The sequence below is a fragment of the Papaver somniferum genome, chromosome 2 (assembly GCF_003573695.1).
Source record: "Papaver somniferum cultivar HN1 chromosome 2, ASM357369v1, whole genome shotgun sequence".
Lineage (NCBI taxonomy): Eukaryota > Viridiplantae > Streptophyta > Magnoliopsida > Ranunculales > Papaveraceae > Papaver > Papaver somniferum.
Window position 1 is genome coordinate 183,620,020 of NC_039359.1, and position 72,089 is coordinate 183,692,108.

Below are 72,089 nucleotides of genomic sequence, written 5' to 3' on the forward strand. Positions count from 1 at the left end.
ACTTAAGCAAAAACCAAATTCAATTTATACAGGTATAAGGGAATCTAAATTGATTAAAAAACAGTAATGACTTAGACAAACTAATGGAATATGAGAGATAATCATAATCTGTCAACATAAAGTCTCAATTACTAAAACATCTATCACAGCTGAAATATCCAGACAAAGAGGAGTAAATGATTAGCATGCTTAAGAGAGTGAGCTGACAACGCCTTCTTTGAGGAAAGATTATACACGGAGATGCCTTGAGCATACTAAATGACTTGATTCATAACTTTAGTAAATCAATTGACAGTTGAGAGAAGCTAGCAATTTTCCAAAAGAAATTAAGTGTCTGAAAAAGTAGCTTTTATTCAAGAAATAAACCATAATAAAGATAATAATAAGCTTGATTACCAGTAAATTTTTGACAACACCAATTTTGAGAAGTGACTAATGAATATCTGTCACAAAATATTCTCATTTCATCAATTCAGAGCAACCCCTTTCCAGAGCAGAAACAAAAGATAAAATTTGCCAAATGTAGATAAAATTCTTCTTGAATCATAAAAACAGATTAAACTATGTAACTCTTGATGATTTCCTTCCACTTAGTAATAAATAAATATTTTTTATTGCTAATTAAAAATTAGAAACACAACTTTTGATGGTCTTGAGAGAGAGGATTTGGTTAATTAAGCTTCTATTCAGACTAAAACATCATTTCCTATACATCTAATTACTCATCCTTACATAGCAGGCTACTTTGAGAGAGAAACTACACTTAGGTATATCATTTCCAAAATATTCTCAGTTCAAGTAAATTTATAAAATTAGAAGAAGTAATCGTATCAGCAACAAATCCCCTACAAATTGTAGGATCTCCCATATCTCAGATGCCACAAAAAAAAAGACCCCTTAATTGCAAATAGAGAGTCTAATTCCAGAACCCATTTTTACTTGTAAATTGACAATGATGGACTAAAACTCTATGATTGCACCTCGATTAGCTCATGACCTAAACATAACAACAAAGAAAGGGAGAAATTAATCAACAGGGGTAAATAGGTAGTAACTTATAGAAACAAAAGAAATCTCGGAGATTATAACTTAGTGGAAAATCATTAAATTAAGTAAAGATTGAAAGAAAACTCAGCAATCTAAGAAAGTTCAAAATAGGTAAAAAAACTAGGGTTTTTAGAAAGAAAAAAAAAACGGTAACAAAAGTACAAAAAGATACTATGGAAAAGAAGCAAAATTAATAGATAAACATCATCTACTGTTTGATTTGAATTGGTTGAAGATAGATCGAAGAAAGAAGAGGAAGAAGATTTGAGTTTGACTAAGTCAGCGTCGCACGACCAGTCGCATGATTTTTCACCTTTCTTTCGATGAGTGGATGATTCACCTTCAATTAAAAGTTCTACGATTGAAGTTTTTTTTAGCATTAGCAACATCAAATATAATAATAAGTGTCTTCTTATTTTTCAACGCTTTTTCTTCTTGTACATTAATGCTGCGGCTGCAATACTTACTAATGATACGTTTTCGTGGTGGGCATGTGAATCGATCGAAACGTGTAAAACAATACATTTATCTGATTTTCTCTTTTTCATTTGATTTCTATGTTTATTGTTTGTCTTTTGATTTTAGTATCTTGAAAGTGAAAATGGTGATAATTGTGGTTCTCTCCCACGACGACGGGGTATTATAGATAAGAATTACGAGTTTTCGCTATACATAACCGATTAAAGGTGATAGCAATTATCAACGGGTGAAAGCCAAATTATTTATTAAAAATTGCAATCTTTACCGACCAAAACACACTGAGCTTAAATTTTCATTGAAAACTAAAATTTTCACAAATCTTATTGTGTGAAAACCGGAATTTTCACCAATCGCGTTTTGGTGAAAATTGGAATTTTCCTAAAACTGCGTGGGTCATAGCCAGAAAATTTTCAATGAAAACTAGAACTAGAATTTTCACAAATTTAATTACAGTGAAAACCAGACTTTCACCAATTATGCCTTGGTGAAAAATCGAATTTTCCTACAATTTCATGGGTGATAATCGGCTTTGTTTGGACCTTGCGGTAAAATTTAAATGAAAAGTGGGGACAAACAAATAAATTTAAAATTATTTAGGAAAGATTTTTTTTAGGAAATAAACGGGAATTATTAGGAAGTCAAAGCAGTTTTTTGTGGAGTTTTATAAGGGATTATAATTTGTTATAACTATTTATTATTTTTTTTGTTAAAACATAATAAAATTAATTTCTTAAAAGGTTATTTATGTAATCAACTCGTATTTATAAGTAATTATGGGTTCCCCGTATATGCAATTTTAATGGTGGATTTCATATATAAAAAAAGGAGAATTTGGGCTGAAGAAAAAATTCCTCATTCTTATTATTAAGTAAATGTTACTAGATTATTACTGAGTAACCAACAATGCCGCAAACCGTATCCGAGATTAATCTTTACCCTTGTGAATCTATCAGCTTCTCCTCTATCCTACTAATTTGTCTCCTTACGGATTTCTTCCCAAAAATTTTCTTTTCCTTGCCTCTCTACTGATTTCTCCTTCTAAATTTTCCTCTCCAGTCACCAAAATTTAGCTCTCTATTTATAGCTTGTTTTCATTAACCATAATCGTAGGATTAAAGAATCTCGATCAAACGCCTTCTGCTAAAACCCTAAATATTATTATTATCTTAACCAATATTATTTCCATTGAATAAAAAATATTAATTATTATTTGACTTTATTTTCCAAATTATGAAAAATATCAATTAATTCCTACGATTCTAGCTAAATGGGAAAGTCTTGGGAACGAATTAATAATGTCAAAATGTTGGTCGATGATGTCGGCTAACTTATGGCTGGTTCGTGGATATCTCAAAAATGGGCAAGAGTTTGGTGGACTTAGTGAAACGTGGACTTGGATTATAGATGGGCACAATGGACTTTTGGTTTCCCACTGACCTAAAGTCTAATCACGGCATGGCCCTAACGTTAGTGAACTAGGGTGGTCGTTTGGTTGGCAGATTATAAGACTAGCTCACATTTGGGACTTAATTAAACAAGTCTGTACGTGTTGTTTTTTTAGGGTCAAGTTAATTAATGAGGCGGTAACCATGACCCTAGTTTGGCACTCATTTTAGACCTTAACACCAAGACTACTTCGAATACGATTTTGCGGCGACATTCGTGACCGTGCAAAATTGGGGTGTCTACACAATCACACGAGTATATCACCTCAAAGCATGAACTATTTCATGACTCAATTCTTGATCCAACTTATCAAAATATGAGTATTGTCTTCAGATCTTAAGAAACCATGATGTCCCTTATTAAAAGGGTTTCCCTATGTAAAAGTAAGAACTTTTTACAAAAACTGTTTCATATAAGTTGGAAGAAGAGAAATTGGAGTCTCAATTTTTTTTGGGTTCTGTTAAAATTCCTTGATAAAAAAAAACAGGTTCCGGAAGACTCTCAATATTTTGAGATGTAAGAGCTGTTGGAAAGAAACTCTTTCTTGGTGTCATGCTTTGCAAGAACAATTTTTTGTTTCTACAAAAATTAACAAAAACAAATGAATGTTGAGCTGTTGCTCATTTCTGTACCAAACATGTCTTTGACTTGCACACGAGCAGTTCACATATGTTGGACCAGAGCCGTCTCACGAACGAATCTAGTATTTGAACGTGTCAAAATGGTTCACTCGACACTTAAAAGAGAAAAAGAATCTCTTTGGTTCTTTCACCCTTCTTCTTCGTCTCTCCAGTTCGTATACGAGAGAAGAAACTCTACGGTTCTCATATCTTCAACATCTCGATTCTATACCAAACCAAAATTGGTTTGACTATTTGGTTCCAGAATTAGCTCGTGTTTGTTGGGTCAAGAATCATTCTTGGGTTTGAAGTGTGTGTGCTGGATTCCATTGACAGTTCGCGAGTCAAGTAAGTTTTTCAACTCGTTCTTGTACCTTATCAGCTACGGAGCGTAAAAGAACTAGACATGTAGGAAGCTCAAACCGACAAACTAGAGATGAATCCTTTTATGACCCAAGTTTCCTTGCTAGATTTGTCAACCCTACTGCTCGTAAACTCTATTTGTATAAGAACAAAACGCCCATTTGTGAAAGATACTATGACACGCCTAAAATTAGAGTTCATGGTTTGAATGATTTCTTCAAGAAGTACAGATAATATTGTCAAAAGTTATCTCTTTCATATGTCGATATGCATGTATTGATACAAGATCGATGAACTTTTGACAAACAAAAGTTAAGCCTATTATGTTAACTCTTTGATGGAATATAGGTTAAAATCTTTTGTTTACAAAGATTATGTCTGTTATATGTCGATATGCAAATAGTGATGAAGATAGAATGAATCTTTGTATATTCCGCAGTATTGATCTTCCCTGATCCATATTTTATGTATATACTGTGCGGATCCATAAGTTTTCTTATGTGAGCATTTCCAACCAAACAAATCATAGATTCGTTTGTGATTAATTTGGTTGAGTATTCCGATTAAATTAATCATAGGTTCTCTTGTGATTAGTTTGATTGAGAAATTTTGGATACAAAATCATTTCCTTATGGTTTTTGATGTCCAAAGAAATCCTTCTTTTCTTGTAAAAGTAAGGTCGGTCTTGTTGTTCTTTCGGAAATGACATCAAATAAGGGAGAGTTATTTTGAACTTGCGCTTAATTTCCATATCTTTGTGGGGAGCGCGTCTGTAGAATATTTTAGGGGTTATCTTGTATCTTTATAAACTCCTTGATGAATGCATTTAGCTTCGGCTTTATGATTGCATATAAAAAAGTTGATATGTACTTTTCTTTGTACTTGAAGCATCTCCGTGGAAATTTCATTAGGATCTCGTTTTCGTACCTTTGCCAATTTTATTGACAAAAAGGGGGAGAACTAATATGTAGTTCACACTATAAATACATATGGTTTACGTGTTTTACGGATCATTATGTAAGGGGGAGTGATTTTCATGTTGAGATGAAAGTATTAACTAAGGGGGAGTGATACATATCACCATAGTATTGTTATCGAAGTTGTGATATAAGAACTTTGATACTGTGTAATAATACTATGACACTGTATAACAATGATCGAGATCTTATGTTTTCTCATTTTTATGGCTACAGATCTTCAACAACGATGATGCTGAATTGAACATCTATGGAATCATGGGAGTACTTGGAAAAGACGAAGTTTTCGAGTAATGTTGAAGCACCAAGGAGATCAAGCATGTGGACGAGAAGCTACAAAGTTTTATTTATTTTGTAATCCATATGTATTGATAGTTTTGCCACTAAAATTGACAAATGGGGAGATTGTTAGAGCATTGCTCGGTCGAACTCGCATGCGTTGCTATCTCAAGCATGTTTGTCAAGTTTAGTTGTCAAAACTATATGTCTTGATTTCTAGACTACTTATAGCTAAGTCTCGGTTTAAGACAGTTTAATGTAGTTGAGCTCCAGACTCCATGAAAATCATCTTATGAAGACGAAGAACTACTCAAGGAACCAGTGGAACTTCATCCGACTAAAAGGTATGTGGAGACTTGAACTTATCTATCACTCAAAAATCTATCTACTATATCTCTTACTCTTGAGACAAAGTCGTATAAGTATGATAGTTTTCATACATACACATTTTCTATTTTGACTCGAGTTTACTCGCCTATCTTTTTCTCGAAATATGTGTTGGTAAGCTTTCGCTTTAACCAATTTTCATCTTAACCCGCAATAAAAGTCATGATGACGTTTCAATCTTGAAAATAGATTCGATGACGATAGTTGTGAATAACGACTGTTATAACATTATTGAAGAATGTTTCAATGATTGAAATGTAGAGTTGAAATTACCATCTATGGATATAAGCATATATAGTGTGTTCGCACAATAGTGTATAAATCCATGTGCCGGAAACCAAGTGCGTGCATATGTGTGCATGCGGTATTGGTGAAGGAGACAGGTTGAAATTTAGAGTTGAGATTACGTAACAATTGATGGTGGTTTTTGGCTTAGGGTTAAAATCGTAAAACCTTACATCTGACATCACTCTGCAAGGAAACGGTGCCGTGAGTGCTAACCTCTCCACCAACATATTTATTGAGCCATTGACTATATTTACATGAAATTTATCCAGACTGGCGACTGTAGAAACCATCCCAAACACTCTGTAAAATTTCGGCACCTCGCCAATACAAGACTCACTGAGTACTTTCCTGTGTTATGTTCCCCGACAGAACCCTTAATATCGGTATGGCATAACAGATTTGTGTTCACTCGTAGCGGAGTAGCATGAACCTCCAAGTACCAAAGTTAAGGCAACCGCACGAAATGCTCAAACGGAAAGCACACTGCATTTTGTAGATAAGGATTTTTGTTGTAGCATACAAAATCCAGCCAATTATTGTGATAACTCACAAAAAACTCATAAATCCCGACTAATTTGCAAAATTAGGGTTTCGCGCCCTGCGCAGTACACTAGACCTCGTTGGTCAAAAAACTATGCTTAGCAAAACTAGGCGATTAAATCCGCCACAACACACTAGAAGTGTGGCCACGCCCTATCTTGCTGGCCCCACCTCCCATCGACCAATCAGGTCGCTTCAAATCCTCCACACTCACACAAAAGTGTATCCACGCCCATGCTTGGCCGACCCTCTTACATTAAACAATCAGGTTACTTCAAACTCGCCACAGTGTTGAAAAGGAGGAAACCACGCCAGATGGTCGCAAAGCCAATTGGCTTCCCAAAACCCGCGCCAAACGCGCATGCCAGGCGCACATGCCAATCGGCACGCCAAACATGCCAAGCAGCATGCCAAATTCTCCAAACGTGCGTACTAGGTGCACATGCCAATCGACATGCCAAACATGCCAAGCAGCATTCCAAACTCGCCAAACGCGCATGCTGGGCACACATGCCAATCGGCATGCCTAACATGCCAAGCTGACAAACGCGCATGCCAGGCGCACATGCGAATCGACAAGCCAAACATGCCAAGCAGCATGCCAAACTCTCCAAACGCGCGTGCCAGGCGCACATGCCAAGCTTCCAAACTCGCCAAATGCGCATGCCAGGCACACATGCCAATCGGCATGCCAAACATGCCAAGCAGCACCCCAAACTCGCCAAACGCGCATGCGAAGCGCACATGCCAAGCAGCACGCCAAACTCGCCAAACGCGCATGTGAAGCGCACATGCCAATCGGCATGCCTAACTTGCCAAAACGCGCATGCCTAACTTGCCAAAACGCGCATGCCAAGCTCACATGCCAAACAACATGCCTAACTTTCCAAACGCGCATGCAAAATGGCATGCCTAACTTGCCAAAACGCGCATGCCAGGCGCACATGCCAAACAGTATGCCATATATGCTAGTTAGGGTTTCGGCATGCTAAACCCTAATTTAGACAAAGTTTCCAGGCGCCGACAGAAGGTAGCCATAATCAACGACTATCCTTCCTCATGAGATGCAATCTCAGCCATCCAAGTTCGCCACCTAGCTGACAGACTTTTGGCAACTTTCAGGCGACTAGCCGCCTAAAACTAATGGCCATGGCTACGCCAGACGCCACTTGCACCATCGTGCCACTGTCATGCACGAGCCATCCCATCCATGCCGCATTACCACTGGCGTGCACGAAAAACACCATTGCGCCATCTTCAGGCGCCAACATAAGGTAGCCATAATAAATGGATACCCTTAATCCTGAGATGCAATCTCAGCCATCCAAGTTCGCTACCGACCTGGCAGGCTTGTGTCAAGTTTCAGGCAACCAGCCAGGACTAGTCCACTAGCACCACATGCTATTTTCCTGCGGCAAACCCCTTGATTTTAACTTGCCACACGTAGCAAACTGCTACATGTTTTCCACGAAAACACTCGAGACATCAAAACATGTCACAAACTGGGGGATACTCGATAGGGTATTGGTCTGGCAGTTTACAGCGTGCGGCGTGCAATACGCCCGTTACAAGAAAGTGTCATAAAGCGAGGCGATTAGTAATGGCAAGAAGTAATGGTGAACCATATCCTTCATTATGGAAACATCAATTCCAGGCGTTACTCGTTACTCTTTTCTTCCAGCACTCAACCGTTTCCACTTCGTATGAGACCAGGGTACGTTTTGTTGTGACTTGTATGAATAGGTCTCACCTATTTCCACCAAACGACAAGTTTTGGGCAGGAGAACAATATAACATTCAGAAATCACCTGATAGCTTTTTCATTCAGCTAGGCAGTCCAATTTTCTGATACAAGTCACAAAGCACCCACACTTCTAGAACGACGATTCTGGTCTCAACACTTTCTTCGCTTCCCTCCCTAAGACCAACCCTTCTCCTTCACTTTGTGACCGGAGCAAATCTGGAACAACCATTTCTTGGTTTAGGCCATATTTGTACAGATTGATCTCTCGAATCAAAAGTACTACCGTGCAGTACATTGTTTAGGGTTTAAACTTGTTTCTCATTAACACACACGAATTTACCAAAATCAGCAGAAAATGTTTTCACCCACAAACAATTTGCGACCACAGTGGGAGATTAATCTTTCGGTTACAATATCAATTCCCAATTTCCAATTTCATTTTCAACCCCGATCAATAGATGATGGAACTCAGGTCCGGATCAGCAACAAACCCTGAAAACACTAGCGCTGAAATCATCTTCGATGTTAACATTTCTTTCAGTGACATTAATGCGCCACCTCTACACCAGCGGCACGGAAAATGTCCCTTCAGGCGTTACACCTCCGAAAACCAGAGCTAGAGCCGCTGCCGCCACCCCCAACGTTTCTTCGAGTGTGATAGCTCTAGCCGTCACCCGAGCCGCTGTTCCTCCACCATCAGAACGAGAGGCTAGAAGAAGCCGAGATCCTCTTACCACTGTTGATTTGCTGGAAAAACAAAAGGTTCTCGTAAGGCTCAGACAAACATGACTCCAACTCAGAAAGAGATACCCATTTTCCTCAAGAAACTAACGGAGCGGCTACTGCGAGAGTCACGATCAACCCCATACGGAGCTGACGAGGAATAATTTTCACATCCGACGCAGACACTTCAGCAGGTCGCGTGTTTATAGAAGAAGAGGCTCGCGTTGCTCTTGAACGCCCAGTAGAAGGGAATCAACAATCCAATTTCGTCACACGTGAAGATAAGGAAGGACTTCTCCAAAATCTAGGCAAAGAAAATCAGCAACCCTTCTGAGTTCACAGAGACCCTCTTTCCGTCAGGAGCTGCATGATTTCTGGGGACTTCGCCCACCAAATCGGGCGGTCTATGATGAAACATTTATATGAGATTGTATATTACTCCAACGCGCAGCGTCAAGACATATTTGCAGTCCTCAACCGCACTACATCCGGAAAGCAGCTGTTTCCAGCCAGGAAAGCCGTTCCCAAACCCCAACCTCTCATGGGAAGCACGATTGATAGATGTAACTAGGGACTCCTAACCACTATTCACTTGAAGGATGTCGAGTTTGACAGCACGCTGATTGACGCGGCCTCCGACTTCAACATTATAACCGTCAAGGCTCTGAGAGTTGCAAGGAAAAAATCAAACAGAAGAAGCGTATTCTTTCCCATGAGAGAAAAACACGACTTGCCGACCAACACTATTTGTGCCGTCTTCCCATATGCCATATCGTATCAAGTTGTTTTTCGAAGTCAAGGGTTAATAGCGCCCTCACTGGAGTTTTCTACATGAGCCACTTCGAAGTCTCTCTCCAGGAGCCGCTTCAACGTTCTCTCCAGAAGTCGCTCCGCTTCAACGTTCGCTCCAGCAGCCAAAGCTTCAGCGTTTTGCTCCATAAACTTCAAAGTTTCTCTCCAGAAGCCGCTCCGCTTCGACGGAGGACGCTCCGCTTCAACGTTTTGCTCCAGGAACCGCTTCAACATTTCGCTCCAGGAACTACTTCGACGTTCTCTCCTGAAGCCGCCTCTTCACCGAAAATAAATATAAAAAAAAGGGGAATAAACTCACATATATGAGTTATCAAATCCCATCAATATTCATGTCCGTGGTCATCCAAGGTTCGTGCTCATAGCTACCGCTCTTTGCTTTCAAGATCCAGTAGCCGTCACTCTTCCTCGCCAAGATCTGTACCCGTAGTCACCACTCCTCCCTGTCAAGGATCGTGACCGCAGCCATCCAAGCACCTGCCATCTTGTTTTTGTTCCCACGAAAACGCAGTCTCTTAGATCGCAGTTGCTGCCAAGAACTGTTGTTTTTCATTTGCTGATACCAGCCAGAGCTTTACCATAACAACAATCACTACAAAGGTAATCCGTACTTCTCCATATTTTAGTTTCATATGTAAGAAGTAATAGAGTCACCAGTATGGATGCAAGATGATATCTTTATCATGGTCAACTCACCAATCATACAAGATAGAACCACAAAAACCACACTTAGGGACTGAGGCTCAACACACGGAATCCCTTCATTGTCGAGAGCTTTTCAACTCAGAAGGGACAACTGGCCAAGAAGTCATGACCGTAACAAGGTCACCACTATTAAAATATGTAGTGCATGGATATCACCACCTCCTTGTCTGGAAAGATCCTGAACAACAAGCAATATTTGGCTCAGCCATTCATAAGCGTTGCTGTTAGTGAAGAATCAAAGAGGAAAGTCGCGCCTCAGCAAGCCACGCATACCGACTACACCATGTTTGCCGCATCACCTACTCATGACTCAATGCCACCTACCCAAGGCGTGCATAAAGACACGCATCGCCGAAAAAGCTAAATTCGGTGTTTCTAGATTTCAAATTTCCTATGGAAGGGGTGCATGGGCCGCCAGAAGTTGGGTGCAATGCAGAATTATAAGGTGCGGCTCCCGCCCACTGATCAACAAATGACGAATCCAAAAGATTGCCTCCTTCATAAATTCGTCAACCACCTTACCAATAAGGCAATAGAACTTTACGAGCCGCAGGGATTTCTTAACATAAAGTCGTGTACTGCATCAAAGACTCCAAAAACATGTCGCAAAGATATTCACATATCCGGCCACGCCATAGGATCTATGACCAGACATAAGTAACTGGGGACTTCTCATCGCATCCCATTCGATACAATAATCCAAGATTCAGAAGATGTTTCGAAGGATGTCGCCTGGAATGAAGTCCTTGGAGACTTGTTAACAACACGTCAGCAACAGAATGCCTCTCAGCTAATCTACTTTATCTAGCGATTCTGAAAGATGTCGACTATACAAGCATCCATAACATATCATCATCGCAATCAGAAAGTCTAGGTACCAGATAACTTAAAGTCAAGGATGTACCAACAACGCAACCACAATCTCCAAGGTTAGCCCTGACATAATCATTGCCGAGAATATATTTCATTCATATACCCCAAGATCTTAATGCATTTTGGTAAATTTTGAAATCCACTGGAGAGATTAGATACTCATTCTTCTGAAGTCAGAACCTCATTACACATTCTGGAGAAGATCGATGATATTGCTGGGTGGATACATGCGAAAGCACCTACCTTGAGTTCTCCTGGATTTCCTTGATGTTGATTATAAATACTGGAGACTGCTTTGTTGCCATTAATGCCCGATCTACCACCGCTAACAAATGACAGAGAGGAGCCAAATACTGCAGATGAAAGCACAGATCGGGATGAACAACAAAAAACAGAAGAGGGTCGATACCCCTTTTCATACGAACACAGTTTCTAGAGTTTGAACACAATAAGTATTCCTTATTGATCCAAGAACGGGAATAAATGACTAGACGCGCCACAGTCATGCTCTATAGATGAACAAGTAGTTTCCCAATACCTCCGCTCCATGACCGAAGTAGCAGTGCGCCACAACGAGGGACATCAGTCACTCAACCTGCAACGCTCCATGGCTCCAGCACTCCGTCTTCAAGGCAACTCTCCATGGCTCCAGCACTCTGTGGTTAAGTTAGCGTCAATGCTCCAGTATTCCGCGATCCAGCCAGCAAGCCTTCCAAGTGCCATTTTCACCATTCCGCGGACTGAAGCCAATTTCCATCATTCCGCAGACTGAAGCCACTTTCCGCTATTCCGTGGACTGAAGCCAGTTTCCACCATTCCGCGGACTGAAGCCAGTTTCCACCATTCCACAGACTGAAGCCAATCGCCATATCCGCATGTTCCGTGACCTAACCAGCCAACGCCCGTTCCGTGGGCCAAGTTGCCGCACAATCTCCGCGCACTCCACCAGACAAGCATCGCCATCTCCATCTGCTCCATAGTCTAGCAAGAAACACCATGACTCCAGCACCCCGTGATCGAAGCAGCACTATCTCTGCCCATTCAGAAAAAAACACCGGCTCTGTCTTCACTGTTTTATAGCCAAAGTCCAAAGTGTTGTTTCCACCATTCCACGGACATAGCCAAAGCGGCGCCACTTTATCCGTTCAAAGCAGAGCCGTTTCCACTAGCCAAAGTCGTGCCATCTTAGCCTTTCAAAGCAGCACCGTAACCACTAGCCAAAGCGGTGCCATCTTAGCCGGTCAAAGCGGCGACATCTTCACGATCCCAAGCTAGCACCATCAGTCCGCGTCTCAAGCCGACAATCCATAGCTCCATCTTCACCGCTCCACGTCCAAGCTAGCACTACGCCAATGCCCCATGGCTCCATCTTCACCGCTCCACGACCATTCCAAGTAAGCCATGCCATTGGCCATTCCAGGCTAGCCATGCCATTGGACCTTCCAAGTGAGCCGTTCCTTCCACCGTTCCAAGCTAGCAGCGCCAACGACTTCACGGCGGAGCCAAGCCAAGCCAGCAACGCCAACGGTTCCAATGCCATAGCCAGCACCAACAGCTTGCATCCACCCAGCGCTAGCTTCTATGCTCGATAGCCTATGCACCTGCGTCCTTCTCAGCACCAACTTTTCCGCTCTTGACAAGTGCCATCCGCAACCCAAACCAACTCCCATTGCGTCCTAACCAATGCCCTAGCCAGCAGCGCCGTGAACCATTCCCTAACCAGTAGCCAATAATGCCGCACTGATGCCAACATCCCAAGGCTAACACGAATTTATGCAAAAGCCGCCAACACAAGGATCACGGATTCCTCATGCCTTCCACCAAATGTTAGTTAAATTTCATTGGCAATATCTTCACGTGTTGCTCTTTCGATTTTACTCTTGTCTGTCACCATCTCATGCTTACCCCGCAAAAATGCCACTGTTACGTGCTAAGCATGGGACTTAATGTTGATGGTGGTTTTTAGCTTAGGATTAAAATCGTAAAACCTTGCATCTGACGTCACTCTGCAAGGAAACGGTGCCGTGAGTGCTAACCTCTCCACCAACATATTTATTGATCCATTCAATATATTTACATGAAATTTATACAGACTGGCGACTGTAGCAACCATCCCAAACACTCTGTAAATTTTGGCACCTCGCCAATACAAGACTCACTGAGTACTTTCGTGTGTTATGTTTCCCGGCAGAACCCTTAATATCGGTATGGCATGACGGATTTGTGTTCACTCGCAGCAGAGTAGCATGAACCTCCAAGTACCAAAGTTAAGGCCACCGCACGAAATGCTTAGACGGAAAGCACACTGCATTCGGTAGATAAGGATTTTTGTGGCACCATATAAAATCCAGCAAATTATTGTGATAATTCACAAAAATTCATGAACCCGACTAATTTGTAAATTAGGGTTTCGCACCCTGCGCAGTACATTAAACCCCGTTGGTCGAAAAACTATGCTTAGCCAAACTAGGCGATTAAATCCACCACAACACACTAGAAGTGCGTCCACGCCTTAGCTTGCCATCCCCACTTCCCATCAACCAATCAGGTCGCTTCAAATCCGCTACACTCACACAAAAGTGTAGCCACGCCCATGCTTGGCTGGCCCTCTTACATTAACCAATCAGGTTGCTTCAAACTTGCCACAGTGTTGAAAAGGAGGAAACCATGATAGATGGTCGCAAATCCAATTGGCTTCCCGAAACCCGGGCCAAATGTGCATGCCATGCGCACATGCCAATCGACACGCCAAACATGCCAAGCAGCATGCCAAACTAGCCAAACACGCGTGCCAGGCGCACATGCCAATTGGCATGCCAAACATGCCAGGATGCATGCCAAACTCACCAAACGTGCATGCCAGGAACACATGCCAATCGGCATGTCAAACATGCCAAACTCGCCAAACGTGCGTGCGAGGCACACATGCCAATCTACATGCCTAACTTGCCAAAACACGCATGCCAAGGGAACATGCCAAACGACATGCCTAACTTGCCAAACACGCATGCCAGGCGTGCATGCCAAACGACATGCCTAACTTGCCAAAACGCGCATGCCAGGCGCACATGCCAAACAATATGCCATATATGCTAATTAGGTTCTGCATGCTAAACCCTAAGTTAGACAAAGTTTCCAAGCGTCGACAGAAGGTATCCATAATCAAAGGCTATCCTTCCTCATGAGATGCAATCTCAGCCATCCAAGTTCGCCACCTAGCTGACAGACTTGTGGCAACTTTTAGGCGACCAACCGCCTAAAACTAATGGCCATGGCTATGCCAGGCGCCACTTGCACCATCGTGCCACTAGCATGCACGAGCCATGCCAGCCATGCAGCATCACCACTGGCGTGCACCAAAATGCCACTGCGCCATCTTCAGGCGCCAACATAAGGTAGCCACAATCAAAGACTACCCTTCCTCCTGAGATGCAATCTCAGCCATCCAAATCCTCCACCAAGCTGGCAGGCTTGTGGCAAGTTTCAGGCGACCAGCCAGGACGAGTCTACTAGCACCACATGCTGTTTTCCTGCGACAAGCCCCTTGATTTTAACTTTCCACACATATCAAAGTGCTACATGTTTTCCACGAAAAAACTCGAGACATCAAAACATGTCACAAACTGGGGGATACTCATCAGGGTATTGGTCTGGCGGTTTACAGCGTGCGGCGTGCAATACGCCCGTTACAAGAAAGTGTCATGAAGCGAGGCGGTTAGTAATGACAAGAAGTAATGGTGAAACGTATCCTTCATTACAGAAACATCAATTCCAGGCGTTACCCGTTACTCTTTTCTTCCACCACTCAACTGTTTCCACTTCCTATGAGACCAGGGTACGTTTTTTTACGACTTGTATAAATAGGTCTCACCTATTTCCACCAAACGAAAAGTTTTGGTCAGGAGAACAATACAACATTAAGAAATCACCTGATAGCTTTTTCATTCAGCTAAATTTTCTGATACAAGTCACAAAACACCCACACTTCCAGAACGACGATTCTGGTCTCAATACTTTCTTCGTTTCCCTCCCTAAGACCAACCCTTCTCCTTCACTTTGTGACCGGAGCAAATCTGGAACGACCATTTCTTGGTTTAGGCCATATTTGTACAGATTGATCTCTCGAATCAAAAGTACTCCCGTGTAGTACATTGTTTAGGGTTTAAACTCGTTTCTCATTAACACACACGAATTTACCAAAATCAGCAGAAAATGTTTTCACCCACAAACAATTTGCAACCATAGTGGGAGATTAATCTTTAGGTTACAATATTAATTCCCAATTTCCAATTTCATTTTTCAACCCTGATCACTAGATGATGGAACTCAGGTCCGGATCAACAACAAACCCTGAAAACACTAGCGCTGAAATCATCTTCGATGTTAACGTTTCTTTCAGTGACATTAATGCGCCACCTCTACACCAGCGGCGTGGAAAATGTCCATTCAGGAGTTACACCTCTGAAACCAGAGCTAGAGCCGCTGCCGCCACCCCCAACGTTTCTTCGAGTGTGAGAGCTCTAGCCGTCACCCGAACTGCTGTTCCTCCACCATCAGAATGAGAGGCCAAAAGAAGCCGACCTCCTCTTACCACTGTTGATTTGATGGAAAAACAAAAGGTTCTCGTAAGGCTCAGACATACATGGCTCCAACTCAGAAAGAGATACCCATTTTCCTCAAGAACCTAACGGACCGGCCACTGCGAGAGTCACGATCAACCCCATACGGAGCTGACGAGGAATAATTTTCACATCCGACGCAGACACTTCAACAGGATGCGTGTTTATAGAAGAAGAGGCTCGCGTTTCTCTTGAACGCCCAGTAGAAGGGAATCAACAATCCAATTTCGTCACACGTGAAGACCAGGAACGACTTCTCCAAAATCTAGGCAAAGAAAATCAGCAACCCTTTTGAGTTCACAGAGACCCTCTTTCCGTCAGGAGCTGCATGATTTCTGGGGACTTCGCCCACCAAATCGGGCGGTCTATGATGAAACATTTATGTGAGATTGTATATTACTCCAAGGCGCAGCGTCAAGACATATTTGCAGTCCTCAACCGCACTACATCAGGAAAGCAGCTGTTTCCAGCCAGGGAAGCCGTTCCCAAACCCCAACCTCTCATGGGAAGCACGATTGATAGATGGAACTGGGGACTCCTAACCACTATTCACTTGAAGGATGTCGAGTTTGACAGCACGCTGATTGACGCGGCCTCCGACTTCAACATTATAACTGTCAAGGCTCTGAGAGTTGCAAGGAAAAAATCAAACAGAAGAAGCGTATTCTTTCCCATGAGAGAAAAACACGACTTGTCGACCAACACTACTTGTGTCGTCTTCCCATATGCCATATCGTATCAAGTTTTTTTTCGGAGTCAAGGGTTAATAGCGCCCTCACTGGAGTTTTCTACATGAGCCACTTCTAAGTCTCTCTTCAGGAGCCGCTTCAACGTTCTCTCCAGAAGTCGCTCCGCTTCAACGTTCGCTCCAGCAGCCAAAGATTCAGAGTTTTGCTCCATAAGCTTCAACATTTCTCTCCAGAAGCCGCTCCGCTTCGACGGAGGACGCTCCGCTTCAACATTTTCCTCCAGGAACCGCTTCAACATTTCGCTCCAGGAACTGCTTCGACGGTTCTCTCCCAAAGCCGCCTCTTCACCGAAAACAAATATATAAAAAAAGGGAATAAAATCACATACATGAGTTATCAAAGCCCAGCAATATTCATTTCCGTGGTCATCCAAGGTTCGTGCTCGGAGCTACCGCTATTTTCTTTCAAGATCCAGTAGTCGTCACTCTTCCTCGCCAAGATCTGTACCCGTAGTTACCACTCCTCCCTGTCAAAGATCGTGACCGTAGTCATCCAAGCACCTGCCAACTTGTTGTTATTCCCACAAAAATGCAGTCTCTTCTGATCACAGTTGCTTCCAAGAACTGTTGTTTTTCGTTTGCTGATACCAGCCAGAGCTTTACCATAGCAACAATCACTACAAAGGTAATCCGTACTTCTCCATATTTTAGTTTCACATGGAAGAAGTAATAGAGTCACCAGTATGGATTAAGATGATATCTTTATCATGGTCAACTCACCAATCATACAAGATAGAACCACAAAACCACACTTGGGGACCGAGGCTCAACACACGGAATCCCTTCATTGTTGAGAGCCTTTCAACTCAGAAAGGACAACCGGAAAAGAAGTCATGACCGTAACAAGGTCACCACTATTCAAAGATGTAATCACCACCTCCTTGTCTGGAAGGAGCCTGACCAACAAGCAATATTTGGATCAGCCATTCATAAGCGTTGCTGTTAGTGAAGAATCAAAAAGGAAAGTCACGTCTCAGCAAGCCACGCATACCGACTACACCGTGTTTGCCGCATCACCTACTCAGAACTCAACTACACCTACCCAAGGCGTGCATGAAGACACACATCGCCGACAAAGCCAAATTCGGTGTTTCTAGATTTCCAATTTCCTATGGAAGGGGTGCATGGGCTGCCAGAGTTGGGTACAATGCAAAATTATCAGGTGCGGCTCCTTCCCACTGATCAAAAAATGACTAATCAAAAATATTGCCGCCTTCATCAATTCTTCAACTACATTACCAGCAAAGGCAATAGAACTTTACGAGCCGCAGGGATTTCTCAACATAAAATCGTGCACTGCATTAACGACTCCAAAAACGTGCCGTAAAGATATTCACATATCCAGCCACGCCATCGGATCTATGACCATACAGAAGTAACTGGGGACTTCTCATCGCATCCCATTCGATACAATAGTCCAAGATTCAGAAGATGTTTCGAAGGATGTCGCGTGGAATGAAGTCCTTGGAGACTTGTTAGAAACACGTCAGCAACAGAATGCCTCTCATCTCGTCTATTTTATCTAGCGATTCTGGAAGATATCTAGCATACAAGCATCCACAGGATATCATCATCGCAATCATAAAGTCTAGGTACCAGATAACCTAAAGTCAAGGATGGACCAACAACGCAACCACAATCTCCAACATTAGCCCTGACATGACCATTGCCGAGCATATATTTCATCCATCTATCCCAAAATCGTAATGGATTTTGGTAAATTTTGAAATCCACTGGAGAGATTAGATACTCATTCTTCTAGAGTCAGAACCTCATTACACATTCTGGAGAAGATCGATGATACTGCTGGGTGGATACATGCGAAAGCACCTACCTTGAGTTCTCCTGGATTTCCTTGATGTTGATTATAACTACTGGATACTGCGTTGTTGCCATTAATGCCCGATCTACCACCGCTAACAAATGACAGAGAGGATCCAAATACTGCAGATAAAAGCACAGATCGGGATGAACAACAAAAAACAGAAGAGGGTCGATACCCCTTTTCATACGAACACAGTTTCTAGAGTTTGAACAAAATAAGGATTCCTTATTGCTCCATGAACGGGAATCAATGACTGGGCGCGCCACACTCATGCTCCATAGCCGAACATGTAATGCGCCAATACCTCGCTCCATGACCGAACCAGCAGCGCGCCACAACGAGGGACACCAGTCACTCAACCTGCAACGCTCCATGGCTCAAGCACTCCGTGGTCAAGCCAACTCTCCATGGCTCTAGCACGCTGTGGTTAAGTTAGCGCCAACGCTCCAGCATTCCATGATCCATCCAGCAAGCCTTCCAAGTGCCATTTTCACCATTCCGCGGACTGAAGCCAATTTCCATCATTCCGCAGGAAGCCAGTTTCCGCCATTCCGCGGACTGAAGCCAGTTTCTACGACTGAAGCCAGTTTTCACCATTCCACGGACTGAAGCCAAGCGCCATATCCGCATGTTCCGTGACCTAACCAGCCAGCGCCCGTTCCGCGGGCCAAGTTTCCGCACAATCTCCGCGCGCTCCACCAGACAAGCTGCGCCATATCCGCCTGCTCCACAGTATAGGAAGCAACACCATGACTCCAGCACCCCGTGATCGAAGCCACACTATCTCTGCCCATTTTGCAAAAAACACCTGCTCCGTCTTTACTGTTTTATAGCCAAAGTCCAATGTGCTGTTTCCACCACTCCACGGACATAGCCAAAGCGGCGCCACCTTAGCAGTTCAAAGCAACGCCGTCTCCACTAGCCAAAGCGGCACCATCTTAGCCGTTAAAAGCAGCACCGTATCCACTAGCCAAAGTGGCGCCATCTTAGCCGGTCAAAGCAGCGCCATCTTCACTAGCCCAAGCTAGCACCATCAGTCTGCGTCCCAAGCCGATGCTCCATAGCTCCATCTTCACTGCTCCACGGCCAAGCTAGAATTACGCCAACGCCCAATGGATCCATCTTCACCGCTCCACGGCCATTCCAAGCAAGCCATTCCATTTGCCATTCCAAGCTATCCACGACATTGGACCTTCAAACTGATCCATGCCGTCCACCGTTCCAAGATAGCAGCGCCAATGGCTTCACGACCAAGCCATCAACGCCAACGGTTCCAATGCCATAGCCACCACCAACAGCTTGCATCCACCCAGCGCTAGCTTCTATGCTCGATAGCCTATGCACCTGCGTCCTTCTCAGCGCCAACTTTTCCGCTCTTGACAAGTGCCATCCGCAACCCAAACCAACTCCCACCGCGTCCTAACCAATGCCCTAACCAACAACGCCATGAACCATTCCCTAACCAGTATCCAAAGACGCCGTACTGGTGCCAATCCCAAGGATAAGACGAATTTATGCAAAAGCCAACACAAGGATCACGGATTCCTCATGCCTTCTACCAAAGGTTAGTTGAATTTCCTTTGCAATCTCTTCACGTCTTGATATTTCAATTTTACTCTTGTATGTCACCATCTCATGCTTACCCAGAAACAATGCCACTGTTACGTGCTATTCAGGGGACTTAATGTTGATGGTGGTTCTTAGCTTATGGTTTAAATCGTAAATCCTTGCATCTGACATCACTCTGTAAGGAAACGGTGAAGTGAGTGCTAACCTCTCCAGTAGCATATTTATTGAGCCATTCAATATATTTACATGAAATTTATCCAGACTGGCGACTGTAGCAACCTTCCCAACCACTCTGTAAATTTCGGCACCTCGCCAATACAAGACTCACTGAGTACTTTCCTGTGCTATGTTCCCCGGAAGAACCCTTAATATCGGTATGGCATGACAAATTTGTGTTCACTCGCAGCGGAGTAGCATGAACCTCCAAGTACCAAAGTTAAGGCCACCTCACGAAATGCTCAGACGGAAAGCACACTGCATTCTGTAGATAAGGATTTTTGTGGCATCTTACAAAATCCAGCTAATTATTGTGATAATTCATAAAAAACTCATAAACCCGAGTAATTTAAAAAATTAGGGGTTCACGCCCAGCCCAGTACACTAGACCCCGTTGGTCGAAAAACTATGTTTAGCCAAACTAGGCGATTAAATCCGGCACATCACACTGGAACTGTGGCCACGCCCTAGCTTGCCGGCCCCACTTCCCATCGACCAATCAGGTCGCTTTAAATCCGCCACACTCACACAAAAGTGTATCCACGCCCATGCTTGGCCGACCCTCTTACATTAACCAATCAGGTTGCTTCAAACTCGCCACAGTGTTGAAAAGGAGGAAACCACGCCAGACGGTCACAAAGCCAATTGGCTTCCCAAAACCCGTGCCAAAAGCGCATGCCAGACGCACATGTCAATCGGCACTCCAAACATGCCAAGCAGCATGCCAAACTCGCCAAACGTGCATGCTAGGCACACATGCCAATCGGCATGCCAAACATGCCAGGAAGCATGCCAAACTCGCCAAATGCACATGCCAGGCACACATGCCAATCGGCCTGCCTAACATGCCAAGCCACCAAACTCGCCAAACGCGCATGACAGGCGCACATGCCAATCGGCACGCCAAACATGCCAAGCAGCATGCCAAACTCACCAAACGCGCGTGCCAGGCGCACATGCCAATCGGCATGCCAAACATGCCAAGCAGCATGCCAAACTCACCAAACGCGCATGCCAGGCACACATGCCAATCGGTGTGCCTAACATGCCAAGCTACCAAACTCTCCAAACGCGAATGCCAGGAACACATGCCAATCGGCATGCCAAACATTCCAAGCAACATGCCAAACTTGTAAAACGCGCATGCCGGGCGCACATGCCAATCGACATGCCTAACTTTCCAAAACGCGCATGCCAAGCGCACATGCCAAACAGCATGCCTAACTTGTCAAACACGCATGCCAGGCGCACATGCCAAACGACATTCCAAACTTTCCAAAAGGCGCATGCCATGCGCACATGCAAAACGTCATTGCCATATATGCTAATTAGGGTTTCAACATGCTAAACCCTAATTTTGACAAAGTTTCCAGGCGCTGACAGAAGGTAGACATAATCTACGACTATCCTTTCTCATGAGATGCAATCTCAGCCATCCAAGTTCGCCACCGAGCTGACAGACTTGTGGCAACTTTCATGCGACCAGCCCCCTAAACCTAATGGCCATGGATACGCCAGGCGCCACTTGCACCATCATGCCACTGGCATGCACGAGCCATGCCATCCATGCCGCATTACCACTGGCGTGCACCAAAAACGCCACTGCGCCATCTTCAGGCGCCAACATAAGGTAGCCATAATCAACGACTACCCTTCCTCCTGAGATGCAATCTCAGCCATCCAAGTTCCCCACCGAGCTTGCAGGCTTGTGGCAAGTTTTAGGCGACCATCCAGGACGAGTCTACTAGCACCACATGCTATTTTCTTGTGGCAAGCCCCTTGATTTTAACTTGGCACATGTAGCAAAGTGCTACATGTTTTCCACGAAAACACTCGAGACATCAAAACATGTCACAAACTGGGGGATACTCATCAGGGTATTGGTCTAGCGGTTTAGAACGTCCAGCGTGCAATACGCCCGTTACAAGAAAGTGTCATGAAGTGAGGCAGTTAGTAATGGCAAGAATTAATGGTGAAACGTATCCTTCATTATGGAAACATCAATTCCAAGCTGGTTATATTTCTCAAATCGTAATTTCATGAACTTTAACAATAAATCAATAAGGAATGTAATCTTTGGAAACCGTGTCTATATTGTTCATGAATTGATTCAAGTGAATCAAACCGATTTTGTTTCAATTGTGTCCATTGACAAATACCTAAGCAATTGAACAACTCTTCAACTAGTTCTTATGAGTCATTTGAACTAGTTATGTGAAGAATATGAATATGGTTAATATGGAAGTACTCATATGGCTAACCATTGGTTAACTATTTGTGAACCAATTAAGTGTACACGTTTAGGTACAGTTACTCAAACCTAAATGAAATACATTTCATTTGTATGTGACAAGCTAAGTTTCGATCTAACGGTTGAAAGATATTAGCTTGGTTAAATCAGGTTTTTCATCTAACTGTGAATATTGAATGATTTGTTACCAAGGTAACTTGGATTGCAAACACTGATTTGAAAATTATATAAAGGAGACATCTAGCAACTGGAAAAACTAATCCTTACACCTCATGTATGATACTAGTTGGTTTTGCTAGAGTCTATTCTCCTTTAACCTTAGGTTTCTTCTCGAGACCCTGTAGGTTAACGACTGAAAGACTTCATTGGGATTGTGAAGCAAGACGAAACTACTTTTCTTGTAGTTGAGCGATAAGATATTTCCATTGTTTATCGTACGAGTTCAACTGAATAATTAACTTGAGATTATATCTCCGATAGGGAAAGATAAAAAGAAATCACAAACATCTTCGTCTCATCGTTTGTGATTCCACAATATCTAGTATCGTTACCATACGATTTAGATTATTGTGAGGTGATTGATAATTCTAGGCTGTTCTTCAGGAATATAAGTCCGGGTTATCAATTGGTTCCTGTTCACCTTGATTTTATCAAAATCCGGAAAAAAACTCTTAGGTTTATCTGTGGGAGACATATTTATCTATCATCGTAGACTTTTTTGTGTGATACATATTTGTTTATTAAAGTCTTCGACTTTGGGTCGTAGGAACTCTTGGTTGTGGGTGAGATCAGCTAAGGGAATCAAGTGCGTAGTATCCTACTGGGATCAGAGACGTAAGGAGCGCAACTGTACCTTGAATCAGTGTGATATTTATTAGGGTTCAACTACAGTCCAGACCGAAATTAGTTTGCAGTAGGATAATGTCTGTAGCGTCTTAATACAATGTGGTGTTCAATATGGACTAGGTCCTGAGGTTTTTCTGCATTTGCGGTTTCCTCGTTAACAAAATTTCTGGTGTCTGTGTTATTTCTATTACGCATTATATTTTGTTATATAATTGAAATATCACAGGTTGTGCGTTAGGATCAATCAATTAGAATATCCAACCTTTGGTTGTTGATTTAAATTGATTGACACTTGGATATTGGTCTTTGGCACCATCCAAGTTTATCTCTCTAGTATTTGATAAAGACTCGCAGATTTCCATTTGCTTGAGTAAAGATCAAATCGAGAGATTGAGATATTAACTCTTTGATATACTTTTATCTAGATTGAGTCTGACTGTCTAGTTGATTCTCTAGAAAGTATATTAGAGTTAGTCCATACAAATTTCTAATCGAAATATTGGGTGAGGTTGTTAGACCCCCGTTTTTCAAGATGGGCTAGCTCAAATGGGACCAAGCATTAACACTTCATAATAGAGGAGTAACCCTAAAAAAAAAAAAGCTCTGAGGATCGGGCGACCACATGAGTCGACTCACTAACAAATCGATCTTCCATTTTTGATTATTTTAGCCGTCTCTTATGATTAATCATCCTGATTCCTAGTTTTTCTTTTGTTATTCATGATCTATTTTTTCAACTAGTATCTTCTCCAACGATCGTGAAATCGTTTTTTTGGATCTTTTTAGATAGTTTGTTTTTAAGAATTTTCATGTTTTTTCTTCCTTTCTGATTTTTTTGTTCAAAACCTCTAAGCTCTCCCTACATGCAATTTCTTTCTTAAAGTTTCAATAGAAACATAATCTTTTCTTCCTCCTGTGCAGATAACCAGGCAAGTAAATTATAGGGAATCCAGTGGTGGAGTTTCTATATGCTTCATGCATTTGAAATACAGACAGTGGTGTTCACCATCTTCTCCGACAAGGTGGTCCATACTAGTAGAAATCCCATAGAACCTATCATCATAGTAAATCATACCAGAGTTCAAAATCATTTTGATTCTTATCATAACACTCAAATCCAAAACTTGTATCAAGTTTCTCACCGATCTAGTCAACCAAAAATTCATTTTTTTTCCTCTTAAACTGTTGCGTTATCACAGGAGTAAAAAAAGGAAAAAACCCAGGAAAAAAAGGCAACCGCATGCAAGTTTCTGGCTTGACTTCATATACGAATTTTCATTTTATTAATTCTCTCATATTTTTTAATGATATTTCTCAGGATATTCGGATCTGCAAAACAAACTCTAAACGAAAGTTATACTATATATACAGAGTTTCTCTTCTCCAAAGATCATACTTATCTCTTCCAAGTTTTTTTCATCATACAAGCCGCAATATAAGAATCCAGAAAACCCCTAAAACGTCTGCAAACAACGAAAATCGCATCAATATGCTCTCAAGACAACATAGGAATGCTTCTATTGAAATCCCAGCCACTAACAAGCGTGTGGTGGGTACTTCTCAGAATATCAATGTTGTAGCAGAAGAATGGACTCATAGTTTGCTTGGAAAACTAAAGTCAAAAGGAAAGATCGACATGAAGATTATAAGAGCAGGAGTGAACTCTCTTTGAAGGCAGTACAGAGGAAAGGAGATACGTTTTATGGGTCATAAATTAATGATGGTGAAGTTAAACAATAAAGAATAACAAGATGGAATCATTCAGAATGGTCCTTAGATAATTGGAGGTGCATTATTTGTTGTTCAAAAGTATTACTCAAACATTCCTCTGAAGGATCATATTTTCGATACTCAAGTCTACACTATTGAATTCAAATACCTAAAGCTAGAGCACATGAACGTCGTTATCATCGATGAAGCCTTGGATTATATGGGAAACAAAATATCAACAAAACCAGAGAATTGCCGGCCAAAATATGGAAATACAGTTTCTGCCAGAATTGAAATCGATCTATAGAAACCTTTGCATCGTGGAGGTTGGTGAAAAATGGTATCTGGTGAAGAATCTTGGGTCAGATACCATTGGTGTTTACAATATAACAATATCTGTGATAAGTGTTGGGCTATTGATCATGTGGACAGTACCTGCATGCAAATAAACTATCTTTTGCACCTTGATATTCTATCTATTGTAGAGTTCGAAGCTTATATGCGTGAAGAGGCTGATGTGTATGAAGGGAACGATGATGAAATGAGTATGTGTTAGGGCATTGCTCGGTCGATCTCGCATGCGTTCCTATCTCAAGCATGTTTGTCAATGTTAGTGATCAAAACTGTAAGTATTGAATTCTAGCCTATATATAGATGGCTCGGAATATGACATATATTTTTTAGTTGAGCCTTAGACTTCACGACACTCATTATTTGAAGACGAAGAACTACAAAGGAGAGCTTGTGTAACTTCATCAAAAAAATGTATATGGAGACTGAAACTCATCTATCACTTGGAAAGTCTATTTCTACTCCATCTCCTATATTGAGACATAAATCGTGTTACGATATAGTTTTCTATTATACACATTTGAGATTTCGAGCTGAGTTTAACTCGCTTACATATTTCTCGGAATATGTGTTAGCAAGCTTTCGCTTCGACCAAGTTCATCTTACATTCTTGACGAAAGTCAGAATATGATCATATGAAAATTACCGATTAACATCTTACATGGTTTGTGTGATACAATCATTTGGTGTAGACTTGGAATGTTTCATTATGATAATTTCAATAACTTGAAAATTGCTTTGATGCCAATAGTGTGTGAAAAACGACCATTGTCATCCTCTAAAAAGTTTTAATGATTGAAATAAAGAGTTTAGAATCAAGTAACCATGTTTGGATATAAACATATTATGTTATCACATTTGTGTGTAAGTCCTAAACCGGGAGCCTGAAGTATGCGTACCCGTACGCGTACCGGCAGTTTCTGATGTTTGGGCAAGTATGCGTACCCGTACGTATACTGGTGGAAGTTTCACGTCCGTGAGTTTCTGCTGGAGTTTGGAAGTGTGAATTGGTATGCGCACCCGTACGCGTATTGGCGTAACAAAACTCGGTCCTGCTACTTAAGTATGCGTACCCGTTTGCATACTTGAGTAGGTTACTTTCTAAAATCGGTTGTGTACATGAACTTAAACATTTATATAATAAGGAATGCAATCTTTGCAAACCGTGGCTATAGTGTTCATAAATTGATTCTAGTGAATCAAACCGATTTTGTTTTGATTGTGTTATTCTACACTTCTATGAAAATATATCAATTGAAAGACTCTTTTACTAGTCTCATTTGAGTCATTTTAACTAGTTATGGTTAAGATGAATAAGGTTGATATGAGAGTAATCATATGGCTAACTTCGGTTAACTATTGTTGAGTCAACATGGTATACACGTTTAGGTACGGTTACATAAAACTAAATGAGTGTACATTTCATTTGTGTGTAACAATCTAAGTTCGATCTAATGGTTGAAAGATATTAACTTGGTTGAATCAGGTTTTTCATCTAGCAGTGAATATTTAATGCTTTGTTGCCAAGGTAACTTCGATTGCAAACCCTGATTTGAAAACTATATAAAGGAGAACTCTAGCAATTGGGAAACCTAATCCCTGCACCTCCTATGTGTTACTAGTTGCATAAGCTAGAGTCGATTCTCCTTTAACCTTAGGTTTCTATCGAGACCCTATAGGTTAACGACTTGAAAGACTTCATTGGGATTGTGAAGGCAGACCCAACTATTCTCTTTGTAGTTGCGTGTTCTGATCTTTCTCGATTATATCGTTTGAGTACTATCTTCTCTAAGATTTTCTCGAGATTAATTTCTTCGATAAGAAAGATAAAAAGTAATCACAAACACCTTCGTCTCATCGTTTGTGATTCCACAATATCTAGTTTTGCTATCATATGATTTGGATTATTGTGAGGTGATTGATAACACTAGATGTTCTTCGGGAATATAAGACCGGTTTATCAATTGGTTCCTGTTCACCTTGATTTATCAAAAGACGGAACAAAAACTTGGATACTACTGGACGGATATGGAGACCCTATCTCAAACGCACCACCATATTAATTGGAAGTTCTGAACATTAGTTACGCTGGGGATTGGCGGGAACCATACATCAACTATCTACGCGACGGTGTGCTACCTTCTAACAAAAACGATGCAACCAAGATGAATCAAAGAGCCAAGAGATTCATATTTCATGAGGGAATCCTATACTGCAAGAGCTTTGGAGGGGACCTGTTACGATGTTTGGCAAAGTGTGAAATCCCGACTATGTTAAAAGAGACACATGAAGGTGAACACCAAGGGAAGAAAAAGTTGTTTCTCCAGGTGCATAAAAGGTATTACTAGCCAACTATGGAGGATGATGCAGAAGCATTTGTTTAGAAATGCCACGAATGTCAAACTCACGGGAACCTCATCCACACACCTTTTACTCCCCTTCATTTAGTAAGTAGTCCATGTCCTTTCTACAACTGGGGACTTGATATTATTGGAAAAATCAATCCACCATCGTCGAAGCAGCACGGGCATATCATAACCACAACAGACTACTTTACATAATGGGTTGAAGCTATTCCTCTATGAGGAACCACTGGAGCGACTATTACAACATTCATTAAGGAGTACATCATTTATCGGTTCGGCTTACCTAAGCACATCATTACTGATAATGGTACTCCCTTTACTAACAAGAAAGTACGATAGATACTTGAAGAATATGGAGTTATGAAAGTCTTCTCTACTCCTTACTACCCTCAGAAGAATGGGCAAGACGAAAGCACCAACAAGACTTTTATTTGAATTCTCAGTCGAACAGTGCATGATAACTCTAAGACATGGCACGGACAATTTCCTATGGTGCCTTGGGCATATCGTGCGGCACTGATGTGATTTGTAGATAGTGGTAAAAGTGGTTCGATTCTCAGACTTGTGAAGACTCGATTTTATATTCAAACTCAATAGAAAGCTTAAGAAGTTTTTGTTATCAATATTATATAAAAAAGCACTGAGACTCAGGATTCCACCATTGACCATTAAAGTGATTCAATCCAATCAATATTCATGCAATTCTTTGCGTTTAAAGTGATTATAATTTATTGCCTCTAGTAGATTTTCGAAGTAACAATTGTATACATCAAGCATGAAACATCAAAAGTCTTAAACTAAGCATGCTCCATCAAAACGAATCACAATCATTCAATAAAAATCAATTTTTCAATATTAGTTCCATGCAAATAATCATAAAAGAAATTGCAAGAATTAATTAAAATAGAAATATACCACTTTTCATGGAACAATGGCTTCCTCCGTCGCCTCGGCTAAGGGGTTTAGATCCTCATATTAATCATGATCTCAAAATATTTGTTTATGGCTCAAAAGATGATTAAAAAGATAAAAAGTGATAATACAGACGATTCGCAACAGTTTGTTGGTGTTGCAGAATCACTGTTACAGGGATAAATAGTAGCTAAAGACCTAACACAACCGCTGTGATGAACGACACATAGGTTCTGCTGTGAAACAACGATAGTTTTCTGCGACAGTTGCTTGTGCGTCAATGTTCTTCGTGTTCTTCCTCTTCAACAACAGCAACAAAATAAGGTATTTTCCTACAACTCGATCTCTGGAGCTCTGTGGTGTTCTAAACTTCTCTAAAAGGATTCGTACCCCTTATATGACTTATCCCCTCTCCTTTTATAGGCCACAACTCGATTAAATCTCCCCCAAAGTCTTGGTTTATCTCCACAACAAGTTTCAGAGTTTTTTTTTTCTGCCAAACTCTCTTCACGCGTATTTGACCTCTCCCAATACTTCCAAACTCTTGATTAGATAACTACGAATGTTGGGGAAGCTTTTCTAGCCTTTAATCTCCCTGAATTGTCGAAAAAATATTCCAACAGCAACCCGTGACCACAACACCTCTGTTTCCTTCTCCGGTCGATCTAACCCAATTCATTCGATCCAATCACATATACCAACCCTGTTATGCTCTAGGAAGTCCATCCCAACAAAAATCAGCCATTGAATCTCGTTATTTCACGTCCAACTGATGTTCCCAAATTCACGCAGGTAATAATTGAGTTTCCTGCCAAAATTGTGTTTGAACGATGAAGAAAAAGGGGGCGCCCCCTAACCAGAGTAGGGGTGCCTTTAGCAGCTGCCTTAAAGGGTGTCCTGGGGGTTCCCCTTATCCAAACCGGGGGTCCGAATTGCAAGTGTCCTCCGGGTGCTTTCCGACAAACTTTTCGAGCCAATTTTTTCCAAAAATGTTTATTGGCCAAAAATACCTACAAATAAATAAAACACCATAATAAGTACAGAAATGAGCCCTAACAATGTATAGAATCAAGAAAAATCGGACATAAAAATGTGTCTATCAGGCACCCAGGAGCTCTACTGGAGTTTTTCCTTATTCACTTGTCTATGGCGCTGCCACAATTCTACATTAGAGATCAAAATCCCGTCGGCTAGGATTGCAGTAGCAAGTGGAGTCCAATTAAATGAGACCGAAGCATCGAGATCCAGAATAACGAAATTAGGCACTCTGGATTCCTGGAGAATTAAGACGGAAGAGCATGCTCAGGCGTACATGAGGAGGATCTATAGAGCATACGATAAATCTATAAAACCTCGATTTTTTCAAATAGGAGATCTCTTGCTAAATACAACCAAGCATATTCAGCAAGACATGTCCGCACCAAAGTTTTCCCCAAAATGGGAAGGTCCTTATGTGATCACCAAAGCTTATAACAGTGGGTACTACAAGATTGTCAAGGAGGATAGAGGAAAATTTGAGTCTGTCATCAATGAAAAATGGCTCAAGGCATACTATACCTAATTATTGTTCTATCCCTCGTAATCTCATGACACGGTAAATCAGGCATTTCTCGTTTCTCTCATATCTGATTTATCAAAGTTTTTCATTAGTCAAGACGTATTAATGTAAACTTCATTTTCCTACCAAAGCCCATTGCAATTCATTTTCCTAAACAAAGTTTAAAACCCGAAACAAAAAGAGAACAATCAAACGTTCTCATACCTACTTATTCAAAAACAATAAAATAATAGTATGGCTCAGAGAAGGTCATCTAGCAAGTTGTAGTCCCTTGAAAGCATCATTTTCAGCCTATCCGGATAACTTTCGGTCCTACTCTTGAAGTTTTGGATTGCCTGCTCCACCTTCTCAGATTATGCAGCCAAAGACTTTTCCTCCTCCAAGATAGCTTTTGCAGCAGGGAACGACATTAGCAACGATACCAACTTGATCAACTTTGATAATGTCAAAGCGCTGCCGCAACCAGCTCACGTTGAACTCCATGGATTTGAAGGTAGATACCATGTCTTCCTACTTTTCAACAGTTGATTCAGCAACATCACAAATGGATGTACCTTCCATATCCGCGACCATGGGTAGAAGGCAGTTTACCGTAGTAACCAAAGCAGAAGAACAATGCCGCACCACGTTCCTGGTGGCAATATGGTCGTACCTTTTCCATATTTTTGTGTACAAAGGAACAAACTCCTTCTCTACTAGGAACTCACCAACAACCCGGTAACTATAAGATAAACACTTCATATGAATGTAAAATCGCAAGCCTGCATTGGGGTACTCATAGGAGGAGATACCCAAATCAGTGTCTTCCAGATCTGCAGAAGTAGGCGTGTTTGAGCTTGAAGGAAGATGAGTGGAAAGATCATCGTCGTCAACCACTGTTACACATGTTCCAGCAGGGTACCTCTACAAAAAAAAATTAATTATTACCTACCGGACATGACAAACGAATACCCATTCACCAGTGAAAAAGTATACCGGTATGACCTTCTTGACTCAGATGATCCTGACATGTGAGTTATCAGGAGACCAAAAGATTCGCCCACTCTGAAAGAGCGACGTTAGTGTCAAAAAAAAAAAAGAAAAAAAAGGAATTACCACTTCAAAATAAAGAGAAAATTAAAGTTCTACTATGGATACAAGCCGCATGCGTTTGGTAGAAGAGTCTTGCTGGATCGAAGATGATTCACTCCTGTCTGACATGATGAAAGGATATGGGTTCAACGGGAGAGTCTCTATTCCAAATTTAGAAGAATGATCTAGTTTCACCTGCATATGTATATGCGCTACAGAAACCCTAGGAGGGAGCGGATCCTGAACAACCGCAACAAGACTTATCCGATAGACGAGGATTCAGCGCCAATCAAGTCGTGTTTCTTGTTGAAACCCTAATCAAAGCCAGGAGAAGAATGTCAGACAATCAAAAGAAGAATGATTTTACCCAGCCTAGCTCAAAACCCTGGCCCGACATGCTCGTTAGTGTACCGGGATCAACATCAACATACCGGAAAGAGACAATCGTTACCCGGCGGCTCGATTCACTGTTTCGAATTCAAGGAAAATGCTACTTCCCCGGTAATGTTTATTCACTTCGACTTTGATCATTTTATTACTTCACTGTCACTATTTAATGCTTACCCTGCAACAATGTCACTTTTACGTACTAAGCAGGAGACTTAATGTTGATGGTGGTTTTTAGTTCAGGGCTAAAAGTGTAAAACCCTGTATTTAATGTGTCATCGTTCTGCAAAGAAATAGAGCCATTTAAGAGTGATGAATGTCTATACCTCTCTGCTTATATATGAACTATGTAATTTAATTCTTATGAAATTTATTTAGATTAAAATTGATACATGTAGCAACAATCCCAAATATTCTATAAATTTTATTAATCGCTCACGGGCATTATTCAATAATGCATGGCGCTGAGTATTTTTTCCATGTTATGTCCACGACTGAACTCTTAATATTGACATGACATGACAACTAATGTTCGATCGTAACTGAGCAACATGAGTTTCCCGAAGTGTTAGGATTAAGATGTGCATGGAAATACTCAATTAAAGGCACGTAAGCTGCGCCGCTGTCTGAAAAAAATTAGTGATTTTGTGTCAACGTGTAAAATTCACCAGAAATTGATTAATTTTGTGTCAACTCGCAAATTTCAATTTTTCTAACTCAATTTTATCAATTTGCAAAAATTAGGTTTTTTGCGACCTGCGCAATATCTCAAACCCTATTGGTCGAGACTAAACCTAGGCAAACTAGGAAATTGATCCATCATGGAACTGGTAGGAGCAAATCCTACAAAAAACGGGAAATAAGAAGAAAAGAGGAAACCGTGACCGACTAAAGTCGTGGCTGAAAGGGCTTGGCCATGCCACTTAGCGGGGCAATTTGCCCTAACTCGAGCTTCCTTTGGTCAGCGTTCCTTCTTATATTTTGTTGGCTGCCGACCCCTCTTTCCCATCGACCAATCAAATCGCTCTAAATGCGCAGTCTACACTTTTAATCAATGTTGGAAGTTGGATGGTCGACACACGTAATTCTTTAAGAATCGAATATAGGATGCCCATCTCAGTCTTAAAAAGATCACGACCGCACGATTTGGCCGACTGATTTATCAAGCCTATCCGCCTCCTGACATGACCGGACAAGTTCCCTGGTACACACCGGCGACCCACTTATGCCTCAGCCAATCTGAGCCTTCCCAGCTTGCAAGCAAAGACCCAAACCGATCACTCAAAGTAAGGTGGCCGTGCGGCTCAAAAACCCTAATTTATGCTAACGTCAGCGGATTACTGTCGCAAAAACGATCTTGGACGTCCAACTTCGCTAGACGAATTGACCGTCCTAGATCTGATTTCAACTTTCAAGCGACCGACAAGGCATGTAAAGTTTCTCAGGAAGCTCAAAAATAGCTCCGACCAATCGCATTGCTTCAAATATGCCAGCAACGCCACAAACCGGTCACCCAAAGAGTGTAGGGCACACGATTTTAAAGCCTCGAGTTCGAACAACGACAGTATATAAATGCCGCAAAACAATCTCAGCCCTCCAACTTTGTCGGCCGAATTGACCGCTCTAGATCTAATTTCGGGGAACCAATGAGATACCGCCATGATCGCCGGCCATCACCCTCCTATGAGGACCTGTTGACTCTCCCTCAACCGATTTGAATGAGTCCTGGTAGCTTCTCAAAGATGACTAGTCACGCTGTCCGCAAAGGTCTTAAACAAATTCAAAGGCAGCCAATAACTGCCGCAAATCATCTCAGCCATCCAACTTGGCTAGACAAATTGACCGGATTATATTTAATTCTGGATGAACAATAAGGTGTCGTCGTGCTCACCGGCCGCCGCTCTTCCATGAGAGCCGATCGACTTACCCCTTGATCTACTCGAGCGGCTCCTGATAGCTGCCCAAAGATAGTCGTACGCACTTCTTTTAAGACATTAAGTTCCGAGACCAACTAATGGACATAATTTTGTGTCCGATTTGTCTTGATTCTATATATTGATAGTGCTCATTGTTGTACTAATTTTGGTGTTTTATGTGTTTGTAGGTATTTTTGGTCAATAAACATTTTTGGGAAAATCGGCTCGAAAAGTTGTCTAATGCACCCGGAGGAATTGATTTTGGCACCCACGGTTTGGATAAGGGGCACCCTCCTAAGAGAGCTGCTATATGCACCCCTACTCTGGATAGAGGCGACCATCTTCTTTGTTTGAAATTCAGAATTTGGCGGGAAATAGTAGCAGCAGCGATGCAGATTTGGGGTTGAAGTTTGAGCGATTTCTGGTGAGATTCAATTGCATATATCGGTTGGGCTGGACTTCCTGGAGCTTAACAGGATTGATATGTGTGTTTGGACCCAACCAATTGGGCTAGATAAGCCGGGAGAAGCAAACAAAGGAGGTGAAGTTTATCGGGTCTGTTAACAGATTTCGGTGGAGATTGTGTCTGAGGTTGACGTGCAGATGGGTTTGGATTCATCTGATTAGTCAAAACAGGATTGGTATGTGTCACAGATTCGAAAAAATAGCAACAAATCTTCGAATCAATCAAAACAGAGGAGGAGAAGATATTACGGGTTCTGGTGAGTTTATATATGGAAGATACGTGATTCTGTTGGGTCTAATTCGAGATAGGATATTGCTCTAGCCTAGTTGGAGTGTATACATCTCATCTAAATGCGTATAGAAGATTTGGCAGGGAAAGAAATCCCGAGACTTTAGGTGGAGGAAAAATAAGAATAACCGAAGATTTCTTGAGGTTTAATCGAGCTGTTGTCTATATATATGTTGGTTGCAAGTCAAAGAGGCGTTACGTAACCTTAGGAGAAGTTTAGAAGAGAACAGAGAGATGAAATCACTAGTTGGAATTTTATTTCTGCTGCTGCAATACCAAGAACATGAAGAACATAGAGGCACGCCTACCTGTCGCAGAACACTATCGCTATTCAACAACAAAACCTATCTATCGTTTATCAACAGTGATTACCTTAGGTCTTTAGCTACTGTTTCCTCTTTGTAACAGAGATTCTGCAACACCTTAAACCTGTTGCGAATCGGCTGTGTTATCACTTTTTCACCTCCTTGTACACTTTTGAGCTATAAAAACATATTTTGGGAACATGGTTAATATGAGGACTAAACCCCTTTGTTGAGGCGATAGAGGAAGCTATTTTTTCCGACAAAAAGTGGTAAGCTCTTATTTATTTAATTATTGCAATTATTATTATGATTATTTTCCTTGAACTATTATTGAATATGATTTTTATTTGAGTGATTGTGATCTATTTTGATGGAGTATGCTTAGTTTAAGAATTTTGATGCTTCATACTTGGTATTTACAATTATTTCTTTTGAAAATCTACTTGTTGCAATATTTTAGAATCAAATCAAACGAGAAAATTGCATAAATATAAATATTAGTTTAATCACTTTGAACTTGGAAAATAGTGGAATCTTCGCCTCAGTGTTCTTTTAACATTGATATCATCTTTGATTGAGTTTGCTACAACTTTTTGTGTATTTTCTATTTTAGTTTTAGAATTTAAGTCTAAATATCATCCTTCGCAAGTCTGAGAATCGAACCACTTTTTACCATTATCTATAAACACATCAATTTTTGGTGCCGCTGACGCGGACTTGCTTTTAAGGTTTTAGATTTATTTTTCTTTTATTTTTTAAGTTTTATATTATTTTTGTTCGATTTTACGTTTTTTTTGGGTATTCATCTTTTTTGTACAGGTTTTGGAGCATAAAGAAAATTAAGCCAAGGAGTTTGGTGATTTCGTAAAGACTTGGAGCTAAAGATTAAAGCGAAAAGAACGGAAAAGAAGACAATTTTATTTTTTAGGGTTTTGTTTATTTTCTTTTTCTATAAAACACACAAAAAAAAAATTGTATTAAGGTTTAGTATTATTTTTGTAATTTTTCCTTTCTTTTTGGACTTTAGACTTTAAACTTTGGGACATTATTTTTTTTTAAACCCTACGGAAGGGTAGTTTTAAATATAAACTGTTTGCAGAGAAGGACGATGATTACGATATCGCCTCGGCCCCTCGGGTTCGTACATGACATAGGAGTCGTGGCCCGAGTCGATTACAACGGTTCATCCCCCTTCTGGTACAGGAGGTAAGATTCTAAACACTCGCGAATCCCCTGTCAGCGAGTTACTGGACTCCTTCGTATGCTTATATGTTGAGGACTGAATACGGACATTTATTTTTCTAGTAAAGGGAAAGGCCTGGCCATATAAGATAAGGGTTCGGATTTCATCACCGTTCTCTTCTTGTCCGCCTTAGGAACACGTAACCTACGCGAACCTAAGCCTTAAATTTTGACTAGAACGAGACCAAAAGGCAACGAGCTTATAGGAAAGTCGTTCAAAAGGATCGTATTGGGTATCTTATTAGCCTAGATCAAATTTCAGGAAGATTACTGGAAGTCGATTAGAGCCGCCTTGTAACCCAGGGAAGCGTTGCCAAAGAGGTGGGATATCAAAGCTCCTCAGAGCTTCTCCTACTTATCTTCGACTTACTTTATTCGGATCGTCCTATGAGGTTTGCTAAAATTGTACCTAGTTGCCTCTTGGAAGAGTAGAAGCTGGTACAGAAACAATCTAAATGGAGACATCATGCTTTTTGTTTACTAGAAATCAATAGGTTTGATTTGGTTGAATCGACCTTGATTTTTGATTGCTTAGCCTTTCCAATTTAGGAAATTCTTTTTTATTCCTGAACGTAGAAGAGACCCTCTAGGTCGATTTGTTAGTTCTAAGAATCTCGAATACTTTAATTTAGAAAGTCCGATTTTTGAAAAATCCAGTTTTGATCGTCCGCCTTTTACTGAGGAGAGAATCCCTATTACTCTGATAGCGCCAGAAATGACAACTTTGAAAACTTTGTTGAATCCGACTAGGACTACTCGTCCCTCATGTATCAGGTTAGCTGACACGGAAGCAAATTATGAACTTAAACCTGGGACATTACAGATGCTCCCAATCTTTTTAGGATAAGAAAATGAAAACCCCTATTTCCATGTTAGGGATTTTGAAGAAATTTGCAGTACCCTAAAAATTAGAGATCTTGATGATGATGCTCTGAAACTTAGGTTATTCCGTTTTCCCCTGAAAGATAAAGCCAAATCGTGGCTATATAGTTTGGCTTCCGGGTCAATTGAAACATATGAACAACTTACATCTGCCTTTTTGAACAAGTTTTTCCCTAGGCACAAAACATCGTCTATTAGGACGCAAATCTGCACGTTTTCTCAATAGGAGGGAGAATTTTTGTATAGGTAATTTGGAAAGGTTCAATGATCTATTAGCCCAATGTCCTCATCATGGTTTAGAAAAGGTTAGGTTTGTTCAGATCCTTTATGAGGGTTTAGACTATTCCACTACAACCATAGTAGAATCTATGTGTACAGGTGGATTTGAAAACCAAACAATTGATGGGGCGATGACATTTTTGAGTGAAATCGCCGAAAAGACCCAACAATGGGAAAATAATAGGGGACCCCAGAAAACAGTTCTTCTAGGCAGAGGAAACATTAATAAGGTAGAAGAAGTCTATGAATCAGATGCCAAAATTGCTGCTATAGCGAAAAGGTTAGAAGCTTTAGAAGTGGGTCACACTAGTGTTAGATTGGAGCATTTTTGGGAAGGACAGAATAATGAAGAGCAAGCCAATGCTCTCTATAATAACACTAGATTTGATAATCGTCAAAAGTTTGACCCATATTCAGAGACCTATAATCCTGTTTGGAGAAACCATCCAAACTTTTCTTGGTCTAAGGGCCAGAGTCAAGGTCAGTTTAGTGATTCTAATGCTCCCCCGGGTTTTGGTTACACTAAGAATTCATCAGGCCCAAAAAATTAAATGACTATCTTAGAGGAATCTATTAAGATGTTCGCAAAAACTCAGGATATGTTAGCACAGAACCAAATTAGTTTTCAGCAGGAAACCAAGCAGAACTTTCAAATTAATGCTCAGAGCCTTGATAAGTTAGAACTTCAAGTCGGCCAAATAGCTAAGACTTTAAGTGAGAGAGATAACGGAAGGTTCCCTAGTCAGACTAATCCCAATCCTAGAGGAGTTCATGAAGTAGGTGCAAAACCATCGAATCAGTTGAGTGCTATTAGAACCCTTAGGAGTGGTAGAGTAGTAGACAATCAGGTAACCATGCCCGATAGTGAACATATTGTAGTTCACCCCTCAGGACCATTAGCTGAGGAGACTGATAAAGTTTCTGATGATGTGAATTCGGTTCCTGAGAGGTATGATTCTGTACCTAGAGCCCCATTTCCCCAACTATTAGTACCAACAAAAAAGGAATCGAACTTTAAAGACATATTGGAGGTTTTTAAGCAAGTTACCATAAACCTTCCTTTAATAGATGCAATTATGCAAATTCCTTCTTATGCCAAGTTCCTTAAGGATATGTGTACGCGAAAGCGAAAACTTAGCGTCCACAAGAAAGCCTTTTTAGCTAGTCATGTAAGTTCACTCATTCAGAACACCACAACTCAAAGTACAAAGACCCAGGTTCCTCTACCATTGCTTGTACAATAGGTAAACACTGGGTAGAAAAAGCTTTACTTGACTTAGGAGCCAGTGTGAACTTACTTCCGTACCATGTGTACTTACAACTAGGACTTGGTGAAATGAAACCTACTCAGATGACATTGCAGTTAGCTGATAGGTCTGTTAAAATTCCTCGAGGTGTTATTGAGGATGTTCTTATTGAGGTCGACAAGTTTATTTATCCAGTGGATTTCGTGGTCCTAGATACCCAACCTGTCCCCGACCCAGATAACCATATACCTGTGATTTTAGGTCGCCCATTTTTTGCTACGTCTAATGCGATCATTAACTGTCGAAATGTGTGATGAGTTTATCTTTTGGTAATATGACTATGGAGATGAACATTTTTAATGTCAGTAAGCTACCTCATGAGCTAGATGACACATGTCTTGAAGAGGTGAACATGATAGAAGCCTTAGTTCAGGAGTCATTCCCAAACATTTTGTCTGAAGACCCATTAGAAAGTTGTCTATCCCATATTGGTTTAGATTTTGACGACGATAGCACTATTAAACATGTGAATGCTCTATTAGATTCTACCCCCGTGTTAGACACTGATAGATGGAAATCTAGGTTCGAACCATTACCAGTTTCTGAGACTACCCTAATTCCTTCTTTAGAAGAGCCTCCTAAGTTGGACCTTAAACCATTACCAGATACCCTGAAGTATGTGTTTTTAGGACCATCCGAGACTTTACCTGTGATTGTAGCTTCCGATTTGGATAGTGATCAGGAAAAGTAGGCTAGTAAAAGTACTTCAAGAAAATAAGGAAGCTTTAGGGTGGACTATAGCAAACATTAAGGGTATAAGTCCTACTGTGTGTATGCATCAGATTCATTTAGATGAAGACTCCAAACCTTCTAGGGAGATGCAACATCGAATGAACCCTAACATGAAATAGGTAGTTCAAAAATAGGTGCTTAAGTTGTTAGATGTGGGTATTATCTACCAAATTTCAGACAGTAAGTGGGTCAGCCCCGTTCAGGTTGTCCCCAAGAAATCAGGTATCATTGTAGTCCAGAATGATAATAATGAGTTAATCCTAACCCGAGTGACCACGGGATGGCGTGTCTGTATTGACTATAGGAAATTGAACAAGGTCACAAGGAAGGATCTCTTTCCCCTTCCTTTTATCAACCAAATGCTAGAGAGATTAGCTGGACATAGTCATCATTGCTCCTTAGATGGCTACTTCGGATATAATCAGACTGTTATTGCCCCAGAAGACCAAGAGAAAACCACTTTTACTGTCCCTTTGGTACCTTTGCGTATAGACGCATTCCTTTCAGGCTATGTAATGCCCCTGTGACTTTTCAGCGTTGTATGATGAGCATATTTTCTGATATGGTAGAACGGTTTTTAGAGGTATTTATGGATGATTTTCAGTGCTTGGTTCATCTTTCGATGAGTGATTGCATCATTTGACATTAGTGTTGACTAGGTGTAAGGAAAATAATTTAGTGCTTAATTGGGAAAAATGCCATTTCATGGTTAAATCAGGAATTATATTAGGGCACGTCGTTTCTTCAAAGGGTATAGAGGTAGACAAAGCCAAAGTTGACCTTATTAAGACTTTACATGTCCCAAAAAACGTAAAAGATATTAGGTCATTCCTAGGGAATGTAGGTTTTTACCGTCGATTCATTAAGGAGTTTAGCTTGATTTCTAGACCTCTTTGCAATTTGCTTGCAAAAGATGTTAAGTTTGTCTTTGATGATGCTTGTTTAGAGGCTTTTGAGAAGCTTAAGAATTTACTCACTACTGCCCCGATAGTCCAGGCACCTAACTGGAACTTACCCTTTGGAATAATGTGTGATACTTCAGATTATGCTATAGGCATTGTGCTAGGTCAGCGAGAAAAGAAATTACTTCATGTGATTTACTACGCTAGCAAAACTCTGAATGATTCCCAAATGAACTGTACAACTACCAAGAAGGAACTGTTAGCCATCGTATTTGCCTTAGATAAGTTTAGATACTACCTATTAGGTTCTAAGATCGTAATTTATACTGATCATGCTGCTTTAAAATAACTTTTGTCTAAGAAGGATACCAAACCTAGATTGATTAGATGGATTCTTTTATTACAAGAAGTTTTCCCAGACATTAGAGACAAAAAGGGTGCAGAAAATGTAGTAGCTAACCACTTGTCTAGGCTAGTTGTTAGTTCCCATAATGATTCCCTTCCTATAAGGGATAGCTTTCCTGATGAACAATTGTTCTCTGTTTCCCAATCACCTTGGTATGCAAATATAGTGAATTATCTTGTTACTGGTCGAATGCCTCAACATTGGGGTAAACAAGATCGTTCTAGGTTTTTATCCGAGGTCAAGCATTTCTTTTGGGACGATCCTTATCTGTTTAAGTATTGTATAGACCAGATTATTAGGAGATGTGTACCTGAGGGTGAACAATCTAGTATTATCTGTTTAATGCTAAGAAGACTGCTGCTAAGATATTGCAGTGTGGTTTTTACTGGCCTTCGTTTTTTAAAGACTCCCATAGTTATTGTGTTTCTTGTGAGCGTTGCCAGAAGTTAGAACCATTTACCGTAGAAATATGATGCCTTTGAACCCTATTTTAATGATTGAGGTCTTTGATGTGTGGGGCATTGGTTTTATGGGACCATTTCCTAATTTTCTAGGTTATCTCTACATACTTGTCGCTGTAGACTATGTGTCTAAGTGGGTTGAGGCGGTTCCATGTAAAACAAATGACCATAGGGTCGTAATTAAGTTTTTGAAAGAGAATATACTTACACGTTTTGGTACGCCGCGAGCTATAATTAGTGATGGAGGTTCACACTTTTGTAATAGACCGTTTGCTCTTTTAATGAAAGAATATGGTATTACCCAAAAATTAGCTACCCCATATCACCCACAGATTAGTGGTCAGGTAGAGGTTTCCAATAGGGAAATTAAGCGTATTTTAGAGAAAATAGTTAATCCTAATAGGAAAGATTGGTCATCGAGGCTTACTGATGCCTTATGGGCTTACCTTACTGCGTTTAAGACACCCATTGGAATGTCACCTTATAATTTAGTGTTTGGCAAGGCATGTTACCTGCCTGTTGAGTTAGAGCATAAAGCCTATTGGGCTATTAAGAACTTAAACTTTTCACTTGACAAGGCAGGAACTCACAGAAATATCCAACTCAATGAGTTGGACGAGATTCGTAGAAATGCATACGATAGTTCTATGGAGTATAAGAACAAAATGAAACTTGTTCATGATAGGAATATTTTACGAAAGTCATTTTCTCCAGGTCAAAAAGTTCTTCTGTATGACACTCGTTTGCATCTATTCCCCGGGAAGTTGCGCTCTCGGTGTACCGGTCCTTTTGTGGTCCGTACTGTTTTTCCTCATGGCGTTATTGAGATTGAGACACCAGATGGTAGTAGTTCTTCAAAGGTTAACGGTCAGAGATTGAAGCCATTTTTAGAGCCTTTTCCTACAGGTGATGTTGAGGAGGTCCCTCTGGAGGACCCTGTTTACCTTGATTGACCATCGAGGCGGTTTGTATGTTGTATATTATTTTTTTAGGTTTTTGGTTACACTTCACCCAGGTACTATCTTTCCGACTTCTCTCTTCACTATTTCCTCATGTTATTTATACATTTGGTATTGTTCTTTCATTAGAAAAATTGAGGACAATGTTAGATTTAAGTTTGGTGGTGGGGTAGAAACTTTTTTTTAGCTTTTTGTTATAATAAATAAACTCCAGAGCCTAGAAATTTATGCTTATTAAGGATGACACTAACCAATCTAAGTGGATGGAAGCATCTTGGTTGTAGGAGTTGAGGAACCAATCTGATTAGATGGAAACATCTAAAGAGTCTATTCATAAAAGCACATAGCTCAGGTGTTAGGAAAAAAAACATGGTAGTTTCGCCATATCTCGTTGAATCCTTTTCACTTCTGTTTTTATTTTATTTTCTTTTTAAATACGTTTTTTTAAGTGATTAGGTGGGGATCACGATTCAAGTTGTTACCGCTGATAGGGTGAAATAGAGTGATTGAGATACAAAAAAAAAACAAACCAGACCACTAGACCAACCGGAATAAATTCAATAAAGTCGACCATTAGTACCCTTGTATATGCCAGCTGAGTTGACCTAGAGTTAGGATTATCGACCACTGGTTCCCTTGTATATGCCAGTGTGTTGATATTAGTCCATACCAGTATCTCAGTCGATTAGGATAGGTTCGTTTTGGCAATGGCCTTCAGACAGATATGAGAAACACCATTCACCTAGTCAACATCAAAACCATCTATGTTTTTCTCTATGTCCATCTCTTAATCTATCCATGTGATTGGTTGACTCCGGTTATGATGTCCAAAAACTATCTGAGTAGAGATCTGTCACTTATATATGAATTTTAGTATGCTTGAATGTAAACTCGTGTACAACAATTGGAATTTCACATCAGGGTACTTCCTCCTGTAGTCAATAAGTATGCTAACCACGGAGATTCTTCAGTGCCTTCCAAAGCTCTGTGCAGATAGTTAGGGTCTGGAGTGAGGTTTTGTGGGTATATCTCTGGTAAGCCCTCCCGAGACTATAACTCGGCCACTAGGGCCACCTAGGGGTTTAAAGGCTTATTGCATACGCTAAATGCAATCGACGATGCCTGCGACAGTGAGTTAGGATTTTATTTTATTTTTTTATTTTATTTTTTTAATTTTCTTGCTCGAGGACTAGAAAATAATAAGTTTGGGGGTATTTGATGGACACAATTTTGTGTCCGAATTGTCTCGATTCTATATATTGATAGTGCTTATTTTTGTACTAATTTTGGTGTTTTATGTGTCTGTAGGTATTTTTGGTCAATAAGCATTTTTGAAAAAATCGGTTCGAAAAGTTGTCTAATGCACCCCGAGGAATTGATTTTGGCACCCAAGGTGTGGATAAGGGGCACCCCCAGAGCACCCCTCAAGAGAGCTGCTATCTGCACCCCTACTCTGGATAGGGGGCGACCATCTTCTTTGTTTGAAATTCATAATTTGGCGGGAAATAGTAGCAGCAGTGATGCAGATTTGGGGTTGAAGTTTGAGCGATTTCTGGTGAGATTCAATTGCATATATCGGTTGGGCTGGACTTCCTGGAGCTTAACAGGATTGATGTGTGTGTTTGGACCCAACCAATTGGGCTAGATAAGCCGGGAGAAGCAAACAAAGGAGGTGAAGTTTATCGGGTCTGTTAACAGATTTCGGTGGAGATTGTGTCTGAGGTTGACGTGCAGATGGGTTTGGATTCGCTTGATTTGTCAAAACAGGATTGGTATGTGTCACAGATTCGTAAAAATAACAACAAATCTTCGAATCAATCAAAATAGAGGAGGAGAAGATATTACGGGTTCTGGTGAGTTTATATATGGAAGATACGTGATTCTGTTGGGTTTAATTCGAGATAGGATATTGCTCTAGCCTAGTTGGAGTGTAGACATCTCATCTAAATGCGTATAGAAGATTTGGCAGGGAAAGAAATCCCGAGACTTGAGGTGGAGGAAAAATAAGAATAACCGAAAATTTCTTGAGGTTTAATCGAGTTGTTGGCTATATATAGGTTGGTTGCAAGTCAGAGAGGGGTTACGTAACCTTAGGAGAAGTTTAGAAGAGAAGAGAGAGCTGAAATCACCAGTTGGAGTTTTATTTCTGCTGCTGCAATACCAAGAACATGAAGAACATAAACGCACACCTACCTGTCGCAGAATACTATCGTTATTGAACAACAGAACCTATCTATCGTTTATCAACAGTGTTACCTTAGGTCTTTAGCTACTGTTTCCTCTTTGTAACAGAGATTCTGCAACACCCTAAACCTGTTGCGAATCGGCTGTGTTATCACTTTTTCACATCCTTGTACACTTTTGATCTATAAAAACATATTTTGAGAACATGATTAATATGAGGAGCTAAACCCCTTTGCTGAGGAGATACAGGAAGCTATTTTTTCCAACAAAAAGTGGTAAACTATTATTTATTTAATTATTGCAATTATTATTATGATTATTTGCCTTGAACTATTATTGAATATGATTTTTATTTGAGTGATTGTGATCTATTCTGATGAAGTATGCTTAGTTTAAGAATTTTGATGCTTCATACTTGGTATTTACAATTATTGCTTTTGAAAATCTACTTGTTGCAATATTTTAGATTCAAATCAAACGAGAAAATTGCATAAATATAAATATTGGTTTAATCACTTTGAACTTGGAAAATAGTGGAATTTTAGCCTCACTGTTCTTTTAACATTGATATCATATTTGATTGAGTTTGCTACAACTTTTAGTGTGTTTTCTATTTTAGTTTTAGAATTTAAGTCTAAATATCATCCTTCGCAAGTCTGAGAATAGAACCACTTTTTACCATTATCTATAAACACATCACCAACCAAGACAGGCTCTATAAAACGATGATTCATATACATCGATTATTTTGAGATGCTTGCTTAAAAGCGATGCTTTATATGCACCGAATACGAACGATATTTTATTAATATCGATTTCATAAATAACTTAATTATTTAACCTAAGACCATTACATGATATTTTTTGCGGCAAGTCTCACAACCTGACTTGTAACATATGACCGCCGCTGCCTAGATTGCGCGTGATTGGTCAAAATAATTAGGTCTTGTATGCAAGACTCACTCAGCAACTTGCTACATATTTTCTATAAAATACTCGAGACATCAAATATGTCATAAACTGGGGGATGTTCATCAGGGTATTGGTCTGGCGGTTTACAGCGTGCGGCGTGCAACACGCCCATTATGAGAAAGTTTCGAGAAAGGCGAAATTATTTATGATAGAGAAGTAGTGGGAATGAAACCATCAGGTCCTCCCCTCATAGTAGGAACATGGTTTTCACCGTTCTACACGATCCCACTTCTCTATCACTCAATTATTTGCACTTTCTATGAGATCAGGGTGTGTTCGACTATGACTTATATAAATAGATTTTCAATCTATTTCAACGAACAACGGTTCATTAACACAAGTATCCACAAAAAACCAAAAACTTATATCTTACATTCCGCAAGCAAGTTCCACATTCTGATACAAGTCATAAAACAACCACACCTTCATAGTTCATCATTCTGATCTCAACACCTTCTTCGCTTCCTTCCCTAAGATCAACCCTTCTCCTTCATTTTGTGACCGAAGCAAGACTGGAATGACCATTTCTTGGTTTAGGCCAGGATTGTACAAATTGATCTCTCGAATCTAAAGTACTCTTGTGCATTTGTTTAGGGTTTAGATTCGTTTCTCGGTGGCACACCCAATTTACCATTTCCAGCAGAATCAGTTTTTACCCCACTAGACTTTTCTAAGGCGATGTAATGTTGTTGCATCTTTCTCATCTCCTTCAGTGTATGTGGTTTTTCAGTAAACATTGCTATCCAGATTTCCCGAGGGAATTCTCAAACCCGAATATTTGTTTGTCCACTGGTACCTTCCCGATATCGGTACACATTTTTATCCATCTGCCAGTTAGAGACCTCAGAGGTTCTCTGAACCTTCTTTCCAGAGTGAAAAGTTTGTTTTCCCTTAACCTAGCGATGTTGTTGTGCATATAGATCTCGAGAAAAATTTCTACTAGCCCCCCATAATTTCCAATTGATCATTCGGGAAAAGTGTAGAACCAATTCTTAGCTTCGCCTTCCAGGATGGCCGGGAAAAACTTGCACATAAAAACGTCATTTCTCTTCCATTATATTAGTGACATCATATACATCTTAACATGATCCACAACATCTCCGGTGTCGTCGAACCGAGATGGAAAGGTCGGTATGGTGCATTTTGGTGGAAATGGCGCTTGCTCGAGATCTCGGGTAAATGGGGTCTTTTCAGCCTCGTTATTACTTTCGCTAATTTTTCGTCCTCACCATCTCCATCCAGCTTCTTGACCATTTTCTCAAGTTGTCTGAGTTTAGCTCTAGTGGCATTATCAAGTCCCCCATTCTGTTGGGGTATTTCTTCTTTGGTTGACGAATCTTCGGGAGGACCGTACCCCACCTCCGGGCTTGTGGGCTCGAGAACAGGTCCTCTATGTCGGGGTGGTTCATAAATATACCTGGATCGGGTTCGATATCTTGATGCTCATCGGCTGGACGATCCCCGCGATCTCGGTCCTTGATTTCTGAGTCGATGGTTCTCTTGCTCAAGTACTATATTCCTCCTTTGTAACTCTCGCATAAATTCCTCCTGTTGCCTTTGATTTTCCAAAATTGCGAACAAGGTCGTGTTTGTGATCTCATGACTAGAAGGATCATGCTGATGGTGCAACCGGTGGTGCCGCTGGTGGTTGTAATGTTGGTGCTCGGGTTTCATTCCTATTTCCTAACCGGATCTGTCGGAGTCGTTCCTCTTCGCATTCTATAACTACTTGGTGTTCTGCGTGCATCCTGTCCCATCTGCGTTCTTCCTGTGCTAGCAGTACTTCCTTATCGTCTTCAGTGTCCGACGTGGTCTGCCCATCTATCATGTTCTCTGGTTTCTTCTGACTTGGATCGATGCGTATTAAAAATGTGTGGTCATCATGCTAACCCAAGATGACTTCCTCGTTGACTGTTGTCATTCCTGCAGTTGGTGCTTGATTCGCTTCGGGTCGTGGTCGATGGGTACTCTCTTGTCGTGAGTCAATAACTCCTTCCAGCATGTTGTTTTCTGCTACTGTTCGGTTCCTCGGAATCCTGACAGTTCCCGAAGTGCTGGCCATCGAGTCATGTCTACTTTCTACTCCAAAAATTATATACCTGCGTGGCGAAACAAACAACACCTCACTTTGAACTGTTTTCGAAAAGTTTTATAACGAAAGTACGATAAAAAGGTTATGTCAGCATGACATACTTAGACACAAGTACGATTCCCCTACTTTCGTCATGCTGAACCCAGCAAACTAGTTTGTTCGACTACCGGGACCCTTTATGACATGAGTTATTGATCGGTCGCTATCTGTACTTTTTCTATGCATTAATCATTATTTGTCCTAACATTCCCTCTACCAGGTGACGCTATTCAACCGTACAGGTGGTCGTAAAAGTGACTTTGACCGAATTTTTACGCAGTGACTTCCTTCATGGAAACTCGATGGAATCACCACTCCTAAGTTGTGGTTTATTGAGGCGTGAACTAAACATGATTCGCCATGCTCTATGGTTTCCTTAAAATTCATCAAGGATTAAAAATACGAGGGTACCCAAAAATACCTCAAGCTAAAACTTTTCCTACCTATAAGTCATTTCTCCGAAAGTGATTGTCTATGGACTAAGTCGAGACAATACAACAAATCGGTTCATACTTCGTGTGATCGTCTATGGATAAGAGATCGAGACAATACAACAACGAAGTATGTTTACTTGATAAAAGGTTCAAACTTAACCAAACACAATAGGATTGCTATCAAGTAAATAGGAACTAACGTTTGTGTAATTTAATTTAAATTATAATAAAGACAATTATAATTGCGGAAAATAAAAGTAAATGACACAACAATATTTTTTTAACGAGGAAAACGCAAATGCAGAAAAACCCTGGGACCTTGTCAAGAATTGAATACTCTCAGGATTACGCCGCTATACAAAATAAACCAACTTCGTATAGTTGATACCAAGCAATTAAACCTATAGTTCACCTAGTTCCATCTTTATTCCCACGCCTCCAACTTAGGAATAAGTCATGTACTTGGAAAAATTCCTTTGGTTCGTGTTCCAAACAGTAAAGAACAACAAATATGTTTGGTAGCAACTCTCTTCAACTAAGTGATGTGAGTTCGACAAAGGCTCTTCTGTTTATCTCATATAAACTCATTCGCCGGGTTCTTAGATCTATCTTATTCTCAACTACCGAAGTAATTGTTAAGAATTTACAATCTATACTTTTAATCACAAAGAATTGTATTGATGTTGATCTACACAACTAATCAATCTATTCTATCACAAGGATAAATCGATTATAGTTGGATCCTCTACACCGAAACAAGTATTGTGCACACCAAAGATTATGAACCCCAAATCAGAAATCTTCAATATCTTCTTTGTCTTCAAATCTTCTTAGATCTTCAATAAACACCTGCACACAACAACTTGAATCTCTTGTGATCAATCACGTACAAAACAGAGTCTGTTCAAAATGGATTATCACAAGGTGTCTCTAGATCTATGAACAGTCTAAAGATCCCTGTCGAAACTTCGATCTAGTTTGAGTGAATCTTATATCAGAAGAGAAGATTCTTAAGCATAAAAAAACTAGGTGCAATCAAATTCAACCACCGTTAGTCAATCGAATCAATCGAAAATAAAAGATAAACCGCAATTATCTAGTTTTTCACCAAAGGTACTAATAGGGCTTCTCAATCCCAAAGAATACTTTAAACCGAGCGTCCGTAAGATATTTCGCCTAATTAGGTTACTCTCCTCTCCGAATAGGCAGCTACACCAGTAACGACACAACCGAGGAAGTTTGTTGTCACGAAGGATTAGTTTGCTAGAAATGAAAACTTCAAATGTTTATAGACAAGGAAGTTTGGACACCAAGGAATTTTCAAAACCGAAAATATTCTCAAGATATGCAATAAAGTCCAGATTCGGTTTTCATAATTCCTGGAAATGCTCTGTCCAAAATAATGACCAAAAATCTCTTTGGAAAATCTCTAACTAGTAAATGCACATTACTAATTCTCATTTTCCTAAAATAAAATTAACAACCTTAATTAAAAGATTCTTAACTTATATATGTTTCGATCCTGGGATTTTCTTCCTTTAGCTATTAAGGAATAACTTTGAACAATTAAAGATAAACATTACAACACGTTGTTTGTGGGTGAAAATCCTTTCTGCTGATCTTGGTAATTTTGGGTGTGTGGGTGAGAAACAAATCTAAACACAAAACAATGTACTGAATGGGAGTACTTTTGATTCGAGAGATAAATCTGTGCAATCCTGACTTAAACCAAGAAATGGCCGTTCCAGGCTTGCTTCGGCCACAAAGTGAAGGAGAAGGGCTGGTCTTGGGGAGGGAAGCGAAGAAAGTGTTGAGACCAGAATAGTTGATTCCGGAAGTGTGGGTGTTTCGTGACTTGTATCAGAAAGTTGAACTGGATAGCTGAATGAAAAGCTATCAGATGATTTCTAGATGTTATACTGTTCTCCTGACCAAAACATTTTTTTTGGTGGAAATATGTGAGACCTATTTATACAAGTCGCAACAAAACGTAACCTGGTCTCGTAGGAAGTGGAAACGATTGAGTGATGGAAGAGTAACGTGTAATGTCGGGATTTATGTTTCCATAATGAGGGAGGTGGATCCGCTCACGCCATTACTCTTTGCCATTACTAACCGTCCCGCTTTATGACACTTTCTTGTAACGGGCGTATTGGACGCCGCAAGCTGTAAACCTCCAGACCAATACCCTGATGAGTATCCCCCAGTTTGTGACATGTTTTGATGTCTCGAGTGTTTTCTGAAATCATATAGTACTTTGATACGTGTGGCAAGTTAAGATCAAAGGGCTTGCCGCAGGAAAATAACATGTGGTGCTAGTAGACTCGTCCTAGCTGGTCGCCTGAAACTTTCCACAAGTCTGCCGGCTCGGTGGCGGACTTGGATGGCTGAGATTGCATCTCACGAGAAAGGGTAACCGTTGATCATGGTTTCCTTGTGTTGGCGCCTGAAGATGGTGCAGTGGCATTTTTGGTGCGCGCCAGTGGCAATGCGACATGGCTGGCATGGCTCGTGCATGCCAGTGGCATAGTAGTCCAAGTGGAGCCTGGCGTAGCCATGGCCATTAGTTTTAGGCGGCTGGTCACCTGAAAGTTTCCACAAGTATGTCATCTCGGTGGCGAACTTGGATGGTTGAGATTGCATCTCGTGAGGAAGGATAGGCGTTGATTATGGATACTTTCTGTCGGTGCCTGGTAACTTTGTCTAAATTAGGGTTTAGCATGCCGAAACCCTAATTAGCATATATGGCATGCATTTTGGCATGTGCGCCTGGCATGCGCGTTTTGGAAAGTTTGGCATGCCGTTTGGCATGTGCGCCTGACATGCACGTTTGGAAAGTTGGGCATGTCGTTTGGCATCTTCGTCTGGCATGCGTGTTTGGAAAGTTAGGCATGCCGTTTGGCATGTGCGCCTGGCATGCATGTTTAGAAAGTTAGGCATGACAATTGGCATGTGCTCATGGCATGCGCGTTTGGCGAGTTTGGCATACTGCTTGGCATGTGCGTCTGGCATGCACGTTTGGCATGCTGCTTGGAAGGTTTGGCATGTGCTCCCGGCATGCGCGTTTGGCGAGTTTGGCATGCTTCTTGGCCTTTTTGGCATGCCGATTGGCATGTGCGCCCGGCATGCGCGTTTGGCGAGTTTGGCATGCTTCTTGGCATGTGCGTCTGGCATGCGTGTTTGGCGAGTTTGGCATGCTTCTTGGCATGTTTGGCATGCCATTTGGCATGTTGGTGCGGGTTTTGGTAAGCCAATTGGATTTGCGACTATCTAGCGTGGTTTCCTCCTTTTCAACACTGTGGCGAGTTTAGAGAAACCATATTGGTCGATGGGAAGTGTGTCCAGCCAAGCATGGGCGTGGCCACATTTCCTGTGCACTGTGGCGGATTTAAAGCGACCTGATTGGTCGATGTAAGAGGGCCGACCAAGCATGGGTATGGCTACACTTCTGGTGTGAGTGTGGCGGCTTTAGAGCGACCTTATTGGCCGATGGGAAGTTGGGCCGGCAAGCTAGGGCTTGTCCACACTTTCAGTGCGTTGTGGCGGATTTAATCGCCTAGTTTGGCTAAGCATAGTTTTTCCCAACGGGGTCTAGTGTACTGCGCGGGGGGCGAAACCCTAATTTTGCAAATTAGTCGGGTTTATGAGTTTTTTATGAGTTATCACAATAATTGGCTGGATTTTGTATGCTGCCATATAAATCCTTATCTACAGAATGCAGCGTGCTTTCCGTCTGAGCATTTCGTGCGATGGCCTTAACTTTGGTACTTCGAGGTTCATGCTACGCCGCTGCGAGTGAACACAAATTCGTCATGCCATACCGATATTAAGGGTTCTGTCGGGGAACATAGAACAGGAAAGTACTCAGTGAGTCTTGTATTGGCAAGGTTCCGAAATTTACAGAGTATTTGGGATGGTTGCTACATTCGCCAGTCTAGATAAATTTCATGTAAATATATTGAATGGCTCAATAAATATGCTGGTGGAGAGGTTAGCACTCACGACACCGTTTCCTTGCAGAGTGATGTCAGATGCAAGGTTTTACGATTTTGACCCTAAGCTAAAAACCACCATCAACATTAAGTCCCATGCTCAGCACATAACAATTGCATTGTTGCGGGGTAAGCATGAGATGGTGACAGACGAGAGTAAAATCGAAAGAGCAGACATGAATAAATTTCCACGGAAATTCAACTAACCTTTGGCAGAAGACATTAGGAATCTGTGCTCCTTGTGTTGGAGGATTTTGCATAAATTTTTCTTGGCCATGGGATGTTGGCACCAGTGCGGCATCTTAGGCTACTGGTCGAGGAATGGTTCATGGTGCCGCTGACTAAGGCATTGGTTAGGACGTTGTTGGAGTTGGCTTGGTCTGCGAATGTCACTTGTCGAGAGAGGAAAAGTTGGCGTTGAGAAGGATGCGAGATGTTGGTGCTGGCTAGGGAGTGGAGCAGGTGAATATGGAGCTGCAACTTGGCCCACGGAACGGGCGCTGGCTGGTTAGGTCAAGGAACATGCGGATATGGCACTTGGCTTCAGTCCGTGGAATGGCGGAAACTGGTTTCAGTCCGCGGAATGGTGGAAACTGGCTTCAGTACGCGGAATGGTGGAAACTGGCTTCAGTCCGCGGAATGGTGAAAATGGCACTCGGAAGGCTTGCTGGCTGGATCACGGAATGATGGAGCATTGGAGAGTCGGCTTGACCACGGAGTGCTGGAGCCATGAGAGTTACAGGTTGAGTGACTGGTATTCCTTGTTGTGGATCGCTGCTGGTTCGGTCATGGAATGGAGGTATTGGCACACTACTTGTTCAGCTATGGAGTATGAGTGTGGTGCGCCCAATCATCCATTCCCGTTCATGGAGTAATAAGGAATCCTTATTCTGTTCAAACTCTAGAAACTGTGTTCGTATGAAAAGGGGTATCGACCCTCTTCTGTTTCTTGTTGTTCATCCGGCTCTGTGCTTTCATCCGCAGTATTTGGCTCTTCTTCGTCATTTGTTAGCGGTGGTAAAATGAGCATTAATGGCAACACAACAATCCCCAATAGTTATAATAAGCATCAAGGCGAGCCATGATAACTCAAAGTAGCTGCTCTCGCATGTATCCACCCAACAGTACCATTGATCTTCTCCAGAATGTGTAATAAGGTTCTGACTCCAGAAGAATGAGTATCTGACCTGTCCAGTGGATTTCAAAATTTACCAAACTCCATTGCACTCTTGGGATGGATGCATAAAATAATGTCAGGGCTAATCTTGGAGATTGTGGTTGCGTTGTACTCATCCTTGACTTTAGGTTATTTGGTACCTAGACTTTCTTATTGCGATGATGACATGCTGTGGATGCTTGTATGGTCGAAATATTCCGGAGCCATTGGGTGAAATATATGGTTTGAGAGACGTTCCTTTACCAATGTGCTGTTATCAAGTCTTCAAGGACTTCGTTCCAACGACATCCTTTGAACCATCTTCTGAATCTTGGACTATTGTATGGAATGTGATGCGGTGAGCAGTCCCCAGTTATACTTCTATTAGATCTGATGGCATGGCCGGAAATGTGAATGTATCTCTGTGGCGTGCTTTTGTAGTCTTTGATGCACGTGTACGTCTTCATCTTGTGAAATTACCGCGGGTCGTAAAACTTCGACAATGATGATGTTGAAATCAGAAATAACCTGGTTGGGGGGAGTGAAAGCATCCCATGCTGATAGTCCCCTGTGTAGTCCACTTTGATTGCATCGCCTTGAATCCATGCCCACGGAATTTGATACAAACTTATTGTATTCCCCTGGATGTGATGATGGAATGCTTGGAATATCACATGGACGAAATATCTAGATAACGAAGAGGTAGAAATAAGAGTGTTATATATGTTGTTAATCGTGGATCCCTCTGTTTCTTCAAGAAAATATTTCAGCCGCGTCTCTGGAATTATCTCATGAATCTTTGATGGTTGTCAAGATGGAATGCGATGAGCAGTTCCCAGTCGCACTTCTCTTTAGTTTCTGAGCAGGCTTGGGATCCGCCACGGCCTCGTAAAGTGTTGCAGGCGTCTTCTAGGCAGAGAGGTGATGATATTCTTATGCTACACCCTTGAAGAGTAAATGACCTTGTCGTGGCTATGACCTTTTGGTTGACCGTGTCTTCTGAGCTTTGATAGTGAAGGGATTCCGTGTAGATCCTCAGTCCCCAAGCGTGGTTTACATGTTCCTTTGTAGTGATTGTTTCTATGGTGAAGCTCTGACTGGTATCAAAAAAATGAGCGGCAACATTTCATGCAGCAGATGTGATCATAAGAGACTACATTCTCGTGGGAACAAAGTAGGTTGGATGGAATTGTATGGGCGTCCATGGAAGCAAAGGGATTGGCTGTATGCGTAAGCGAGTAAACTGTCCGCGGTCACGAGCTCTGGTGTTATGGATCAAAAGATGTCCATGACTATGAACCTTGGCTGGTTGCGATTATGATCCTTGACAGGAGGAGTGTAGCGGCTACAACACGAACCTTGGCTAGAAGGATTGGCGGCTATGGCACGATCCTTGGCGGGAAGGAAAGTGGCGGCTACAACACGACCCTTGTCTGGAAGGAGGCGTTGAAGCGGCTTCGGCTCTTGGAGAGGACTTTGAAGCTTATGGGGAAAAAAGCTGAAGCTTCGGCTTCGGATCTTGGAGCAGCTTATGGAGAGAATGCTGAAGTGGAGCGGCCATTGGAGCGAACGTTGAAGCGGAGCGACTTCTTGGGAGAACGTTGAAGAAGAGCCACTGCTGGAGAACTTTGAAGTGGAGCGACTTCTGAAGAGAACGTTGAAGCGGAGCCGCTGCTGGAGAACGTTGAAGTGGAGCAGCTGCTGGAGAGAACGTTGAAGCGGAGAGACTTCTGGAGAGAACGTTGAAGCGGCTCCTGGAGGGAAACGTCGAAGTGGCTCCTGAAGAAAACTCCAACGCGGGCGCTATTAACCCTCGACTTAGAAAAACGACTTGATACGATATGGCATATGGGAAGACGTCACAAATAATTATGGTCGGCAAGTCGTGTTTTTCTCCTCATGGGAAAGAATACATTTTTTCTGTTTGATTTTCCCTTGCAACTCTTGAAGCCTTGACGGTTACAATGTTGAAGTCGGAGGCCGCGTCAATCAGCGTGCTGTCAAACTCGACATTCTTCAAGTGAACAGTGGTTAGGAGTCCCCGGTTCCATCTATTAATCGTGATTTCCAGGAGAGGTTGGGGTTTGGGAACGGCTTACCTGGATGGAAAGAGATGCTTTCCTGATGCAATGCGGTTGAGGGCTGCAAATATGTCTTGGAGAAATACAGAATCTCACATAAATGTTTCATCATAGACTGCACGATTTTGTGGGCGAAGTCCCAAGAAAGCATGCATCTCCTGACGGGAATAGGGTCTTTGTGAACTCGGGAGGGTTGCTTATTTTCTTTGCCCCGATTTTGGAGAAGTCGTTCCTGATCTTCACGTGTGATGAAATTGGATTGCTGACTCCTTTCTACTGGGCGTTTAGGAGCAACGCGAGCCTTTTCATCTATAAAGGCGCGTCATGCTGAAGTGCTTGCGCCGGACGTTAAAAGTATTCCTTGTCAGCTCCATCTGGGGTTGACGTGACTCTTGTGGTAGCCGCTCCGTTAGTATCTTGAGGAAAATAGGTATCTCTTTCTGAGTTGTAGCCATGTATGTCTGAGCCTTACGAGAACCTTTTGTCTTTCCATCAAACCAACAGTGGTAAGAGGATATCAACTTCTTCTGGCTCCTCCAGTCTCTCGTCCTGATGGTGGAGTAGCAGCGGCTCTGGTGACGGTTGGAGCTGTTACACTTGAAGAAAAGTTTGGAGTGGCGGAAGCGACTATGGATCTGGTGATCGGCGGTGTAACACCTGAAGGAACGTTTCTGCGCTGCCGGTGTTGGCGGGTGGCGTATTAATGCCACTGGAAGGAGCATTAGTACCAGGGATGATTTCAGAGCTAGTGTTCTCAGGGTTTGTTGCTGATCCGTACCTGAGTTCTACCATCTTGAGATCGTGTTGAAGAATAGAATTATAAATTGGGAGTTGATATTGTAACCTACAGATTAATCTCCCACTGTGGTCGCCAATTGTTTGTGGGTGAAAACCGTTTCTGTTGATTTTGGTAATTTTGGGTGTGTGGGTGAGAAACAAATCTAAACCCTAAACAATGTACTGCACGGGAGTACTTTTGATTCGAGAGATCAATATGTACAATCCTGGCCTAAACCAAGAAATATCCGTTCCAGGCTTGCTTCGATCACAAAGTAAAGGAGAAGGTTTGGTCTTAGGGAGGGAAGCGAAGAAAGTGTTGAGACCAGAATAGTTGATTCCGGAAGTGTGGGTGTTTCGTGACTTGTATCACAAAGTTTAACTGGCTAGCTGAATGAAAAGCTATCAGATGATTTTTGGATGTTGTATTGTTCTCCTAACCAAAACTTGTTTTTTGGTGGAAATAGGTGAGACCTATTTATACAAGTCGCAACAAAACGTACCATGGTCTCGTAGGAAGTGGAAACGATTGAGTGGTGGATGAGTAACGTGTAATGTCGGGATTTATGTTTCCATAATGAGAGAGGTGGATCCGCTCACACCATTACTATTTTCCATTACTAACCGTCCCGTTTTATGACACTTTCTTGTAACGGGCGTATTGGACGCCGCACGCTGTAAACCGCCAGATCAATACCCTGATGAGTATCCCCCAGTTTGTGACATGTTTTGATGTCTCGAGTGTTTTCGTGGAAAACATGTAGTACTTTTCTACGTGTGGCAAGTTAAGATCAAGGGTCTTGCCGCAGGAAAATAACATGTGGTGCTAGTAGACTCGTCCTGGCTGGTCGCCTGAAACTTTCCACAAGTCTGTCGGCTCGGTGGCGGACTTGGATGGCTGAGATTGCATATCACGAGGAAGGGTAATCGTTGATCATGGCTACCTTGTGTTGGCGTCTGAAGATGGCGCACTGGTGTTTTTGGTGCATTCCAGTGGCAATGCGACATAGTTGGCATGGCTCATGCATGCCAGTGTCACAGTGGTGCAAGTGGCGCCTGGCGTAGCCATGGCCATTAGTTTTTGGCGGATGGTCACCTGAAATTTTCCACAAGTCTGTTATCTCGGTGGCGAACTTGGATGGCTGAGATTGCATCTCATGAGGAAGGATAGCCGTTGATTATGGCTACCTTCTGTCGGCGCCTGACAAATTTGTCTAAATTAGGGTTTAGCATGATGAAACCCTAATTGGCATATATTGCATTCCATTTGGCATGTGCGCCTGGCATGCGTGTGTGGAAAGTTAGGCATGTCGTTTGGCAAGTTAGGCATGCCGTTTGGCATGTGCGCCTGACCTACGTGTTTGGAAAGTTAGTCATGTCGATTGGCATGTGCGCCTGGCATGCGTGTTTGGCGAGTTTGGCATGATGCTTGGCATGTTTGGCATGCCGATTTGCATGTGCATCTGGCATGCGCGTTTGGCGAGTTTGGCCTGCTGTTTGGCATGCCGATTGGCATGTGCGCCCGACATGCACGTTTGGCGAGTTTGTCATGCTGCTTGGCATGTTTGGCATGTGCGTCTGGCATGCGCGTTTGGCGAGTTTGACATGCTGCTTGGCATGTTTGGAATGCTGATTGGCATGTGCGCCTGGCATGCGCATTTGGCGAGTTTGGCATGCTGTTTGGCATGACGATTGGCATGTGCGTATGGCATGCGCGTTTGGCGAGTTTGGCATGCCATTTGGCATGTTGGCGCGGGTTTTGGGAAGCCAATTGGGTTTGCAAGTATCTGGCGTGGTTTCCTCCTTTTCAATACTGTGGCGAGTTTAGAGCAACCTGATTGGTCGATGGGAATTGGGGTCGGCCATGCATGGGCATTGGCGCACTTCCTATGCACTTTGGCGGATTTAAAGCGACCTGATTGGTAGATGTAAGAGGGACGTCCAAGCATGTGTGTGGCTACACTTCTGGTGTGAGTGTGGCGTCTTTAGAGAGATTTGATTGGTCGATGGGAAGTGGGGCCGGCAAGCTAGGGCGTGGACACACTTCTAGTGCGCTGTGGCGGATTTAATCGCCTAGTTTTGCTAAGCATAGTTTTCGACCAACGGGGTCTATTGTACTGCGCGGGGCGCGAAACCCTAATTTTGCAAATTAGTCGGGTTTATGAGTTTTTTATGAGTTATCACAATAATTGGATGGATTTTGTATGCTGCCATAGAAATCCTTATCTATAGAATTCAGTGTGCTTTCCCTCTGAGCATTTCGTGTGATGGCCTTAACTTTAGTACTAGGAGGTTCATGCTACTCCGCTGCGAGTGAACACAAATCTGTCATGCCATACCGATATTAAGGGTTCTTCCGGGGAACATAGCACAGGAAAGTATTCAGTGTGTCTTGTATTGGCAAGGTGCCGAAACTTACAGAGTGTTTGGGATGGTTGCTACATTCGCCAGTCTGGATAAATTTCATGTAAATATATTGAATGACTCAATAAATATGCTGGTGGAGAGGTTAGCACTCACGACACCGTTTCCTTGCAGAGTGACGTCAGACACAAGGTTTTACGATTTTGACCCTAAGCTAAAACCCACCATCAACACATGTGTTCAAAGTATGTCGACATCCTTACTTTGTTAGTCCTTTTTCATACTTACAATCTTGAAACCGATTTGCCACAATTCCAAACAAGTTTAGAATTGGTTCATATGACTTTCAAGAACTATGTGATTGATCAAGAACACTCAATCACAAATCATGGGTTTAACGGTTCTACCAAAACAAGTTGCGGTTCTACCTCCATATGAGTACTGTGCATAATCACACTAGCTTTACAAAATTCGGTTGACTAGGTACTAGGATCGGTTCCCCACATATATATGGTATCTAACTTGAATGTGTTGCACATGTCCATAGGATCGGTTCCCCTTTATGCTATAAACTTGCTGCACCTCATACAAGGATCGATTCCCCTTTGTGATGTGTTGCACCTCTTACAAGGATCGGTTCCCCTTTACCCAGAGTTGGTCATACACAAATCACAAACTCGATCATACCATCTCAGGTGATTACTTAAGATCGCTTTCACTAATAAAAGTCATACCAATACATAAGTCAATTCTTTGTGAATAGTTTTACCAAGAACACAAACAAGTCATGAGCTGTTATACTAATCACACATATTGGTTGTTCAAAAGATATGCAACGAATAACAATACCAATAACGCCTGGCGATTTCCTTTTCGATTCACAAAACAAGTTCATGAATTTACTTCCTTAAAACACATGTAAAAACATTGTTTCCTAGGATGAAATCCTCACCTCATACCCATACATAATCACAATAGCATTTAAACGATTATGTCGATGTCTTATCTACAAAGTTTAATGGTTAAGCAATAAACCTCGTATTGTGTTCCTTAATACTATGTCTATCTAGAGTTCAATCATGCTTCGCAGTTTTGTTTTCAATATGCACCACTTGAAAGATACGTTAGGGAATGAAACAGTTCAAGTCAAATATCACTAACCTCGAGTGGAAGGATGATGTTGCCGTTGTAGCTCCTTGCTTCTTCACTTTTTTAAGTCTTCGCAATACTTGTAATGTCTCGTATCCTAATACTTTCAAGCTAACCTATACGAAGTTGACTCTAGTACATAATCAAGAGACTCTTTAAATGAGTTTTGATTCACTAAAATATGACAACCAAACTTGACATACTAATGCTTGGTGGGTTCAACCGAGCTATGCTTTAACAATCTCCCCATTTGTTAGTGAAAAAAATCTTACATCATATGGATAAAAAAATTACAAGAATTCATTACACATACACTTGATTCCCGAATTCAACATCACGATAACCTGTATACATTCAATCCTTTAAATGCCGCTAGTGACATTATAATAACAAAGCTAATACTCCCCCTAAAGGTAATATAGGTAGATTTTCAATATGCACGTCTTTGTTATTCTCTTGGTAATGATATGTTACCCCCTTAGTCTATGCTTTCATTCTTTCGTTAGATAAATGTTTAAGCACCATTGTCCTTTTTCTTAGTGATACCAATCAATATAAAATCAATGCCAGTATCACTTGTTTACCCATATATTTCTCCCCCTTTTTGTCACAAAATGACAAAGAAACGAAAAAATAAAGGACAAACCGAAAAGAATATTACAAATCTCAAAAGACTTGCAACCTATAGAGTTAAGCACTAGGGTTCCACACATCATTTCTGATAACCAATATCAAAACTGAAACTACAAAATAATTTATTTTGATATGTTATCAAGGAAACAATTTCCCGAAGCAATTTTCCCTAATAGTTTAGCAAACCAAAAATCAACTAAGCACCTTAGTCCCTAAACCGATTGTACAAATACAATAGATTAATTCGATAAGACCAAAATAAAGATAACTCTGTTTTTCTCATCAGGTTCTAATTATCCATATAACTTAAACCTTTAACTTTTAAACAAGACAAGTACTAGGTAAGTTAACTAGCATTTCTTGTTAAGGCATTCGATTAAACTTGAATAACCGAAACCTTCACTTTGATAAGTCTAATTAAGATCATAATTAACTTAGTTTCTCTTATCCGGAATCGAATTGGACTAAACAACTCATCCCGTAAACCTTTTCTTTCGTTAAGCCATAAATAATTCATACAAACCAAATAAATCAACTTGCATAATTATTCACCTAAACCGGAAGCAATTGAAACAACATAGACATTAAAACACCACAATTGCACCGAAATTTTGTAAGCCTAAACAATTGATACCACACAATAAAACAAGATAACAATAGTTTTTCTTAGCCGGAAACATTTGAATCACACACACATCCATACACAAATAATGGAAACATCAATTGTACCAAAATTTTGTTAAGCAAAAGTAATAAATATATGAAATAAAATCAGGCTTTTCTTAAACAAGAAAACAATTAACTAACAAGATCAAATTTCACATCCTCTTCTCCAATATGTTTGCATCTTCGTCCAGGGAGAATTTATATCGAAATATCATTATGTTGTCATCCTTATGCAAAACAAAAGAATAACAACAACCAACCTTTACAGAGAAAGGTTGAAAATTGGTTTTAACAATTGCAAGCAAAAGTTGAAAACCGCCGAAACACATATGCTTTTATGCTAAACCAAAACCGATTCAACATATTGTGACTTTTTCACATATTGTTTCTATCAGAACCCATCATGATCCTTTGATAAAGCCTACCAACATGGGATAGAACTTAATCCTGCTAAATCAAAAAGTCACCCAAACCATAAGGGTTCGCAATATTATGAGATCGAATATCAAGGTAATAAAACCGAAATCAAACATCCCATAAACATACATAGCAATAATATAAACCATTCAAGCACATGATACGTAAATCAAAAACTATCACAAGAAAAACTATAAATCAAATAATTTTATTCATAATAAGATAGTTTTATTCATAATAGACTTTATTGAAGAAATCAAAAACTAATGTTTATTTTCCTTTCTTTGTTTTTTGCAACTCAATCATAGGGAAGAACATTGACTAAGTAATTTTTTGTCGCTCTTCTTCAATTTCAGATTCTTGGTTCCAAAACTCTGATTCAAGTTTTTGAATGCCTTTGAGAGTTTCTGGATCTTTTCGAGCAGTAAAGCCAAGATGTCTCTGAATACAATCAAGTTGTTTACCAAGATATTCAAGGTGAACAAGAAGAGACTTGTTGTTGGAATTTGGTGTAATTCTTTAAAAACTTCATTGTGGGTTCGTACCCAAATCATTTGACTTATAGTCCTATTAGTCACAACATTAATGCTCACCGTATCATCAAAGTCCTCTCCGCCGATCAATTTACAGATTTTGGTAATTATGCACGGAAAACCGAGATGTCTCTTGATACCAGAAGATGAGATAGAATCTGATATCTTGATCATTTGACTAATAATGATACTACAAAGATCTATTTGAGAATATTCTTTTAACATAAAATAGACAAATTCTGCAACGTCTTATCCCAGACAGATTTATCTCTTGTACTTGCAAATATGGTTGCTAAAGCAAGTTTACCAAAAACCCTAAGATGAAAGGGTATATCCTTTGTTGGTAATCTATCATTTTCCCATGCAACCTTATTTGCAATGATACATGTTGAAATGGCATCGTGTTCAATTGCAACTCTAATAATCAAGTGATTACATTCCTCATTGTACTTAATAACATTGGCAATTGTCTTATGATCAACATAACAGATACCTCAACCAACGAGAGTCACAAAGATAAGTTTTTTGTGATAAAAATTGTGTATATTGGCATAGAACATTCTTACCATGTCAGGGGAATATTCTTCAAGATCAAAAAGATTTCCCCAGTTTCGATCTTGAACAAATTTCACATAATCCTTATGTTGGACATCTGGATCAAACTTTTTTTCAGTGGTAAAATCCATTCCCTTGAGTGTTTCGTATTTCCTGAAGCAAGAGCTGTCAACGAAACGTGCAAATTCATGCTTGTTATCAATACTTTTAGGAAATCTAATCCTATCAATATCATCACATCTGACTCAATCATCAGCAGATTTGGTTCTTGATTTCCTTTTTCTTATACTTGCGAAAATATGAAAACCCTAGTTACGGTTTTGATCAACCTTCCCCAATATGTTTGAGCAAGAGATTATTTTTTATAGGAAGGATTGATATCAAAAGCCGAAATAACTAGTTTTAGGAAAAACTCTCAAAATCGGAAACCAAGGCTTGTGGGGAGACAATTCTCATTTTGTATCTACGTCTTTCTTTTGGAAAACCGGTTTTCTATGGACCGTATCTTTATTTCGGGTTGATTCCATGTTTTTGTCCAATAATCTGATTACTCTTTTATTACCACATGTTGATGGTGGTTTTTAGCTTAGGGTTAAAATCGTAAAACCTTAGTTTAACGTGACGTCACTCTATAAGAAAACGAAGCCGAGAGTACCAATATCTCCACTAGCACATTTATTAACCATTAAATATGTCTACGTGAAATTTACCAGGGTACCTTTTTTTATATACATGCTATGTTCCACGATAGAACCCTCAGTATTGTCTGGCATCATCTCCGCACATGCAAACCGCGCATGCTAGCCAAGTATGCCAACCGCGCATGCCGTACATTCTAATTAGGGTTTCGACATGCTAAACCCTAATTTCCACATCTCCGACCCAAAGGCATACCATGCCAGCCGCACCACCGTGCCAACAACATGCCAGCAGCACCACCGTGCCAACAAGATGCCAGCCGCACCACCGTGCCAACGGCATGCCAGCCATGCCAGCCACATCTCCGCGCCAAAGGAATACCATGCCAGCAGCACCACCGTGCCAACGACATGCCATCCATTCCAGCCACATCTCCGCGCCAAAGGCATATCATGCCAGCCGCACCACCGTGCCAAAGGCATACCATGCCAGCCACATCTCTGCGCCAAAGGCATGCTAACCATGCCAGCCGCACCACCGTGCCAATGGCATGCCATGCCAGACACATCTCCGCGCCAAAGGCATACCGACCATGCCAGCCGCACCACAGTGCCAATGACAATCCATGCCAGCCACACCTCTGCACCAAAGCCATGTCGGCCATGCCTTCATGCCGCTGGCTTCCAAACAAAGGGTTGCAACAATCAACGGCCACCCTTCCTTCTGAGATGCAAATCTCAGCCGTCCAAGTTCTCCACCAAACGTGTGGCAACTTTTGGCCCAATGTCAACCCCTAATTTTGGCCGCGCCTAAACTATGCCAAAACCCTAATTTTGGCCGCACCTAATACTATGCAAAAATCCTAGCTTGGTCGCACATACACCATGCCAAAGCCACGCCGGCCATGCCTCTTTGTCGTTGGCTGCCAAACGAAGGGTTGCAACAATCAACGGCCACCATTCCTTCTGATATGCAAATCTCAGCCGTCCAAGTTCGCCACCAAACGTGTGGACACTTTTGTCCCAATGCCAAGCCCTAATTTTGGCCACGCCTAAAACTATGCCAAAATACTAGCTTGGCCACGCCAGCCATGCCTCCATGCCGCTGGCTGCCAAACGAAGGGTTGCAACAATCAACTGCCACCCTTCCTTCTGGATGCAAATCTCAACCGTCCAAGTTCTCCACCAAACGTGTGGAAACTTTTGTCCCAATGCCAAGCCCTAATTTTGGTCGCTCCTAAACTATGCCAAAACCCTAATTTTGGCCGCGCCTAAAACTATGCCAAAATCCTAGATTGGCCGTGCCTAAACCATGCCAAAGCCACGCCGGCTATACCTCCATGCCGCTGGCTGCCAAACGGAGGGTTGCAACAATCAACGGATACCCTTCCTTCTGAGATGTAAATCTCAGCCGTACAAACTTTCCACCAAACGACTTGTGGCAATATCTTGTCTACGGTGCCAACTCTTGGCCACGGTGCTAAAACCCTAATTTAGCCACGATGCCAAAGCCCTAATTTGTCCATGCCGGCCATGCCTCCATGTCGTTGGCTGCCAAACGGAAGGTTGTAACAATCAATGACTATCCTTCCTTATGAGATGCAAATCTCAGCCGTACAAGCTCGCCACTAAACCAAACGACTTGTGGCAACCTTTGGCTACGATGCCAACTCTTTGGCTACGACGCACACTTAGCTATGTCAATTCTATGGTCACGTCACAAAACCCTAATTATACACGCCAAGCGGATGCGCAAGCCATGCCAGCACCGTGGCCACGCCACTGGCTACCAACAGAAGGTAACCACAATCAACGGCTAACCTTCCTCTCAAGATGCAAAATCTGGACCGTCGAAGGTCACCACCGAGCCGGCAAGCCTCCCAAGATAAACTTGCCAAACAATAGCAACATGCTACACAAAACACTCGAGACATCAAAACATGTCACAAACTGGGGGATGCTCATCATGGTATTGGTCTGGCGGTTTACAGCGTGCGGCGTACACTATCCCCGTTACAAGAAAGTGTCATAAGAGTGAGGCGGTTAGTAAATACAAGAAGTAATGGTGAAACTTTTCCTTAATTATGGAAACATCAATTCCAGGTGTTACCCGTTACCTATTTCTTCCATTTACTCAACCGTTTCTACTTCTTACGAGACCAGGGTACGTTTCGTTGTGACTCGTATAAATAGCTCTCACCTATTTCCACCAAAGGACAGGTTTTTGGTCAGGAGAATACAACACTCAGAAATCACTTGTTAGCTTCCCAATCTGCTAGCGTTTCACTTTCTGATACAAGTCGTCAAACAACTACTCTTCCAGAATTAACTATTCTGGTCTTAACACTCTCTTCGCTTCCCTCCCTAAGACCAACCCTTCTCCTTCACTTTGTGATCGAAGCAAGTATGGAACGGCCATTTCTTGGTTTAGGCCAGATTTGTACAGATTGATCTTTAGAATCAAAGTACTTCCTTGCAGTACATTGTTTAGAGTTTAGACTCGTTTCTCACCCACGCACTCAAAATTACCGAAATCAGCAGAAACTGTTTTCACCCTCAAACAATTGGCGACCACAGTGGGAGATTAATCTCTCGGTTACTATGTCAATTTATAATTCCTGATTTCATTCTTCAACCCAGATCTCAAGATGGTAGAAGAAAATGATCCGCGCAGGGATCAACGACTCAGTTACCACACGTCTCAGTTTATCACACGACGAGAAATGACTGGGGACTTCTCACAGTAACGGCGGCGCCGCCTACAAAACTCATACTTACGCCCGGAAGATCCGTTTTGTTGGGAGACCTTGGAAACGATCATACAACACTCATGGTTCCATGACTCTCCTGGATTTGTGTTACTTACAATCATAATAAAAAACGACATTATTCTAGAAACAGTTCATTCCAAATAATAATCCAAAACCCTCATAGGTAACAATTATCTATCAGCCCAAAAATCCAGAAAACCAAACCATAAACTAGGCGTCTCGTTTGCCTTTCAAAAAAAAAAAACCCTAAGCAAAAGAAGTTCAGAAGATAGAAGTACATTCCAGGGAAGCCATTCAACAATGAATTGCTCTTCTTAGAGAAAGCCTCCTTCGTGCTTTGGAGATCCGCCCCATTTCAGATTCAAATTTTTGGACAACCTTTCGATTTCCGCTTCCTGTTTTTTGATCACATCCGCAGAAGGGCCTTCGATCGCCTCGGCCTGCAACTTTTGGATCTCGGTAAAACCCTCAAAAAAACAGGGAGCATTGAACTTGTAGTCTACGCACATTTCACGATGGAACTTCCATCTTGAGATTACATCCTCGGAGACGGTGTGGCCAGTCACATTGCACATGTCATCAATCGAAGATAAGGAGACGCTTCAACGCTCTCTCCAGAAGTCGCTCCGCTTCAACGTCCTCAAGCAACAGATCCGCTTCAACGCCCTCCAGCAGCGGCTCCGCTTCAACGTCATCCAGCAACGGTTACGCTTCAACGTTCTCCCCAGAAGTCGCTCCGCTTCAACGTCCTCAAGCAACGACTCCGTTTCAACGTTCTCTCCAGAAGTCGTTCCACTTCAACGTCCTCCAGCAGCGGATCCGCTTCAACGTTCGCTCCAGGATCCGAAGCCGAAGCTTCAGCGTTTTTCTCCATAAGTTTCAACGTCCTCTCCAAGACCCGAAGCCGCTTCAACGCCTCATTCCTGCCAAGGTTCGTGCTCATGGACGCCACTCCCCTTGTCAAGGATCATGATCGCAGCCAGCCAATTTTCATAGTCGTGGCCACCTTTTGATCCACCCCGTCAAAGCTCGTGGTCATGGACGGTTTTCCCACTTACGCATCCATCCAACCTACTTTGTTCCCACGACGATGTAGTGCCTTCTGTTCACATCTGCTGCCAAGAACTGTTGCCGCTCGTGATACCAGCCAGAGCTTCACCATAGAAACAATCACTACAAAGATGGAAACATGTAAACCACACTTGGGGAATGAGGATCTACACGAATCCCTTCACTGTCAAAGATCAGAAGACACGGTCAACCAAAAGGTCATATCCACGACAAGGTCATCTACTCTTCAAGGGTATAGCGTAAGAGTACCATCACCTCTCTGTCTAGAAGACGCCTGCAACATTTTAAGAGGCCGCGGTGGATCCCAAGTCTGCTTAAGAGGAAACAACTTCAGAAACTGAAGAAAAGTGCGACTGGGGATTGCTCATTGCAGTCCATCCCGACGACCATCAAAGATTCATGAGATAACTCTAGAGACGCGACTGAAACATTTTCTTGAAGAAACAGAGGGAGCCACGATAAACAACATAACTCTCTCATTTCTACCTCTTCGCTATCGAGAATATTTCGTCCATGTGATATTCTGAGCATCCCAGCGTCACATCCATAGAGTACAATAAGCTTGTATCGAATCCCGTGGACATGGATTCAAGGAGGTGCAATGAATGTAGGCTACACATGGGGACTACCAGCATGGGACGCTTTCACTCCCTTCAACCATATTATTTCTGATTTCATCATCAATGTCAAAGTTTTACAAGCCACAGGAATTTCTCAACATGAAACCGTACATGTGCGTTGAAGACTCCGAAAAAATGCCACAAAGATACATTCACATATTCGGCCGTGTCATCGGATCTAATGGAAGTATAACTGGGGACTGCTCACCGCATCCCATTCCATACGATAGTCCAAGATTCAGAAGATGGTTCGAAGGATGTCTCTTATAACAAAGTCCTTGAAGACTTGATAGCAGCACATTGGCAACAGAACGCATCCCAACTCATCTATTTCATCCAGTGGCTCTGGAAGATTTTGACCATACAAGCATCCACAGCATATTGTCATCGCGATCAGAAGGTCCAAGCACTGAACAACCTAAAGTCAAGGATGGACCGACAACGCAACCACGATATCCAAGATTAGGCCTGACATGATCGTTTCCGAGCTTATGTTTCAGCCATCCGTCCCAAGAACGTAATGGAGTTTGGTAAATTTTGGAATCCACTGGAGACACTACAAACGAAAGCACGGATCCGGACGGGAAAAATAAACCAGAAGAGGGTCGATACCTCTTTTCATGCGGACGGAGTTTCTAGATTTTACACAACATAAAGATTCCTTCTTGCTCCATGAACGGGAATAGATGACTGGGCGCGACTATGCTACCTCGGGCCCACAACATCCCTCCTGAATTCTTCATGAGTTTTTACTGTCGGGCTGTTTTCACCTCCTAAACGAGCTCAAAACCTAAATATTCTCGTAAGGAGATAGGAAATTCTTTTACGATCAAAATGGAGGGGCGGACCATCAAAATCCGAGTTCGTACGAGAATTCTACAATGATTTTAGTAAAGGGCGCTAATTAGGATTTCAGCATGCCAAACCTTAATTTAGACAAAGTTGCCAGGTGCCATCACCACCGTTTGATAGCCGAAGTTCCAGGGCCATCACCACCGATTGGTAGCGGAAGTTCCAGTGCCAAGAACCTGCGTTCTTTCCAGCGCCAGCAGCCTACATCCCTCCAGCGCCAGTAGCTTGCATCCCTTCCAGCGCCAGCATCTTGTATCTTTCCAGCGCCAACAACTTGCATCCTTTCCAGCGCTAGGAGCTTGCGTCTTTCCAGCGCCAACAACTTGCATCCTTTCCAGCGCTAGAAGCTTGCGTCCTTCAAGCGCCAGCAACTTGCATCCTTTCCAGCGCACTTGCGTCTTTCCAGCGCCAGCAACTTGCATCTTTCCAGCGCTAGCAGCTTGCATCCTTTCCAGCACTAACAGCCTGCATCCTTCCAGCGCCAGCAGCTTGCATCCTTTACAGCGCTAGCAGCTTGCTTCCTTCCAGCGCTAGCAGCTTGCGTCCTTCCGGCGCAACTTCTCCACCCATAGCCGATCGCACCAACAATCCTCATACCGAGCGGGAGAAAACAAAAGCCCATGCCAAGCCTACGCCAGCGGCTCCATATCACGCCAAGCCTACGCCAGCGGCTCCATATCATGCCGAGCCTATACCAACGGCTCCGTTTTAATACAAGCCAGCGCTAGCGGCTCATTCCAAGCCAATACAATTCTAGAGGCTCATTCCAAGCCAATCCGACACCAGCGGATCCATTCCAAGCCAAGCAACGCCAGTGGATCACTTTATGCCAAGCACTGCAAGTGGCTCCACTCCGAGCCAAATTTGCGCAAAGCCGCCAACACGAGAGTCGCAGGTTTTCCTTACCTCCGAAAAAAGGTTAGCCGAATCTTCCTGACCATCCCTTCATGACTTTCCGTTTCGATTTTCCTTGTTTGTCACCATCTCATACTTACCCCGCAACAATGCCCATGTTCCGAGCTAAGCAGGGACTTAATGTTGATAGTAGTTTTTAGCTTAGGGTTAAAATTGAAAATCTTAGTCTAACTTGACGTCACTCTATAAGAAAACGAAGCCGAGAGTACCAATATCTCCACTAGCACATTTATTGAGCCATTGAATATGTCTACGTGAAATTTACCAGGGTACATTTTTTTTATATACATGCTATGTTCCACGATAGAACCCTCAGTATTGACTAGCATCATCTCCGCACATGCCAACCGTGCATGCTAGCCAAGCATGCCAACCGCGCATGCCGTACATTCTAATTAGGGTTTCGACATGCTAAACCCTAATTTCCACATCTCCGCGCCAAAGGCATACCATGCCAGCCGCACCACCGTGCCAACGACATGCCAGCCACATCTCCGAGCCAAAGGCATATCATGCCAGTCGCACCACCGTGCCAAAGGCATGCCAGCCATGCCATCCACATCTTCGCGCCAAAGGCATACCATGCCAGTCGCACCACCATGCCAACGACATGCCAGCCATTCCAGCCACATCTCCGCGCCAAAGTCATACCATGCCAGCCGCACCACCGTAACAACGGCATGCCATCCATGTCACCCACATCTCCGCGCCAAAGGCATGCCAACCATGCCAGCCACATCTCCGCGCCAAAGGCATACCAACCATGCCAGCCGCACCATAGTGCCAACGGCATGCCATGCCAGCCGCACCATAGTGCCAATGGCATGCCATTCCAGCCACACCTCCGCACCAAAGCCATGCCGGCCATGCCTCCATGCCGTTGGCTTCCAAAACAAAGGGTTGCAACAATCAACGACCACCCTTCCTTATGAGATGCAAATCTCAACCGTCCAAGTTCGCCACCAAACGCGTCGAAACTTTTGGCCCAATGCCAAGCCATAATTTTGGCCGCGCCTAAACTATGCCAAAACCTTAATTTTGGCCACGCCTAAAACTATGCCAAACTCCTAGCTTGGTCGCGCCTAAACCATGACAAAGCCACGCCGGCCATGCCTCCATGTCGATGGCTACCAAACGAAGGGTTGCAACAATCAACGGAAACCCTTCCTTCTGAGATTCAAATCTCAGCCGTCCAAGTTTGCCACCAAACGCGAGGCAACTTTTGGCCCAATGCCAAGCCCTAATTTTGGCCGCGCCTAAACTATGCCAAAACCCTAATTTTGGCCGCGCCTAAAACCATGCAAAAATCCTATCTTGGTCGCGCCTAAACCATGCCAAAGCCACGCCGGACATGCCTCCATGCCGATGGATACCAAACGGAGGATTGCAACAATCAACGGCTACCCTTCCCTTTGAGATGAAAATCTCAGCCGTACAAACTTGCCACCAAACGACTTGTGGAAATCTCTTGGATATGGTTCCAACTCTTGGCCACGGTGCCAAATCCCTATTTGGCCACGTCAAAGCCATGCCATCCATGCCCCCATGCCGCTGGCTGCCAAACGGAAGGTTGCAACAATCAACGACTATCCTTATTTCTGAGATGCAAATCTCATCCATACAAGCTTGCAACTAAACCAAACAACTTGTGACAACCTTTGGCTACGCTGCCAACTCTTTGGACAGGCGCACACTTAGCTATAACAATTCTATGGTCACGGAACCAAACCCTAATTATCCACGCCAAGCGGATGCGCAAGCCATGCCAGCACCGTGGCCACGCCACTGGCTACCAACAAAAGGTAACCACAATCAACGGCTAACCTTCCTCTCAAGATGCAAAATCTGGACCGTCGAAGGTCACCACCGAGCCGGCAAGCCTCCCAATATAAACTTTCCAAACAATAGCAACATGCTACACAAAACACTCGAGACATCAAAACATGTCACAAACTGGGGGATGCTCATCAGGGTATTGGTCTGGCGGTTTACAGCATGCGGCGTACACTACTCCCGTTACAAGAAAGTATCATAAGAGTGAGGTGGTTAGTAAATACAAGAAGTAATGGTGAAACGTTTCCTTCATTATGGAAACATCAATTCTAGGCGTTACCCGTTAACGCTTTCTTCCATTTACTCAACCGTTTCCACTTCTTAATTACAAGACCAAGGTACGTTTCGTTGCGACTTGTATAAATAGGTCTCACCTATTTCACCAAAGGACAGGTTTTTAGTCAGGAGAATACAACACTCAGAAATCACTTGTTAGCTTCCCAATCTTCTAGCGTTTCACTTTCTGATACAAGTCGTCAAACAACTACTCTTCCAGAATCAACTATTCTGGTCTCAACACTCTCTTCGCTTCCCTCCTTAAGACCAACCCTTATCCTCCACTTTGTGAACGAAGCAAGTCTCGAACGACCATTTCTTGGTTTAAGCTGGATTTGTACAGATTGATCTCTCGAATAAAAGTACTCCCTTGCAGTACATTGTTTAGGGTTTAGACTCGTTTCTCACCCACACACTCGAAATTACCGAAATTAGCAGAAACTGTTTTCACCCTCAAGCACCAGATTTGATAATATCAATTGAAATTTATTCAAGACTTTACTACAATATACAAAGATAAATTTGGATAAAATATGATATTTGTTAAAAATATCATCAGAATCATAAACCTTGTAGAAATTCAAAAGATCACTTGCTTCATTAAAACAGTTGTGAGGTGTATGAAGCAATCCATTGTTAATAGAATTATTAACTGAATACTCATTCCTTGTAGGAATACATATTTTCCAAAATCGCATCCTAGAAAACGAAACATTGACAGTCCTTGATCATGTACATGTATATACTTTGGTAGGCCATCCAAAATATATTTAAGATTCCTGATTTTGCCAGAACACAGTCGCCGATGTTCATAAAATTTTTGAGCAGAATCTTATGCAATTTCAAGATACGACTTGTCTCATAGGCCATTATATCATTGTTACTTAGTATAATGATATACAATCCTATGACAACCAAAGAATTATGTAAGTCACTCAAGACATACATATGGATGATTCCTAACAGAATTAGGAATAAGAATATTACATACTTCATACATGTTTTCCACCACGAGTTCTTGAAGTAGTCACATCCTGCCATTACGTTAACTGAATCATTCATGGGATTTAATTCTTATAGGTTAGATCGCACCAAACACGGATTGTTATATCTTTTCGTGTTTGCTTGCTCTGATACCAATTAAAAAGACGAGGGTACCCAAAAATACCTCAAGCTAAAACTTTTCCTACCTATAAGTCCTTTCTCCGAAAGT